This window comes from Contarinia nasturtii, unplaced genomic scaffold (assembly GCF_009176525.2).
Source record: "Contarinia nasturtii isolate CC-2019 unplaced genomic scaffold, AAFC_CNas_1.1 Cnas_scaffold_695, whole genome shotgun sequence".
Classification (NCBI taxonomy): domain Eukaryota; kingdom Metazoa; phylum Arthropoda; class Insecta; order Diptera; family Cecidomyiidae; genus Contarinia; species Contarinia nasturtii.
In genome coordinates, this window is record NW_022198046.1 from 1,887,271 (window position 1) to 1,959,359 (window position 72,089).

The 72,089-nt window shown below is 31.7% G+C and overlaps 3 protein-coding genes and 1 pseudogene across 4 annotated transcripts; 1 reads left to right on the forward strand and 3 right to left on the reverse strand.

Moving 5' to 3' along the window:
• Positions 1-3,703: 3,703 nt before the first annotated feature.
• Positions 3,704-58,590, reverse strand: LOC116340537 (annotated as a pseudogene).
• A 5,102-nt stretch (positions 58,591-63,692) lies between these two features.
• On the reverse strand, positions 63,693-65,116 carry LOC116341059 (translin). Its single transcript, XM_031767913.1, has 4 exons — positions 64,970-65,116; positions 64,573-64,660; positions 64,260-64,472; positions 63,693-64,194 (listed from the first exon to the last, which is right to left on the reverse strand). Exons 1-4 carry the CDS (start codon positions 65,039-65,041, stop codon positions 63,869-63,871), a joined length of 699 nt encoding a protein of 232 aa, XP_031623773.1. The 5' UTR covers positions 65,042-65,116; the 3' UTR covers positions 63,693-63,868.
• A 375-nt stretch (positions 65,117-65,491) lies between these two features.
• LOC116341270 lies at positions 65,492-67,603 on the forward strand. Of its 2 annotated transcripts, XR_004201146.1 has the most exons (4): positions 65,492-65,595; positions 65,664-65,800; positions 65,865-66,854; positions 66,925-67,603. XR_004201146.1 is itself a non-coding variant. In XM_031768227.1 (3 exons), the coding sequence occupies exons 2-3, from the start codon at positions 65,721-65,723 to the stop codon at positions 66,736-66,738; spliced, it is 954 nt and encodes a 317-aa protein (XP_031624087.1). In that variant the 5' UTR covers positions 65,492-65,595; positions 65,664-65,720; the 3' UTR covers positions 66,739-67,603. The 2 variants fall into 2 exon arrangements, 1 of the variants encoding a protein (XP_031624087.1); XM_031768227.1 differs by having other exon boundaries at positions 65,865-67,603.
• A 2,171-nt stretch (positions 67,604-69,774) lies between these two features.
• LOC116340538 lies at positions 69,775-71,971 on the reverse strand. The gene is made up of 3 exons (XM_031767090.1): positions 71,003-71,971; positions 70,129-70,930; positions 69,775-70,012 (listed from the first exon to the last, which is right to left on the reverse strand). The coding sequence occupies exons 1-3, from the start codon at positions 71,969-71,971 to the stop codon at positions 69,930-69,932; spliced, it is 1,854 nt and encodes a 617-aa protein (XP_031622950.1). The 3' UTR covers positions 69,775-69,929.
• Positions 71,972-72,089: the final 118 nt, after the last annotated feature.

Genomic DNA, 72,089 nt, shown 5'->3' on the forward strand with positions numbered 1-72,089 from the left:
TGTATTTTATTTCACAAATTGGCTACAAACGAGACTTTCTATTTCTGCATTTCCTCCTTCCTTTTTTGCTAAATCATTCGACGGGAATTCTACAACTTATTTACTTATGTGTGGTTTGACTGTCCCAGTATATGAAATTCAATTGCATATTTTATCAATTGCTGATATAATCTTAAGTGTACAAAGATTTGAAAATTATTCTGCAAAATTGTATGTTCAATAACAATTTACATTTTAAAGGCGAGATAATAAATAAACAGACTTGTAACCATAACAATAAAATGCAATAGCTAATACGGGTAGCTTAATTTGCATCGTCTCAACAGACTGTTAGAGGTAGGGTCAATGCAAAATTCAAAGTTTTGAGAAATATAAACGTGAGAAAAGATTTGTTGACAATTTGAATGAAGCCGATAAATTACAGATAGTATAGATTTTTAAGGAAAGGTGAAGACTGAAGAGAGATAATAGACATTTCAGCTTGATTCCAAATTTGGAAGGGTTTAATATGAATTAGTCGAATATGTATATTCACATTATACAACTGATTATTCCTTCAACTCGAAAATTATGACTCAATTTGATGGTTTTATATGGAAGTAGTAAAAACTACAATGTGCATACGTACTTTGTAAAAGAAATCGATGATTCGCATGAAGACTACTAAATATCACGTACATATATTTATGTGTATTCGAAACTTTGCATTGGTATTTAATTTACATAAATTGAATTGCTGACGAAACAGTATGTTGGCGCCCATGAACTTTGACTTTTCATCAGGTAGAGAAATATGTGCGTGAATGCTGCAGAATTTGAAATGAAATCATCGGAAAACATATATGTTGTTCGTTTTCGATTGAGTTATCAAGAATTCTTTCCATTTAAAATGCGAAAATCGCACATTTGTCTATCTAAAAAGATTCGAAGCATGTTGGATCTAAACGCAAATACGCCAGTATTTCGACCGCAATTTCAAAATTTCAAAGAGATAGAGAGAACTAAAGCGAACGGGTTGAAATTGAACTCAGCGGTGCTGCTATCACATTGTATATGTATGTATATCAACACACGTTCCACAATTTGAATTGAGAACGTATATAAAAAGCACTATGAAGTGAATTTATACTCAATTTCGGAATGCAATGTTATTCTTTTCAATTTGAACGAAATGAGGTTTGGGTTTCAGGGCAGAGAGAAAATAGTATGTGGAAAACAATTGGAAAATTGACAAGCAAAAGCACACATGAAATAATGAGTAGATCAAAATTTGTTTTTCGATAGTACGTGACGCTATTCGATTCAGTGATGAGAAAAGCGGGTTTTGTACACGGCCAAAATTCAAGTTCGAAAAATTGCACAATTTCTTAGGGTTTTCTATGTTACGTGCTCTTTGCTGATTGCTTCTGTAAATCTTTCTATTGTCGCTTTGTTTAGTTTCAGTTCACTCTATGTGTCGTAATGCGGTTCATTTATTCGTTTCGCTTTTTTTTCGTCTCACTCTATCGATGTGAATTTGCTAAAATGACGACGACGTTTCATTGATGCCAAATCGATTTTTTTTGACGAAAATTGTGTTCACATAGCAATTTGTTTGTTGGTTCTGTTGTCATTTTCGAGATTCCCATTTATCATTACCGAAATTGTGCAGTATCACTTTAATTTGATCGGTAAAGCCAAATAGATTGGAAATAAAATCAAAAATGCAAAAGGATCACTTTAAATATAACAAACAAATTACACATTTAATAATAAAATGCTGATCATTTCGTTGTGGAAAAGTTTATTAATTAAAGTTTTTTTTTTCATTTTAGTATTGACTTTATGACATTGGTAATAATAAAGCGGAAAACAACTAGTGTGCACGTTGTAAAATGGATTTTTTGGGGAATGTATTCAGTCCAGTGTTAGTTGAAGTGGAAATAATATGGTATTATGAACAAAATCAGCAATGAAATTTATAGCCATTTTCATCGCATTCTTTCTCGTTGTTGAGCTCACTATCGGAAAATAAATCAGTACTTACGAAAAAGCGTAGCGAATTGATTCCGATGTTGGAAGTTGCATTGAGAGAATGACCGGTTTGGTTATTCGTTCACGCTGACTGACTCTCACGCTCAAATCGAATACAATGCACCGAACAAACAATACAATAACGCGTTATTAAATACGATTATTATCGCCGCGATCGTTGTATGGATGTTGTTTGCAACGGTTTTCATGGGTTATGTTATGGTTGTTAGAATTCTTTTTATTGTAGTAAAGCGTATAACAACGGCTTCGCTCGCTTGCAACCATAAAATATTGACCAATAAAACAACACTAAAAACCATTCACAAAATTGCACTACACATCGCCAAACTAAAACTAGACATATATAAATATATGTAACCGGGTGTTTCTATAAGTGGCTCACTGCTGGGGAAAATCAAAACTCACACTCTGCGGCAGTGACGAAGAATGTTCGAAAAAAAATATTGCAATTGCAAAAACAAGGCAATCATTTTCAATAGCTTTGGTATTTCATTCATGTGGTAAAGGCTAAATGGCCATTCAATTTTTTGTAGGCATTTCAATGCATTTTTTTTGTACCTTGGAATGTTTCAGTTAGTTTTATAAAATATTTAAACTAGATTATTGTGGCATTTGAACATCGTCGATAACATCAACAATTGCATCAAAGTGAAAATGGTTTCGCGGCCAAGGGAATCAATCGATTCACCAATTTGGAAATTTTCATTATGGCCAACAAGCATGTATGTACTTTTGTGGGCTTTACATAAAATGAAGTTATAAATAGAAAGCTTTTATGATTTTTGATTTAAAGATATGTAAACTTGGTATGGAGTTAGCTTTTATTTCTTGAAGAAATTGTAAAATGCACACATATATTTCCCAGAGCAAAAAAAATGAATCCCAATGAAAGAAATCTACACGTTTCATGTATAAATTTTCGTGTACTTTTGTTTTATCCAAACGACATGTTTGCTGGATCATGGCAAAAGGTTATGTGCCGCATCTCCTTTTTTTCATGCCAACGGAACAATTTATTCATACAACTTAATCTGCAAGCAAATTACCATAATATATTCTGTGGTTCCTTCAGCGCAAGGTTTTTCTTCGTATTTTTTTATGCATGTGAAGCGTTGTATACCATCTTTCTAACGATCTTACGACCTGATTGTTGTATGCTTTTTCTCACATTAAAGCCAACATAGGTAACGAACAAGAAGAACAAAAAATTCAAAAGAAAAAAATGTAATAAATTTGATTCAAAAAGATAGCAACACCTGGTAAACCTTTTAGATAAATCGAATTCACAATGAATAACTAGTTCAATTTTTGAACTTTTACCAGTTCCCTTATTTTGCGAAAAAGCCGCCCTAATTAATTTTTGTAGTACTCTAATTTTATGAAATGAAGAAAAAGTCATAGATTTGTATCTCTGATGCAATTTTTGTACAGTATATGTGTTCGTCGAACAAATTAAAATATCAATAAACAATGGTTTTCGATAAATTGAAATAGTTATAAAGAAAATCTCATGATTTTACTGAAAAGTTGATTTATATCAACCTTGTATTCAAAATTCAATGTATTTATTTTCAATATGCACGAGTTCAACAAAATTTTGAAATGTAATTTCATACCGAACCAATATGTGTTCTTTTTTAAAATAAAAAATAAATCTCAACTACTTACCTCAACTCGAATCGTTAAATTGTATTCCTTGATGCTTTCATAGTCAAGCGGATGATTAACTTTGATGTCTGCCCATGTATCCCCGTTGTCTGGTCTTTGTTGTAGATAAAACGTGTGATACTTATTGGTTTGTGAAGTTGAACCCGGCATCAATCGATAAAACACTGTCGGATTGCCTTCAATTCCCGAACTGTGTGTTTGATGTTGTGTTTCGATAAATCACGTCCGAGCACGATCAACCCAGATTTTCCATGATGAAAACATTTTAGTTTGGGATAAAACGCCGTGCGCATTTTAATCATTCACACAAAAAGCGGAAACGATGTATAAAAACAGACAGAATGCGAAGAGTTAATACGGTGAAATTCAATGTGAATCAAATAGAATTTGATTTCCATTTGTAATGAAATTAAAAATTTAGAAAGAGAAAATAATCAAACATAAAATGTGTCTCAATTTTCTACACAAAACTACAAATGCTAAACATTTTTTTGATATCTCCGGTAAGCATAAACGCACCAGATTTAATTTAATTTAATTTTTCGATGCGACAACGAAACGAAATAAAAAATGTATAAATTCGGATTTTTACTTGTTTTTCTGTTGGATTCTTCATTGTGTCCTATAAACAAAAATGTGACACTTGCAAAAAAAAGCGTTGCGCTTCGGAACAAAAAAGAATACATATCAAATCTTGTCTGTATCGGCTTTGTTCGCGTTTGAAGATATTTTCAGCCGAATTTCGAACTTTATGTACATGTACATTTCACATACAAAAAAACAAAAGTAAGCACCCAGCATAAAAATGGGAAATGAATCGCAAAAAACAAAATTGATTCCAAAAATGTAACATATAGTATTTCTTCATGAAATGAATGATTTGCTTTTATCTTCACAAAATCATGCATTTTTGTGAAAATTTATATGGATATGTATATTTTCATCTCTGCAATTACATATTGATTAATATATTTATGAAGAAAAATAGACCAAACCACAAAAAAATGGAAGAAAAACAGACAACAAAAAAAATATACGATAATTACAACAAAGAAAATTGTATTTGATACAAAAATTCGTATAAAATTCACGAAATTCTTTTAACTGCACACAAAAAACAAGTTATAGTGCAAAAAAAACTGAAGAACAAGTTCAAATTTGAACATCAACATGAATATATTTGAAAATATGTAAAATTGTTTTTTTTCATTTCTATTCTGTCTTCAAACCTAAAATAGGTTTATTGGTTCTTTTGTAGACCTTCGGTAAATTCGGTAAAAAACACATGTGAAGAATTTCATTGAAAAAACAAAATATTTAATAACTGGATTTGCAAGACAAAAATCAAGATGAAATTCAACACACATTGGAGCCGAAACGCAACAAAAATCATTTTCCATATTCCAAAAGAGAATATTACAAAAGTATAGTTACGTCAAACAAAAAGTCGTCCAACAAAGAAAAAAAAATTCGTCATCAAAAATCAAATATGCAATTTTGCTCAAAAAAGGCGACATGTTGCAAAATCAGTTGACCAAAAATCCGTCGTTTCGTTTCGTCGTTTGATTCGATTCGTTTTCATTGAGACAAAATTTATTTAGATATATTGGGAGGATAGAGAGAAAATGATTAAAAATGAGAAATAAAATAAGAATTTTTGTTGATTTGAAATTTTACGACAATTGTTATACCACCTAATAATGACTTAATTTGAATCTTGAATCGGAATGAAATGTATTGAAGTGATTGGTTAGTTTCGAAATGGTGTGCTTTTTTCGGTTTAAAGAAATTTGTTTCATTTTAAATCCGTTGAAAAATACATATAGTTTTGAAAGTTGTTTACCAGCGCATCGTTAGTACCCGTAACCATATAAGTCATTTTTTTATGCACATTTGAATTCGAATCATATCAAAAGTGGTCATTCGAGCAAATAAAAAAGTAAATGAACTAAAAAAATGTTGTCAAGTTTAATTTTCCGCATTTTGATTCAATTGTAAATTCAATCAAACCCGTCGAAATATACACACACAAAAAAATATACGCAACGTTGAAATCGATTAGTGTTTGTTTGCGAGAAAAATGAAAATTTCGAAACGATGTCAATTCACAACTCAGTTAAAAATGATGAAAATGTGAACATTTTCATTTCAATAAATATAACAAATTTAGACGTGCAAATTTAAAATATAGCCGAGGAAAATTCGATTGCAACAATGATAATTTAAAACCCGATTAAAACGTTGAAAAATTAAAAAGGACATACATTTTCATCGCATTTCTTAAAAGCATCGAAATTTTATTTAATAAGCATAATAAAATGCTACGAGCCGCAATGCTTCGGTCATTTTTATAGTTGAACCATTTTTGACACGTCCTTCAAATCAGATTTTGTTCATGTGAATTGTGTGGTTTGCAATGTTGATGAATGATAATTACATTTTATTGAATTTATTTTATATGTTGGTAAAAGAGAGAGAGATAGCGAAATTCGATGTAGATGTAGAGGTGAAAAATGTGCATAGGCAAAAGCTTAGCAGATAATTAATAATAATTAGCATAAATGGTTTTGTGTGCGAAAATTTATTGACTATTCAATAACACAATCACTATTAACGGTTGCTTTTTTTCATCGTCCTCTTCCCATACTATAATAGTATAATACAACATTAACAAAATAACGAAACCACATCGCCACTGCACCATTGCCCATTTTATCTTTAAATGGATTATAATGTTAATGAAACACTATATCATGGATTGCATGTGAGACAAAAAGCCAATTTATTTTGCAGACAGCTTTTTCCAACCGGCCAGTCTGGTATATATCAGTTTATTCAACATTCTTCGTATATTTTGGTGTATATGCATATTTTCGATAAAACGCGGAGTTTTAAAAATTCTGGTTAAGTCGTCATTGTTTGTTTTCGTCTGGTTTAAACTCTTTGTCAATTTACTTGTTTGGTTCATTTTGGTCCAGTCTATATATATTTTTTTTTAATTCGCCTGGATAACATTATTTCTCTTTAATGACCATTGACCATGCTCAATTTTGCACGTTGTCTCCACGTAGACTCCACCATTTGTGAACCACAAAACACACGCCTCATACTTACCAATTAGGTCAAATTTATAACAAAAGCAAACTTTGGATCGAAATAATTGCTGGATGTTGTTATTGATAGTGGAACAACGTAATATCATACTTTCGTTAATTTTAATTCAAAGTAAACGAAAGGTTTCATTTTTCTTCTACCCCTGAATGATGTTACGTAGCGAACAAGAATTATAAATAGCAGCAGCTAGACAATCATCTCGACCCAAGGTCGGAAAAAAGACTTTTAATGATTTGAACACAAAATTAAACAGTTCACTCACGCAAAACAAACATATAACAATGGTCCAGAAAAAAACGTGATCTTCATTATACTTGAAAAGTGCAAGTAAATATCATTTTATTTCAGGGAATACCAATAAATCTATTCGATTTATTCCCTCTATTATTTGTACGAAATAAAATGTACCAATACACATTATCTGTTGATGATGAAGTTCAAGTTTTATTCTGAGCAGTTTGTATAACATTTTATTTGCAAATTATGTCCGGCGGTTATGTTTGTGTCTTCTTTTCGTCTCAGTTTATGAGCTGTGAATTGTTTTACAATATTTTGTCTCGCAATAAAATGGTAGGACAAATTCATCTATACAATAGCTATGATTTGGTGCAAATGTGAAAAGTCATCACTTTAATTAAAAGATTTTTAGTTGGTTTTCTTATTTGTTGTACGAGTACAGTGAAAAAATAAGAGCGATGTTGTGCATATTGTGTTATGTGCATGTGCATGGTTTCGTTCACAGTTTTTATTCGTGGACCTTCTGGAATACGTCAATCAAGATCTCGTTTTTTTATTTTTACCGTGAACAAACCGAAATTAACAAAGTGCTGGTCACTACTCTTTGTACGGTGCATTTCAAATCATCAAAAAATTCAACAAAATTGCAATTTGTATCGAAACACACAAATGCAAACACATTACTAATTTCTTACTTGATGGATCAAGCAAGACACGCAATTCGTTACGTTTGAGGAAATATTAATGAAAATGGTAAAAGTGTTTTCAATACAAATGCAAAAAAGTATAAAATTATATTAATACACTACATGAACAGCTAGAACACCACATGCATAATTAAAAATAGCGAAATTATTACTTATAAGGTAAAATGCTATGATTATTTTTAAGTCTTATGATTCAATTATAAACATTTCGGCCAATAATAAATAATGGAAAATAAAAATGTTTCATCCAAAATAAAAAAAGAGATATTTTAAATTAAAATGTCGAACCAAATGTTTAAGTTTGAGTAATGGGGTTAAAAGTTTGACTTTCATCAGTTTTTGGGCTCGACTTGAGTTAATTAGCATATAAATAGACTTTGCACCATATCAAAGAGGAAGTTCAATGATAGTACGACCGCATATATTGTCCTTGGACGCAGTCAATAGTAATTAAAATACTAATGAATCAACATTTCTCTTGGAAAACTTGAATGATTAAATAGTAAATAATGCGTTTCCGTGAAGGATATTTTGTATTTATTAAAATTTTGATTTGAAAGTTGCAAAATCAGTCAAGTTCGTAAATATTTTTGTGGAGTTTGTTGGTGTTTCATATTTGATGGTAACAATTTGAATTTGCCAATTTCCACCTTTGTACAGCTTCGATGCAGAGCTAACAAATTCAATACATGGAATTCATCTTACAGAAATACAATGAATAAGTTTTTGTAAAAATTTGGCTTATAATAATAGATTTGAGTGTTCACGTTAGTTACTGATGAATTATGAACCTGAAATTATCTTGCATCGACTTTATGCTTTGGTGAATTGTTGATGATGTTAAACGCATTAAAGCCAAAGTTTAGCCATTGAGTACAATTCATGTTACCGACACCATAGTGAGTGAAGAGAAAAACAAAATAAAATCAACCAAAACAAAGAGAATAAAACAAAAACAAAAAAAAAATAATGGAAAGAAAAATGGAATTTATAAGAAATGCAAAGAAAAAAATGTATATATTTGTAAAGTATGATGTATATCACCGACCTGGCTTTGATTGAAACAACTTTGCCACCAACTGGCATATTTTCCTTGACATATATCGGCCCATAAACATTATGATCCCAAACGGGTGGATTATTGGCACGATCGACGACATCGATTTGCACTTCAACCGTACGCGATAGTGGAGGATATCCCTTATCTTGTGCCATTGCCTCCAATTTGTACGTTTCACGCTACAAATTGTTCGCAAATCGAAGATAAAACAGCCATATCACCGATTCATTGATCGATTCAAAACCAGTAAATCGACCAAATTTCAATGGCAGCGCAGGTTATTTTTTTTTTTCGTTAAACACACAATTTGGTTGAATACAAAAAGTATTTTTTGTGTTTACAAAAATTAGCGGGAAAAAAGCAAAAAACAAATCCAAATAGATCAGCAATAGGTAAAATATTATTGTTATATTTTTTTTTTAAATTCGATTCGATTAGCAGATTTTAGATCGCATTTGATTCTCACTAACACACATAGCATACAAAATACGAAGGTTGTTCCACTTTTAGCCTATTTTTTAGTTAGTAACTAATAGTTACCAAGGGAAATGCTACTACTAAAATTATTATTGCGAAATTTCTCTATTAGATAAAAAAATTTAATTCAATGCATGAAAATCCTGTTAAATTCCAAATATTTCAACAAGTCATATTTTTTACTAGATCGGATTCAACAATTATCCTATAAGACGCCATCAATTAAAATTTAGTATGATTAGAAAAGAGAGATTGCTTTTTAAAAATCGATCTTAGTCATATTAATCTTATAACATTTCTTACATATTGAACTATTTGGAATGAAACTAGATCAACGTAGGTTTTTATATTAAAAAAATGATCTAGTTATGTTAGTAGTAGTTTCTTCATCAATGCAAAAAGAAGGAAATTAGACATTTTTAAAGGTATACAATTTCAATTGGTTATATGCTGCGTAGAGTTATCACAAAATTACGAACAAAAATTGTTCATCATCCAATTTGGCAAATTTGGCAATGGTTCCTCACGTTCCTTTTAACAATACTCATATGATTAACTACTTAAACAGTCAATCATACAAGTCACGTTTCTAGGGACTTAAATTTAATCGAAATTTGTTCATACAGTTAATAAAAATAAATCAGCAAAACATTCACTCCTTTGAACTACTATTTGCATCCTGATTTAAATGACTATATTATATGTATTACCAGGAATTTCAAAAATAACATTTAAAAGAGAATAACGATTGCAAATGGGAGTGTATAGAGCAAATATTTTACTAGATTAAGGAAAAAAGTATAAAATATATATTAGCAGTTGAGTTTAACTACAAAAATGGAATAAAATATAAGCGTGTTAGTCTTTAGTTGGTCTTTTAATTAGGAACACAAATTGCATTTACGTAAAATTTTCGCAGGTATTTTCTGTTGATTTTAAAATTTTCCGCTGCAACATAATGTGTTTTTCTCAAGCGAATTACTTATGCACTTATTCGGGTTTTGTTTGCCGTCTAGCTTAAATGCAATTTTACCATTTTAGCGATGTATATAGTATGTAATATGTATAGAGGTAACAAAATAAATAAAATGTAGCAAGTCATAGAGTCGATAGTCGTTTGTGTCACCTGTCGAGAGTCGTGAGTTTCTCTCACTATTTTTCTTAGTCAAATGTTTGTATACGCAATTCGCTTTGAAGTTCAAAACATTTAAATAATTCGTAGTGAAAACAATAACGTCAATTAAAGTGAAGTTATCTGATTTTCACGCGAATGGGTAAACAGGTGAACTTACGTCTCTCTTTTTACATCGATTGAAAATAGAGAGATGGTAAGAATGTGTACTTACTTGTGTCTCGCTGTGTCTTTTTTTATTGTTTTTATTTTACCAGAGAGCACATTTCATGTTAGAAGTTAAAGCCACTAAAATGCGATTATAAATCACTAATAGTGTAATCATAATGGCAATGAACACTTGTCTTTTCGATCTTAATTAAAATCAATTTTCATCGAAAAGCTCTTTCTTCAAACCGATTCAACATCATCATTAATAAGGGCGATGATTTCAATCTTTCAAATAGTTGAGAGTTTTTTTTTTTGTGGAGGAGTGAAATGTTTTTCTTTAAACATTGGTTTTGTCGTATGATTCTTTTGTGCTGTTAATTAATACCAACCTTGCTTTGACTGACGTTACAACCGTACCAACAGTGACATTTTCTTTTATGTGTATGGGGCCGTAAATGCTTTTATCCCAGATCGGCGGTTTATTATTTCTGTCGACAACGTCTAGTTCAACATCAACATCGGCATGTGATGGTGGTTCACCTCGATCCGACGCACGAACTCTCAGTCGATATCGCTCACGCTACTCGTGATTTTTTTTTTTAGGATCGTTTTTGTTTCAGTGTAAATTTTCATTTTTCGGGAATTTTTTGTTTTGTTTTGCAACAAATTTCACAAATCGAAGCGAATTTTTGCGAACGTATGAGATAGATAATATTTGTTTTTTTTTTTTGTATAATTTGCACGTATCCAGGAGAAATGTATGTATGTGTGCAAATTCGGTTAGTATGTGTGTGACATGTGATATTTCAGTTTTCATTAGAGGCAGTTTTTATTTTTAAATTTTATTTCAATTTTTGCAGTTTCATTTGATTTGTGGTTAGAGATGAGGCGGGTAGACAGAAGAGAAAAAAGAAAAAAAGAAACAAAGATAAACATTTGATAAAAACCATAAATAAATTATAAAATTGCGTACACCTGTTTCAAAGAAATTAAAGGGTAGTTTTTTTTAAAAAAAGAACATAAAATATATTTGTTATTATAAAAAGTGTTATGTGTGATGTTTGTATTTAACGCCCAGTTGATTAGTTAATTTGAAAATTTAAAATAAATGAAATCAAAATAAACAAAGTAAAATTAAATAAACGAAAAAAAATTATGAAAATTGTGGATGAGCAAATAAAAAAAAACAGATGTTAAATATGCAGTACACGATTTTCATAATTTGCCGAAAATAAATCAAATTAAAAGATAATAAATAAATATAATAAAAAACTAATTGAACCTAAAACCAGAAAAAATACTTCCAATATATGTGCCGGAATTGAAAAAAGTAACCGCAACATTTGTAAAATCATTAAAGATTGATTATGAAATGTAATCATCTATTTCAAATATGCAATGCAATAATTATTTCATTGGATAAATTACGAGTAGTGTAAAAAACAAAATAATTGAATAAACAGGAATCCGTTTGTTAGTTAAATCAATAATGTAAATTGATGATAAAAATTGATTCATCGAGCAGTAATCTCCCGGCATCTCGATACAAATTATCCGTAATCGTCTATTCATAATTATTGCATACATTTCTGTGAATTGAATTAGATAAAGACACATGAAAACAAAAGAACCAAGTAAATAAATTAACATGTAATCCAATCAATTCATTTGACCGTTAGTCTATTGTTCTGAATAGCAATGAATGTGTGTGTGTATGTGTTTGTTTATTTGTTTAGGAATTCAATTGTGTTCAAGGAATTCATTCGGATTGGATTGTAAATGAAATGTGGATCGTTGTAAAAAAAAATTAGATTTGACTATTGTAAGAGTTTTAAATTGCACGATTATTATCGTTATCGATTCATATGTACACAATGTGCTCCATATGTGTTTTGCATCCGACGATTATGCACATGATCTTTTTAAATGAGTTCTTACCAGTTTTTCATCTAAAAATAAACAGTTCGATTAGTAAATGGCAATGGTTTTTTTTGTATCATAGGCTACGATACATTATGGATCACATTAAATCAAAATAATGAGATCGCTGCCTTCTTTCGATCGGACCAAACATAATAATGTGCAGTTAGGAATATGTGAGCTGGTGAGCTGAGAAAGCAGGAATTCCAAACAATGGCATGCATGAGTGTAGTTTACATTTATATACAAAACACAATCATATACATATTTAAATAAAAAAAGATACAAAAAAGCATTAAATTGTGAAAACGAAAGACGATGTAACAAATAATATCTTTTTTACCAAAGGATATATGAATGAATTTAAATTTGGGATAGAGCTATGAAAATTGGATAGCTAATTGATGAATACTCTCTTTTGAAAACATAGGAACGGTGTCAATGATAATTATTATGGAAAATATTAAAAAAAAAAAAGTTCTAGTTCGAGGATATCGAGGTATTTGTATGTGTTTATAGAAAACTAAATAACCATAGTAGTGGTTCATTATAAATTGACAAAATGGAATTTAATACTGAGTGAATACAACAATTCTTGGTCAATTTCGAGTTATAAAAGGGACTTGATTTAGCGTGATTTTTGATCCATTGCCAATGGACCATTGGTAATATACTGACCAAGAATCAAATTGAGATTTGAATGCCAATCTACTTACGGTTTGACACCCCTTTATAATGTGATGAATTTCCAATAAAAAACCATATATACAAAATATTTAGATGAGATAAATAGACACAGAGACGTTGTTTGTAAACGTTGAAAATGAAACCGAAAATTAAAAAATAAAACCCAATTTATTTAATTTCATCTTGTGTTCTAACGTGTAAACTACTTCGACTACATTAAATCAAGGAATGTCAATTTTCAGACATCACAAAGCTTTCATCATTTGAAACAATCATGCAATGACGGACAAAACGGAATTTACATGGTGAACTCGGATGAGATTGAGTCAATGATAGGACAATTAGGTTCGGATATAATTAAATTGTGCGTTTCTCTAAAGCTACCGGTGTGACTGTGTATTTTCAACAAAAACCCATTAAATTAAAAGAATAAACGAAAAAATCAAATTGACAAGGTGCAAAGGGATGGGTTAGAGTGCTTTCTCTTAGCGTTAAAATATGCTATATCATTGCATTTAAACGAACTTTTTCGAAAAAGTGTCAACATTGAAAAAAAAGTTTGGAAGAAGCTACAGCGCTCCACTCACAGCAATTTCTCACGTATCACACTGCAACAGTACTCACGTGAGTAGGATTGATGAAGGGGAAGTAAATCATACTAAATGTCATTCAATTCGTTGAAAACCTTTTACAGTCATATGGTTACAAATAAACTCCATTTGACCGCCTCCATTGTAAAATTCTCCTTCGAACCAGTAAATAAACTTTAATTCGCTTTTTATTCGTCGTGTGAGTAGTGTGTGATACAAAAAACTGGAGAAATTACAATTCAACATTGATCAGCGGAAAATAAATGTTTATGCAATGAATAGCTTTTTAAGCGCTTTCGAAAAGCAAAGGAGTACACGGGATCGGAATTGTGCTGCTAGTTCAATTAAATTTGCCAATTTGTACAAATATTTGATTTTGGTGCTGGAAACTGCAAATACACACAGGACATGTGAGTGATTGTAAACAACCAAAAACGAAAACATAACAATGTCAAATTAGGATACAATCCAAATAGGATGCTGGTTGCTTTATTCGTTCGTTTAAGCATGTTCGAAATGCAATTCAAGATTAACATCGAACGTTTATATCTTCAACGTTCGATCTCTTGATGTTTACCAATTTCGATTTGGTTTAAGATCGTTTATCCTTTATTTCGGTTTTTATTTTTCGTTCAATGCATTAGATTGTGTGTGCGAACGGCACGAAGTCTCAAAAATGGTTTGTTCGTTGCCAATTAAATTCACATCTGTAATAAGTCTATTTCAAATTTTCCAACGTGTCGTTATGCGATTTTTCGTCGATTGTGTTTTTTTTTTCTCGAAGATTTCTGCTTATGCCCCAAACACTGATGGAAAATGTCACTTATCTTTCATTTTCTAATCATGTATTATACTCTAGTTGTGATGAATTTAAAAATCCGGTTTGATTAAATTTGAATCAAAATCAATTTGTATTGAATTCAAATCAAATGAGGTCACTTTTTTGAAAAAAATTCAAAAGTTATACCTTGTCGATAAATTGTCAAGCGTTGAACAAAAAACGTCAAAAATAAATTGTTTTCAGTCCAAGCATTAGGTATTCATGGTTTCGAGTAAATTTTATGCTAAAAACGGTTTAAGATAGAAAAAAATGTTTTTTTTTCGTTTAACAAATTTTTGTCTTATCCTAAAGAATAAAAAAAATCGTCTCAAAAATAAATTGTATGAATGTATATGGTCCGCACAAAAATGGCCCCTCCAAAATACCTGCGATAATTTAACGATGTGTTGATAAAAAAAGTCTTATGCTATTGGTCTTAATCTAAAAAATGGTGGAATATGCAAAAAATATTTTATTCCAAAAAAATCGAACGCAAAATTCGGTATCATTTTCCGTATATAAATGCAAAAATATTTTGATTTTGTGTGATTATAACCATCAAAAATACGATTTGGCTACAAAATAAAATTTTCACAAAAATTCTGGACACGCTTTTGCAAAAATAAATTGCGTGATGTCAATCGTTGTTACCAATAAAAAAAATGTTTGATTTTTTTTACTATTCGCAAAAAAACAGTTCATACCAAAAACATATTATATCATATAAAATCCGATTTGGCCAATTTTAACCGTATTTTCTTTTTTACTCCATCATCAACTTTTTTCGTATATTTTTTTTTGTTGGGATTTATATTTTTATTTTTTAATCCAATTGGACACACAATTATCTTTCCTTATTTTGCAACCACATCGAATTTCGACACAAGAACGGAACAGTTAATAAAGTTATTTTGGAATTTTCTCTGAAAGTAAAAGAAATTACTGAACCGAACAAAATGGTTTCAACTAAATAAAATCTTATTGGCGAATAATGGGAGCCAATTTAAATAAAATACATGTGACAAAAAATAAATAAATAAAATATCAGTACCGATTTAAAAATTCATTTACAAATGCAAGAGTGCGTGAAAAATATAATTGTGATATCAGTTTGCATCAACGATTTTCAATAAATGTGAGTGTGAGTATGTGCGCATCTCAAAGTGCAATCTTACAGTACATTTGTATCGAGCGAATGTGTTCATTTTGCTTTTGTGCAATTAAAAGATAAAACGAAGAATTCAAAAAAATAATTGTGCGAATTTTGATATATATTATATATATACTTAATAATAATATAATCGCGATATTGGACTTGCGTTTAATGTTCTTTTCACGAAAGAGCATACAAACATTTGATATCGTTTTCTTTGAAATCATATTATTATTAGTACAAGTGTATGTTTTGTTCAAATTTTTGTGATTATGATAGAGATAGAAAGAAAATTCGTTTTTTTTGCAAAACAATAAATAAGTTGTGCGTTCAAAGATACAATTAAATAAGCCAGTATTTATATAATCAACCCAAACTCATGAATACTTCTTTTTCATATGTTTTGGTATTTTGAATAGTAGACGAAAGAAAAAAAAATTTATCAACAAAATAAATTATTTCCCATTTCAAATTTCAGGCATTTTTTTAAAAAAATAAATCTCATCTATTCATATTTCTTAAATTCATCATTCACATTTTCAATTATTTTTTTTTTTTTTTAAATATAATTTTTAAATAAAAATAATTTATTTGTTCCGATTTTTTCTTCTTTCGGTCAATATTAGACTTTTTGTGAACATTTACAAAAAATCGAAATAAAGTATTAATAATTAAATATTATTTTAAAAAATGTAAAAATAAAATCAGCTGTAGCCAAAATGTTGAGAAATGTTCTCTTTAGAGTTCGCCGAATAAAACGATAAAATATATTTAATTTTAGCATAAATGCTCACAGGGAACTACAACGAAATCAAAGTGGAAATCAATAGAGGTAAAGCATTCATACAATCAACTCTCACTCCATTCTTTTTTATGTTCTGAAAATTACTTATTCATAATTCTGTAATTTGATTAATCTTTTGTGAAATGTTAATAAAATGTTGGTTATTTTAAAAAGAATACGTTCACATTGAGGACACTTACGTCAAGCGGTTTCTTTAGAACGATCCATCCAGACTCTGGTTGTATTTCAAAATATTCCATATCTTGTGGATTGTATGGTGCCGAAATCGAGTATACTATAGCTCCATTATTATCAGCATCTTCATCTGAGGCCGATACACGTAGAATATTCGTTCCAATGCTTGCATCTTGTTTAACGTTTTCGATATATTTCTATAGGTGACAAATAGATTATTAAATTTGTGAAATTCACCCAGACTGTATGGGAATTTTGAGACACTTACTTGTCGATCGAATAATGGCGGCTATTGAAACGTTGTCAAAGTTCAAAAAAATTGTTAAAAGTTCATTTTTTTTTTAATATTAAGATTAATTTAGTGAATAATAGAAAAGTAAATCTTACGTTATCGTTTACATCCGTTATTTCCACTATAAAAGCAAAAGAAAAATGTCATATTAGCCAAATCCAGGTATTTATTAAATTGTTGTTAAGTTTAACATGACATATGCATTTTCAATTACCCGTAAATGAGCATACGCCTTCCAGACTTGGTTCTCCTTGATCGGTTGCTTTGACAGTTACCGATACAAATTTACCATCATCTCCCTCACGATCGAATACTTTATTTGTTGACACTTCACCTGTCTCCTCGTCAACAGTGAATTTGGTGCCTTTTTGATTCGGTTGTTGAACTATTGAGTATTTGACCTGCAATTAAATTGAACTCCAAGAATTAGTTTTATTTTTTTTTAAATATTTACAATATCTACAATTCACTCCATTTAATTAGATAAATTTCGCACTTTTTCTCTAAAAACTACTACATTATAATGGAGATAATTGTAATTGCACAGACTCAAAAAAAAACTTCATTTAAATAGAGATACTATCTTCACTGTGGATGAAAAATTTGTTTAAAATTGTTTCAGTTTTTGCGTGCGGAATTTCCAGTAAAAGTAGTTAAAGTAATGTGATGTAGAAAAAGATGGAGATGGTTGAAATCATCACAAATGTTTATTTTGAATGAAGGCCGATCAATCAAATGTTGACTGTTTACCACGTTGCTACACAACTCTTTCGTGGCTCAACATTAACAAATAGAAACACAGTACGGATATGTGAGAAAGATAGTACGTGTCCAAAATTGAATAACAGCGGTGAGATGAACCATTCATCGCCTGATGATTGTGAGTAAGGCTTTCATAGATGTATAATGTCAGACAGTGTGTTTTAACGAAAAATATGAAATAAGATAAGGCAGCTTGATGCCGCTTGGTGTCACACACGCGTAATCATCATGAATAAACAAATCTATCTCTGAGTATATCATTTTTTTAGTTCATACCGGTATAACAAATCACTAACAAGTCTGATTAATCATTCAATAAATGCCAAAATTCATGTCGTGAAACAAATTAATTTTACCATTCATGATCGATTCATGAAATTTATTGACTTATTTGTCATATATTTGATTTATTTGATTAAAAAATACTATCTAAAAACTTGAAATAATTTGAATTTGATTGAAGTCAAGATTTCATATTAAATTAATAAAGTTAGTGATTTGGCGAAATTACAATTTACTATTTGCTTTGTTAAAGATATATTGAAGAACAACTTGTAGAGCGACAGCAAAATGACAATTTTCTATTCATTCATTATTCTTTTGTTGTCATTTATTCAAATTATATTTATAAGTTTTTCAACACTATCATAGTTTACATTTAGTTTGGAGAATGCTGATTCAATGTTTTATGAATTATACGACTCCTGCTGTTCTCAACAGATATATATCATATATAACGGGGTGATGAAAATAATATTTTTTTGTCAACATCGAAGAGAATTCTCAATAATACTTCATTCCCCTCCGAATGAATATATATTTTAGAAGAAATGTGAGAAATTTTTTTTGTTGAATAAAATGAATGTCTCACAATCCTTTTACTCAAAATACGTCGATTATTGATTATTAATCATTAAGAGTCACTTCCATATAGAGTCTTAAACCTTAAAATTTACGCACCTGTCCATTAACACCTTTATCTTCATCAGTAGCCTGAACTTTAATGACTGGACTGCCATTTGGAGCGCCTTCTTCAACCTTTGGATAATAAGTACCGCAATCCTTGAACATGGGCTTATTGTCATTCACATCAGTGATGAAAACAACAACGACTGCTGTTGACGTATGAATTGTAGCATCACCATTTACACAACAGGATCCATCGTCCATTGCAGTTACATTCAGTTCGTACTTATCGCGATCCAGTGCAATCGCTTTACTATGCAATCGAATGACACCAGTAATTTCCTCAATTACAAACTGTTGACTGGTTGTCCCACCTCCAACAAAACCGAAACGTACATTATCACCATCCTTATCAGAAGCGACTACGGTCGTAACCAATGTATTTGGACCGGCGTTTTCATCAACATTTGGTGTGTACACTTGTTGTGAGAATTTTGGTTCTTCATCGTTCTTATTTTTTGTGTAAACACGAACGGTGGCCGTTCCACTCTTCGGTGGTTCTCCTTTATCTTTTGCGGTAACCAAAAATTCGTAGTAGGCATTATTGTTATCTGCATCCAATTGTTTATTATTAACAATGATTCCGTTTGAATCAACGGCAAAATGATCGTCCGAAACGAGATATTCAATGTCTGCGTTAACGCCAGAATCAGCGTCCATTGCTTTGACTTTGAGAATACTTGTACCGAGTGGAATGTCTTCGTCAACGTTGTGCGCTTGATAATCAGGTAGTTCGAACTTTGGTGCATTGTCATTACAATCCGTTACTTTGATGGTTAAATCAACGGATGTCGAAAAACCACCTGAATCTTCAGTGGCTGTCACAACCAATGAATAAACATGCGGCTGACGCAAATCTTCAAAATCAAGTTCCTTCGCCAATTTTACGATTCCTGAAGTTGGTCCAATGTTAAATGTTCCCGCTCCTTGTCCTTGAGCCTTCAGTGTATAACGAATTTCACGATCGGCAAATGATTTGGCCTTAACCGATATGATGCTGCAAAAAATGAGGGAAAATTTAGAGTTTTCATTTATAGAAATGGTTTTTTCAAATTGAGATTTATAAATTGATTTAATACATTGCGATGATAAATCGTTTCAACGACAAATTGGACATTTGACACCATTATATAGGAAAAACATTGACCATAATTTAATAGAATAAATAATTGAAACGATTTTAATGGCTGTTATAATATTATGGCAGTTGTTAAATGAACCATTTCTGAATCGGGATAATAATTGAATCAACAACTTTATTATTTTGCCCTTGTTTTGATTCTCATAAATGTAACCATTACTGGTTGATCGAAAATGAATTCAATCAAAATTAGCAATGAAGAACAAAAAATTTCAACACACCATTGTATCAGGAATGTAAAACGGTTTCTTTTCGCGCAAAGTCTTATTTTTGTGAATGTTTTGTACTTACTCTGAGTCTTTCTTTTGGTTTTCTGGAATTTCAGCTTCATAGCTTGGCATATAGAATTGTGGTGCTCTCTTTCCACCGACAATCGATAAACGTTCTTCAGGTGTGCTTTGGAATCGACGATCATCTACCTTTCCATTTTGATCTTCGGCTTTTACATACAAAACATATTCCATATCCAATTGAAAGAGATCTGTACCACGTGTACGGACCACACCTGATCGTTCGTCAACTTCAAATCTGAAAATTGGAAACAAAATTGAGTCATAATGACAAGTAAAAAAAATGTTAAATAATGACTTGTAATAATATCGATTCTTACCGTCCTCCGGTACGGTCTCGTACAATGAAATAATGAATATTGTGATCAGTATCTGGATCACGAGCCTGTAATGTAAATACCGGCGTATTTGGTGGTGCATTTAATTGAACAACGGCTTGCATTGGCAACGGTCGATTGATGAAGTATGGAGGCTCGTCGTTTACATCTTTCACGTGAATAATGACTCGTTGATTATCGGTATCTGTAAATAAAATCAATTAAAATATATGTTAAACAATGGAACAATTGTTAAATCAGAAAATACTTACATTTCAAACCAGCTGTGAGACAATTCGATTCGATCACGTTGTACCAGAATAGAATGAAATATTTGAATGAAATTTTTGTGTTATTAAGATTATTATGTTTTTGTTTTGTATTTAACAAAGGCAATTTTGAAACAATGCTCTCTTCAGTTTTTGTATCTTTAATATGGTAGAAAGAACTGTCATGAATTACTTTTAAAGTGTTCAAAAAATTGGAATTGTAAGATACATGAAAATGAATAAATAAGTGTGTATGTTGACGTTCATTTTTAACATTATTTATAAATCCAGTCAAGTTGCAGCATATATCCTTTTTTATTCACTTCATGTTTTTTTTCTTTATACCCAGCGTATTCAACATGGTCTCACCTAACCCTTTTCACCTCAAATGTTCCGAAAGTTAAAAATAAGCAGTTAGGTCATGTTTCTTCGCTTCAATAAAATTATTATGAAAGTACAATAGAAAAGCGATGTATTTCACGCAAGTTGGGTGAAATGAGCACATTTTTCGTTTTTTTTTTCTTTCGAAAATACATTAAATTTCGAGTTCAGGCATATATGAATATTCATAAACTGAGTAGAACATACACAATGCATCCACCGTTACTTTACTGCTTCTGCGGTCATTTTTTACATCGAGAGAATGTATAACACTTTCTGGGAATCAGATAATAAATGCATCGCAGGGAATAGGTTTACTTGCCATTATACATTATGTGCTAAATAAATAAGTAATTAGATAATGCAAAAAATTGATATGTAGAGCGCTCGACATTTATGGAAAAGAACAAAGAATTTTATGTTTTTACACCATAAATTATATTAATTGCTAATGGTGAAGCTTCTAGCGGATATCCTTAATTCATTGTATTACTGTAGTTGGCTTTAAATATCTTTAAACAACGTTTGGACTTGGATATATACTCTAATAGAATCTGCAACGAAGCTAAATTTAATACGCTTACTATGTTCAAGCCAAACATATTTTGAGAACGCTATTCATTCCAATTGTAATTATTCGGAGGCCAACACTACTGAAATTCAAAGATTTGGAGCATTTTACAAACATTACAAACGTTGACAGCATTGTAGTTGGAATTATGTTCTATGGAAAATGTTGAAATCCTATTATCGCTCATCGTTAATTAATCATTTAATTTAAATTGTTACATTACTGCTAGCTAAAAATTAGTTTTATGGCTGGGTTGTGCCAAGCAAGTGTACACAGAAAAAAACAATGAATGTTTGCACTTCTGCTTATACATCTATACCATGTTAATAGTCACACGTTCAATCACCGTTGACATAGTATGATGCTTTCGTTTTTTAACTCCATATAATCAGAATTTAAATTATAAAATATACGTTGCATGCGATATGTGCATCCTCTCCTCCTGGGTATGCGAATGTATCATAGTTGATAATTTATTGCATAATCAAATGATCAAATGGGGTAAAAGGTTGAATTTTATGGAAAACATTCATTAACATATGTAAAAGTTTTATGTGCTTTCAACGAAATTACAATTTACGCTGTGTTCTTTTTTTTTAAATAAAAATCGGGCGATAGCGCACGTAATATATTAGAAGTGTTTTAATTTCACAAAAAAATGATCTACTTGAATAAATGTTTTATAAATTAATTAACTTTTGAATCAGTGAATGTAAAGGATTCAGTTTAGCAAAAAAAAAATCCCATCGTCACACTTTTTACTACCACAACAATAGTGGATGGAAAACTCGCCCTCATAAATTTTCAATTTTTAAAATCAAACGTTCAAACATGGAGTTAACTTTTGTCAAATTTGGAGAAAATCACGCTCATTTTTGTAGAGGATAATGTCGCTGAAAACATGAAAATCCATCTATAGTAACAGGGAAACATCGAATATGAGGAAAATAAAATGCACTTCCGCCAGCAAAAAGATATGATACGTTTTTTAATGGTAAAATGCCTTCCATCCATTCACAATTCATTTCAACCTTCGGAAGCCATGGAGATATTTGTATCGGCGACATTTGAAAACCCTATCGTACTTCCGTTAAGTTTATAATAGCACACAAACAGAGAGACGATGAAATGGAATATCATATATTTCCCCAGTCAAATGGTGCAATCAACGCAAAAAAAAAACACAAAAAAACGTTGAACGCAGCAAAATTCAAGATCAAAAAATCTCAACATTTGCCGTTGTTAATGGATACGTGCCAAATCATACATAATCTTTATACATGAACATATTCACATAGACAGACAGTGAAACATATATACACATTCCCGTATATGTATGAGTAGTCATTTACAATCACTGGTGCATAGTTTGTGTAATTTTTTAGGTAACTAACATCCTATCTTATGTACATTTAGGAGACCGATTTTTTCTTGAGAAATAATTTCCTCCTTAGAACTTTTCCTTGTCAATTGAATAAATTTCAGCCTAGCTGTTTTTCTTTGTGACGAAATATGCATTTTAGCTTGTATGAAAAAGATAATGATATGGAAAAAAGGAAGACACAAATCGCCCCCATTTCATTTTTTTCCACAAATTTATTGCAATTTATGTCGACCAATTCAATGTTACAACTTGTAACTTACATACAGTGCTCACTAATAAATCAACTTCTTTTGGATCATCTAAAAACATTGAAAACATTGACTACAACTTCTTTCAACCTCCAATAGTACCAATATGCAATTGAATTTACTTTTGTGTAAAGTGTAACTTACACTGAAACATTATAATCATGAACAGCGAAGCACAATTTATTGCGGTATAATGGGTCAATGGTTATCACACTTGTGTACGTATTTTCATTCACATATATAAATCGCATGAGAATTTGTCAACATCTGTAGATTGATAAAATCACAAACAGCTACAAAATATTTGTAAAATAGAATTGAACGTACACATCTCTGAATAAATTATCACACAATAAATGAATATTTGTCATTTGAATGTTCACAAAGAAGCTACTAAAATTTTGAAGTACAGATATAATATAAACATCGGACTAAAACATTAAAATGAAATTCGTGTGCATACTTTTATTAGTTTTTGTAAATTCATACGCATTTACCATTGATCAATTGAATGAAAACAATTCAAACATGTTATCCAGAATTCAGAGATACCACAAAAACACCCAAAGAAGACTGTAAGATTGTTTTGAGACCAAATATTCGTATTGGTATGAAAGAAGGTTCTCTAGTAGGTGCTGCAGCCGGTGCTGCTACTGGAGCTATCGCAGGTAAAGTATAAAGTAGTGAAATATTGTAAATGTAAAAAACACAAAAAAAAAATCTAAATCAAGTTTGAATTACTGTGAGTGTGTATTAAAACCAGTGAATCGTTCAAATTTTGTTAACATTTTAAATTGCTATTGGGTTCAGTGTAATAGTTTTGTAAAAAATGTAGCATTGTAGTTTTAGGGAATAGAAAAATATACACATATACATATGAAATTATATGAAAGCACAAAATACAATTCACAAAGTCGAATGTAATACAAAGCCTTCGTTGAAGTATGTTAAGTAAAGACGCATTTGGAGCAAAAGTCACTAAATAAGAAAGAAATATTAAACAGTAAAATGAAGTGAATGCAATTTGCGCAATGCTTTGTGTCAGAGTTTTTCATATTTAGTCAATAAGAATAATTACTTCAGTGCAGTTATAATCTAGGGGGTAGATACAACGATTCAAATCTACGCTAATAATTTTTCCCACAAATATTATATTTTGAACAAATTTGATCCCTTCTTCATGAATCTGAGACCTCCAATCTTGTATATGCCCCCTAGCATTTTTGTACATGATCAAAATATTACCCTTTGTTATGATAAGTTCAAATCATCAACTCGTTTCATATCGGATTATCCTAAGAACACTAAAGAAACTTCATTAGTTCAAGTATGTTTGTAATATTCACGCAAACTGTGATGACAAGCGGGTCTGATTTACATGTATGCAGAGATTACCAACTAAAATCTTCTAGAATTGGTAAACTTTCTTATAAACTTCTCAAACTAATCCAGTCTTATATATAGGACGTACACCCACATTTTCTATACAAAATGATTTGTTGTAAAGTAATTTAAAATTAAATCCATTGAAGAACAAATTAAACAAATTACTTAAGTTCGATCGAAATTTATTCGATGTATGATTTTACCAAGAATTTTGCATATGCTCTCTATTTTATCTAGTGTAAACAAAAACAAACTTTATTTCAATAAGTCTGAATACAATTTTACATTTGAGAATATAAAATATATCGATATCTCTAAGATGAACTAAAACTATTGTCTTCAAAGGAATATATATGATATTGAATTATATTATTAATCATAATGACAATAAAGAACTCAAACGTTTACCATTACGTTAATAAGATTTTTAATTGGAATTTCTTCGAAACAAATATTTTTTTGTATTTTCAGAGAAGTCAACAGACTGAATTGATATTCTTCATCTCTCTTCAAATTAATATTTATAAATCCGGTGAAATTACAACGATGGAAAGCGTTTAGATGGAGATAATAATAAATGATTGGAATCAATTTTAATTCCGATTAAATATCTGAACATACTATGCATAAATGTGTGAAATGATGATGTTTAAATAGGAATTTATTCACACCATGGAATGCAAAGTTTGTCCTTCTTTTTTGTTCAAAATTCGAATTCTCATCAATTCCAATCAAGATGCAGTATAATTACAATATAAAAAATTTCTCTTCTCTCGACTTTATTTCAGAATTATCTGATAATCAGTTCAAACCACATCTTGAAACTGTTTAATTTTAATCATTTATAGTTCAAAGATATGTATAAGCAGATGCTTGTGTTTGACTTTTTTGTGCCCATTATAACTTTTAAAGTCGTTGAACACGCAAAATAATTGCAGTCGCACATGCTGAACTCTTCACGACGATTATACACATGTGCATATAGAAATTTGGCCTACACATCTTTTTTGCAATATTTCTACTTGTTTTGCTACGTGTTTCTTTAAATATAGTTGCAATTTAATTAAAATTATTATAACTTTAGTTTTCATTTGTGCAGGCAGTAAACGTCGTTTAGTAATACGCTCAAATTACATGTTAACTCTCTGGTTTTTTTTATCCATGTTGTATTCATAATCATCGTTATGATTATGCGCTCATGGAATCACTTGTTTTGCATGCATCGATGCATTTTATTGGTTAATTTAAATTCTTTTTAGTTCTTTTTGTATGATTTCTGCAGTAAATCTTCCCAGTTCTCACCGTATGCATATTGAATCGCACATTCGAGTATACAGCAACACAATACAGAACGATTTCAGTTGAACTTGACTTAAAATTACGAAAAACATTTTAATGTGAACTTTCTATACAATTTAAAACTAGAAGAAAATGATGATAATATTTATTATCAAATATAGTGCACGCATCCTTCAGACTGTTTGTCTTCAAAGTATCTTCTTAGAATAATGCAAATATGAGTGCAATACAAAGGTCATCCAATTTTTGTCTTCCGGTTAGTTTATTCTTTTTCTTCTTTTAACGCTAAATATGAAACATATGCTGTAGATTTTTAAGCAAATCTACAATTTAAACAATGTTGCCCACATTCTTGTTGCTTACATTGGCGTCAATTTTCATTTGCCTTTTTTGGTTCAAGTATTGCAACGTTGTACCAGTATGTACATATTAAATGTGTTCCAGACGAAACTGATCGCATAAACTTTCCAAGTAACTTTTTTTATGCAACTACCTCCCGTTGCAATTCGTTTTCTTATAATTCTTGTTGCCTGTGTTCAGTTCATTCAAATAACATGTAAAGCATTTTGGTATTTGAATGATAGTTGTTTGTTTTTGGAAACTTCTTTGAAATAGCATGAGTTCTTTTGGCAAACAAATGTTCGGAAACATTTGAAATTCATTCGATTGTTGTCCAGTTAGTTAATGCCGAACGGATTTTGACACATGGTCCAAAATGTTTAATGTTTTTTTACAAACACAAGGACAATACGTTGAACTTTAAAATGATGCCTTTTTAAAGACTGATGTTTGTTGCATTTTTCTGACATTAATAATAGAACCATTCCGAAAATTATTATAATATAAGAATTCACATCTGGTTTTATTTGTTATTTGCCACCATAACAACTCCCGCCAACATCAAACAATACTGAAACGAGAATACTTTTTCATTTAACGAGAAAGCAGAGATAAACTCAGATACAAAGACGTACGCCGGTATGATTAAAGCGACACATTGTATGTAAATGCTTCTTTTGAAACTGTGCCTTCCTTTTTGTATGCCTTCGATCAAAGGAGCTGTTGAGAATTGTGGGTATAGAAAGTATACTTTTTTCAAATACCTTTGACACTTGAATTATTCATATAAAAAACGCGAAGCACCGAAAAAGTGATCAAATTGTAATAAAATCATGGAATTCGAGTTTCGGTCAAACGAAATGAAAAGTGTTCCTTTTTGGGAGAGTTCCTGTGCTTATTTTAATATCCTTTCGTATCAAACTTACTTGGAATACACTTTTTACATGAATAGACACACCTTGAAGTGATAAAAATCCTTCTATAATTCATATTTTGTTCGATAGAAAAATTCGTTTCGACAATTTGCGTGAATTCTTCCAATAAATTTCCCTTAGTCGCTAATAGTTTCCCTATTTTATATTGTAATGTTATTCAAATGCAAAATACGTTGCCCGGAAAATTTGAGAAAATATTTTTCTCAATTTTGACTTATACACATATTGTAAATTAATATCAAATTGAATGTGATAGTTGATTATCAGTGCAGAAAATTAGTTGAAGGTGTAGCATTTTCAAGGTGTGTACATGGAATGGATTGTACAAAAGTTCTTTGTCTTTTATTTCAGCAACAATGCCACCAAATGAGTTTATATTGGATTTTTCCTTCTTCGAACATTAAGAAACAAAAATAATTTCGAATATTTCCCTTTTTGCGTTTTTTTTCCTGTGAACATCACGTTACCTTTATCGTTAATTACAGAAGTCCTTCTTCTTTTGCTCTATGTCCAATGACATTTAACCAATGTTATTTCTATTAAAAATATTTTCTTACGTAGCGCAAATAAGGATCACGCGATATGTTCATAAATTCAAAACTGAACACCGATTTATGAGAGTGTTTCCAATTCACATAGAGACACGTTTTCATTCGATTTCAACATTTTCAGAATCACAATAACATGATAAATGAACATTCTACATTTGACGTGTAGTTTTCAACGCGGTAATGAAATTGGTCAAGAAATAATGAAACGATGAGTTCATCAGCACATACTTCGAAGAAATAAAACAACAAATCTAAATGGCTCCATGAATGAAAAACTAAAAGAAATTGATGACACACTGACTGCAATCGTGGACGAGTCATATTGTATCTTCATTGCATTTATTATTATTTGTTTTTTTTTTTTGCGTTGTTTTGTTTATTCGCTATGCATTTGATCTCCATGTACGGCTGGAGTCGGTAATCAAATCGTGAGAAAGTCAAAACTTGCATAGTACAGAATGAAATGCAATACGTGGCTGTCAGTGTCATGTTTGATTGCTTCGTTTACTCTTCTTTCTGTTTGCCATACATGTTTTCTTTAAATATTTTTGGAAATATTTTCGAGCTAAGGTTTTCTACTTTTCAAGTAATTCTTTAGGTACGACATTGGTCGTGAGCAGAACAAAACGTTGTATCGAAAGACAAAATATAATTAAAAATACGTCTATTACTGACAGAATCTTGAACATTCTGTGTGAATAGCATTTTATTTTCTCAGAATGAATGAAATTTTATTTAGATTTTTAACGGGAGAATTTCTCATACTAAAGCGACAGATCTTTTCTGATTTCTGTGGGAATATATTTCCAATATAGTTTCGATATTGTTGTTTTTAATTGGAAGTGAAATTTTCATATATGATGTGTTCAATTGAACATGGCAAAAATATTCTGATTATTGCTACAAATAAACACTAAACTGATGAAATAAGAGAACGGAAGGTCAATAACATGTGTAAAATGAACATATTGCATCGAAGTATCATTGGAAATACAGAATCACTCTAGTAATTGCACAGCTCAAGCTACACTTAATTGAATACCATGTGTGAAAGTGTAAATTCTAATTTTCGATATAATCTTACTCATCGGCTCAATATCATCTTGTTCATATGCTTGGTCATTATTAGTGGGCATGGAATTTCACCGGGCGGTTGTTATGCGTGCAAGTAATAACAATATCACAGACAATGCCGACACTCTAGTGACTTGCACATTTTCATTTTGTTGAATTAGCACTTAAATCATTTACATTTATTAGCTTTAATGTAATCGCAATTGAAGTTTTCAATTCATCTTGGTTGCTGTTTTTTTTACATTTCATCGACTAATTGACTCACTTCACATTGTTATTATCCAATTCATTTTTTCTTTATACATCGTACAAGCAATTCACCATTGCATGTAAAAATGAGAAGACGTTATATCCGTAAAACTAACTTTTCCGCACTTTAATCTACAATATTATATTTGATATTATTTTCATAAAAAGTTCGGATCCAATACATAAAAAAATTAATTGATAATTTTTAATTATCAAAAATGCGAATCTTCTTTGAGATTTTCACAAGATTCCAAAGAAAATCATGAGCGTTGATTTTGAATGCTCAAAAAATTGACTGCATTTACAAAAACTTTTGTTTGCATTTTTCGAATTTAACTTTCATCTCGAACTTGGCCAATGAAAAAAAAATATACTAAAAAAATGTACCGAAAGACTATCATGAAAACAGCTTAAACAAGACGCTTCAGAAATGAATAAAACGAATTGTATAAATGCAGAAAATGCAGTCAGAAAACGAGTTGGAAAAAATTATTATTTTTCTACAGTGTGTTTATTTGCCTTTTTCTGCAAACATGCAAAAATGCGGATAAACTTTACCACATGGAATTCAGAACATTTTTGTCATTGCTCAACTTTCGGAAATTGTATTCATTTTTAGCAAGAATACACATTTTTTCTGTGTGCTGGTTACATACTGTATTGCATATTTTTGTGTGCGTCTTATTAGTAATGATGAAAATAAAAAAAACCTGCATCCCTAAAGTTTGTTTAAAACTTACGCAACATTATTATGCTATATCATTTAACGTGTGCAACTACATGTCATAAAATTCATTGTCTCAATAAAAATGATATTAAATTGAATTTAGCATCTTTTTTATATTGAAAAGAATATGACTGTAATAGCAGTGCATTGAAACGGAATGCGGCATTGTTTGATATCAATTTTATTACATTTATATCTAAAAATCCTCAATTTCGAATCCCCATTTTCAATCGGAACATTTCAGCAAATTTTTACAAAAATTGAATGCGAATTCATCTTGCTGAGAAGCGTCGTCACACCCGTTCTCAAAACAACAACGCCATTATTTCTGTCATCGTCTGTATGGTACACAAGTGCGGCACGCATTATGGATAACGAAAAAATGTTGTTACTCTTTGGCATCAATGCATGTATTTTTATGTACTGAATAATATATAACAATAATCATTACTTGCTTGATGTCTGTCGTTTGTAGAGTTGTGTATGTAGGTATTATCGGTTTGAGTTCGAAAATCAAAACATTTGAATTTGTCTTGTCGAGGGGAAACCGTATCGAAAGAGCATTCTATGTTTGTAGTAGATGTTGGTGAGTGGCTAGAATGTGTGATTGTATATGTTGTCGAAATATGAGAAGTTGGAAAAAATATGGTTGTGAGCGGCGCAAGACATGTGCGAGTCGTCTGTTCTGCCATGCTCGGATTTTTATTCTCCTCTTTTGTTCACTACTTCATTTCTCTTCGTGTTCTTGGAAATTCAACCAAACGCACAAATATACATAGACATAGGGTACTATTTCAAAGAAATATGAGTATACATATAGTGTATGTTTTCAGTTTTGATGAGTTTGCTCATATATATGTTTGAGCCCCAAATGTGTGACTAAAAGAAGAAAATTGACTTATCGAAATTTTATTTACAGCTTAGTATGTTAATGCGATTATGACTTTTATGCATGTTTTTTTTTAAATTGCCTTTGTTGTACAAAATAATATATTTTTTTTGAAAATAGCACTTACCGTTTTGTCCAGAATTAGTAATGATGACCCAAAAATCGATTGTTTTTTCGGGGCCGAGCTCTTCATAGTCCCACTTCTTTTTAACACGAACTGCACCATTCGGTTCAACTGTAACCCATGGATTTTCATCACGTATTTTAAATGTTTCCCGATCGGTCTCTTTTTCCAATTGAAATACGCTTTTGCCTTCAATATCGCCATCCGATTCGGTGAATTCAATTCGTTTTGTTGGTCGAACTGCACGTGTGACACGACGTTTGTCACGCCGATGTGAATGTTGATTATACGATTCATCGTGTTCTAAATGCTGTACAACCACCGACGTTGGATCTGGTGCAACAAATTCGATTAAAACATCGACCGGTTTTTTTGATGACAGACTCGGTGTACGTAAATCATGTGCTTCAATTTTAAGTAAAATTTCAGCACGATCGGGTTCACTGACAAGCATTAAATCTCCGGTTTGTGGTACAATCACAATCAAATTATTCGGTGTGAGTAGTTTATAAGCAACCTTATCTCCATCGGCATCCTTTGCTTCGACACGTCCAACGTTTGTAAAGCGATTCCATGTTATCGTCGAATTTCCTTCCAAATTGACGGTTTTATTACCGGCAATTGCAAATTTAAAGTGTTGCTGCATGAAAACTGGACGATTATCCTATTTTTATGGAAATGAAAAAAAAATAAAGAATTTGATTAATTAATGCAGTCAGGAAATCCAACGTTTAACTTTTGACCTCGATATTATGGAGAAACTTACGTTTAGATCGTTGACGGTGATAGTAACACGGGACAGCGCTTTGTCCAAACCTTCATTATCTGTAGCTTCTATTAAGAGTGAATACAGACTTTTCGTTTCACGATCCAGTGGTCGATTCGTAACAAGCCAAACGCCAGCCTTTTCGCCATGTCTAATTGACATTGATGTTTTCATTTCCTTGGTATGACTATTCTGTAATGTAAATGCCAATTCTTCGTTGCCTTCGACAATGGCATATGTTATAGCTTTATGTCCGATCAATGAATTTGCTTGCAATAATGGTACGCCTTGAACAATAGTGCCAGCTGGTTGATTTTCTAATACTTCACCGTTTACTTCAAGTGTTGCTGTCGGAAAATGAATCATATCTTTACGATTCATGACAAACAATTGCAATTGATGTTTGATCGTTGCGTTTGGTGTCTCTTCCAATACAACCAAATTGACAGGCTGGTTGACAAGTGGCGTTAAATCTGATGTTGTCATCAGCATTCCATTGTCGAGTACTGTGAAATATTTGGAAAATTTCTTATTGAGTGTATACGAAGATGATTGTGTAGCAGAGATAGTGGTGTTCAAGAGGCTCGACATTGATGAAATGCGTTGAATATTAAACCCCGGATATGTATCATGCGGAAGGACGAGGGAAATGGATTCTTTCGTTGCATCAAATGTTAAATCATCGTTATAATTATCTAATGCGTCTGTTGTTTTGGCATGCGATATAACTAAAAGAATCAAAATGCAACACCACCACCATGGTGATGGTGCATCACTGCGTTCGATTCGCATTTTGTGTGCGGCTAATAATGACTTATAGTATTTTTGCTCCTGTCGCTTTGGTTCAGTCAGATGAACTCGTGATGGTCGCCACACTTTATGTGTGGCACCAAAATATGTCATGCTCCTTTTCTCTTCTTTCTTTTTTTAACACTTCACACGACTATGCAGTGTAAAATAAATAAATTGTTGTATTTCGTTAAACTTTGTATTTTCCACTTTTTTCTGATTTCTTTTTTAATTTTCACTCAAATATTTTTCGCTTGAATAAACCAAATTTTATTTATTTTTCTTTCTCACTTTAGACGGTGAAAAAATGTATCCGTTTTTCACCTCATAAATTTTTATGTATGATAAAAACTCGTAAAAACATTGCTGGTTCACTAAGAAGACACCGAAAAACACTGACTCGGCGCCAGCAATATTTTCGATGAAATAGTATGGCGTTTTTATTATAATGTTTTAATGATTTCCTTCACGCTTTTCCGATTCTGAAAATGAATGTCGATGTTGCTGATGTCATTGCACTTTTAAGCCATTTCAGTAAATTATTTGTGCTTCCTGGTTAACATCACCTGAAAATAAAGAAAATTACATAAATTATTTATTTTGAATTTTTTAAGGACAATTTTCTATTTAAAATATGGAAAAATGGCAAAACTAGACGATAATGCAATATTTTCAGTATGCATTTTGGTGTACCAAAACAACGTTTAAGCAATCATTTGGAATATTTTTGTTCGTTGTTTGAATTTATTGTTTCAATGGCTTTATTATTGTTATTGTGTATAATTTATTGTTTTACAACGGACCAGATGCTTAAAATTATATGTATGCATGCCAAGCATATTCCATACATGCATCCGTGTATTTCGTCTCCTATGGTTATCTACGCCCAAGAAACGATATGCACTTTTATGTGTTTTAACATACAAAATGCCACATTAAAGTCATTTAACACATAGCAGAACATTTAAAGGAAAACCCCATTAGTACATATGTTTCGGATGTATGCTTTTGCTTTGGTCATTTAATTAATGAATGGATCGTTTATTTCGTAAAATTATATCCCAGAATTTTTATAATGCTCACATTTAAATATTTCATTAATAAATAAAATGATTTACATTCACATTTTTGAATCGGAATATAGCGAAACGATTTGGTTTATTGTATCATCATATGATGTTTATTGGTTTGCTTGGGATGTATAAAAACGTATGAGGCCATAAATATTGAGAAATATGCTTAACTGCACATTGATTTATTCATTTAAATAAAGAAAATTTTTATCTCATCATTCGCACTGAAGACTGAACAAAAACCAAATATTTTGATGATTGGTATAAATTTCACGTTGATAAATCAAAATTAATCGATCAGTTAATTGATTCGATTCTTCCGATAAAAAACTTTTTCGATCCAAATGAGACCATTTACATAATTGAAAATGATTTCACGCTAAAAACCAACTAATTTCACTCGGATCGGTTTATATATATCCATCACAAATAAATTGTTGAAGTATTTCTAGATTGAGTGTCGAATTTTTTTAACCCTTTTTCACCTTTCTCTTTTGATAATTGATTTTAAACCAAAGATCACAAAAAAAACTATAAAACGACAATCTCTATGGTTGGAAATCCATTTTGACCCAATTGAAAACTGAATGGTAGTTAGTGATGGACATTTGTTTATGAATTGCGTCTGGTTTATTTAAATCTTGACACCTTGAGTGATGTTAAATTTTTCCATCCAAAATATTTTCATTTCCAAGCTAAATGTTATATACAAATACATATACAGAGTGTTTTTAACCAAATGTGTAAAAGGTTTTCAATTACTCGACGCGTAAATTAATTATGACGAATTCAATTCCATCAAATTGATTAAATTGTATTATAGCAACGAAATACAGCAATTCAGCCTATAGAATTGATGGGAATGGAGATTCTGAATTGATTCAATCAAATATGAAATCAAATATGCCCTGATATTGTAAGTTCGTAATGAAAATTCACTGTACACTCATCCTCAAAACCATATTAAGAATAAAAAAAATCTGCTGCTATAAGTCCGTATCATCAATGTAATATAAGTGATTTCGAAAAGAGTTTTGACATGCCAAAGTTCGCTGTATTCTGTTTGAAATATGATATATTGTGAATAAAAATGCTGATCAATGAAAGTGATATTCATTATTCATACAATTTGTATGATACAAAAGATGCGATGAAGTTTACATCTTAAACTCAATTCTAGATTACATCGACCTCTGATCCAGCGACCTATTGCTTCAGCAATAAGAATTCGTTTCAGCACAATTGAATTGCTGTACAACAACGGCATTTGGGTGGTCGCCTCACGTCATGATATGTATGTTTTTTTTCTTTTATTTTTCATCGACGATTCTCAGTACATATAACACCCAAGAATATGTTTTCTGTAATTCATGCATCTTGAATGTTTAATGTTTAATTGTTTCTTTTATATTTACAATTGAACATGCCGAATAGGATGTTTAGTTTATTTCCTCTTTGTTATTTTAACTAGATCTGAAGTGGCCTTTTTATCGCTTGAGATTAAAAAAAAAGCATTCCAATTGCATTTATCGCATAACAGCTGTGTTAGTTTGGTGACGCCACGAGCACATGTGGAATGCAAATGATTCATTTTTCTTCTTTAAAAAAAATTATGAATGCTCAACCATTATCATATTTAATGTGGAGCGCAGTTGGTGTTAGCATATCCACACTAGGATACATATATGGTTTATTTATTAATTGGTTAAATTAATACAAAACACTCCAAAAAGAACACTCGTTTAATAAAAACTTCATACAAGATGTTTGTGTTGTGAAAAAAGTTGCCGCTTATTTATATCACGCAATCATGTGGTGGGGTAAAGGCTGTATGTCGAAATTAAATTTTCTCTCTTTAAAACCAATTTGAATTTTGAATCCTGAAGATTCATTGGGAAAAGCGTATATCACAACTGCAATATTTTGCAGATCATGCATACTTTTTTTAAACACACACGATCATAAATCAAGTGAATTGGGAGGAACAAGACACTGTTATTTTTTTACTCGTTTGAAAAAATGTTTCTTATGATGAACATCAATTTAAGAAATAAATTGTGCTAAAATATATGAATAAAGCCGTTTTAATTGGTACTAAAACACTGTAATCATATGTATATTTTCTTTTGAGAAACGCGATATACATCAATGTTTGCCGCCATTGGTGAAAATGAACTTGATCTTGAAATGACCTATTCATTACATATCAGATATGTAAAATCAAGACAATTTGTCGACGCAATGAAAAACTAAATACTATTTTAATGAAGTTTTGCAATTTGTGTATATTTATATTTATATATTCACCGTCTGACCAAAGACTGAATTTATCACAATTATTTACAATAGCATTTGCAATGGAACACTACCCGATCGAAAATAGTTGATTATGTGCATATTCAGCTGTAAACATTCGTATTATTTTATGACTTTTCAAATTGACAGTCAAATATTAATTATATATTTCAATTGAATGCCATGTCCACAATGTTGGCTTTTGTGTATTTTTAAAAAAATCATTTCATGCCAACGAAGGTTTTTATTTTCCATTTAAAACACATAACCGCAGTTTTTTATTTTAATCTCCGTTGATTTTCTTGTTGATCAAACGCATTTTATTTTATTTCATTTTCCATCGTTCTATCAAAATGAAATTAGAAATTGTACAAGAAGAATCCGTTTAGAGAAAAAAATATGTAATCGCACAGTGACAAATGATAAATGATAATTGATGGAAGAATGAATGGAGCGGGGAATATGAAAATGTTGTGCAATGAAATGGGGCAAACTCAACAGTTCTGGAATTTACATGAGAATGAAAACCAACTTAACGTAGCATTTCGCGTTGTTTTTGTCTACTCTCTTCTGACACTTCTTTGGCTCAAGACATTTTTCTCATTTCATCAAAATGATCCAGGCTATTGTTTGTAGAAAAACGAAACGATTTTTTGGTGTTTCTTTATCATCTTTGTTCTTTTCTTCAACGCTCACAGACACATCTGTAAGCCGCAAGTATTCTTCTCGGTAAACCAACGAATCTATTCTATTCTTTGGTAAATCTTCTTTGTGCTTCTTCTTTTGATTGTGGTTCATGTTCTTCTATCTGTTTCCATTTCAAATACAATGGATATTTAAATTGTTGTCAAACTTAAATTTATCGATATTCAATTCTTTCTTCCACACACGATTACAATTCACATTCTCTTGCATTTTGTACATATTAACATCACATTATGAAATGCATATAAACACTTGAAATCCTTTTCTATCTCTCATCAATCTCTGTGTTTACTTTGCGTTGAAAATCAAGTTGATTTATCAATTCGCTTTTTTACAACTAATGGAAATAGTGATGAATGAGATAGTATTTAACCGAACCTATTATCGAACATGTTTGAATTACTTCTTGTTCACTGACTTTATATGTGTAGCAAGTATAAAAACAAATATTATCTCTTAGTGGTGTAATGTTCAAGAGACAACTATTCAAACAACATTTATCACGATACCCTTTGATAATAATACAGTATTCTTGGGCTGAATCGAAATTCGAGACCAGTTGCACGAGTGACTATGGATCAATATGTGATCGCTTTACATTATTGTCGGCTACAATGGAAATGCTATGTGATTAGTTGGAAAATTGAAATTTAATTAATTTGATTTGGACGCGTTGAATTTCAGAGCTATACAATATTTGATCAGTTACGTGTGAATTTAATTAATGGTCCAGAGACGAAATATTCGACAATACATAACAATGGCGATACTATCATTCATTCGAATGATGTTCAACATGTATCGAATGTTACTACTTTTAAGTCAAGCCAAAACGAATTTAAATACAATTTTTCCAAGCACGTTTGCAACATATGCCCAAAGTTACAATATCATAGTCAATATTCTATGTTCAATTGTTTCTATTTCAGTGAGAGCAGCTGTGTTTAGTCAATTTTTAATATTGAATGTATCGTGTGAAATTCAACTACAAAAATAATGAAACCCAAACTAATATGCAAAGAAAACTAAGCGTAATGAAATTGTAGAACATTGTTATTGGGAATTATTAATATGAATTCATTTGTAGTTTTGAATCTTGTAATTTTTTACGGGAATAAAGCCAGGTTTGATACCAACATTATATTGCATGCAAGGTTCAAATGACTACATTTGAAAACATATTGTTTTTTCTTCTCTTTTGGTTTGGATTATTTTTTACAATGCAAATTCTAACAAAAATCAATATTTATATTCTGAATACATTTTAATACAGAACCACAATCATTTTTCTATGCAACATTTGTGGTAACCAATTCAAAACTGCACGTGTCATTTTAATTATTGAACGAAAAAATTTCTCAGACCCAAATCACTGGAATCGAGGTCAAAATTATTAGCCAGATTTTGTGTTTAAAATCCAAACATCGTTTTGCGTGAACTTGTTATTGGACGAATCAGTTAATAAATGGAAAAATATTTCGTTTTTAAGCTAGTTTGAAGAAACAGTTAGTTAGTTTCAATCTTTTTAAAATTCAAATGAAAATTATATTTTAAAATTACAGAATGATATGGTGGAACATGATATAATGGAAACAAAATTTTATATGCTGGGACACAAGGAGCAAGTTATGTATTTGCATTTTTTGGCCAATGTTCATAATCCGTGTTACTTGACAACCAGGGAGTAATCCACACTAAATTGGCCAATATGCGTTCAATTTTAAACAGCAATTTATTATTGGATCAACATCTTTCTCTCGATGCATTGTTTGCTTCTACGTTCTACATTTTCATACATACATACTTCCATTTTGTGGCTTTGGAACTAAACAATATTGATTGAGAAAAAAAAATCTAGAAAGAAATGACTTTATTGATCAATTATTGTAGAATATTTCACCTGTGCTCTTAAGTCTCATATAATATTGTACTAGTTTTTCATCGGGTAGCACTTAAAATCAATTTCGCATAATTTTATTGATTTAACTTTCAATGGTATTTGAATTGTAATTCTCAAATGCCACAAACATAAACTGTGAAAAATGTCAAAGTTAAATTTATTTTGAATTGAAATTGAATTTTAATGAAGATTTAGAGACATATTTCATCACAAAAAAAAGTCTTATGCGATTGTGAATACATTTGTTCCAAGTATGTTTCATTTTTAACGATTTTTCAATATTTTTTTCTGTCTTTATTTTGGCTTGGTATTCAATGATAATAAATGATCCTACGTCGGATCAACGATGTGTTTATTTTTCAATTTTGTTGCTCCCAGTGGAAATTACCGCAAGAGCTGCACTCACTCTAGTGATAAATTTCATTCTTTTTTCTCACTACTTTAAACGTTGAGACTACAAAATGTATATTCCGAGTGAAACAATATCAAACAAGTTTCTCGTGAGAGTGTATGTATATCCGAAATGAATTGGTGGCATTTCACACCCGCACCATGTAATATTTGTTAGCCCGACACCAATCGGTTCAGTTGAAAAATGAGCATATCCCAAGTTTAGTATACGGCATTGTGTTAATCTGTGCATAACGTTTAAATAAGTGAGCATGAGTTTACAATCTTTAATTGAATTTGATATTCTCAATTTGAAGCAGGAATTCATGCATTTGAAATGGTGTTTCCTTTCGGGCAAACGAACAATGTACGTTGTTATGTGTAAAATTGAAAAGGCAATAGATATTGATGAGATATGTGTGGACTTCTGTTGCTTGCGCATCAAATCGGTAACTTATGTTGTAGTTTCTAGGAGTCTGACACATCGGTCGTTTATTAATAACAACGAAGAATAATAACTTAAAATAGATGGAAAATTTTATTTTTGAAATACTCAATGTGCCTTTAAAGCATCACAGTAGATCTATATCATTTTTTTTTTTTTTCAAAATGGTAACTGTTTATCGCCTAAGATCAATATATTTTACATTCAATTCGATGCGGCGCGGTGCGATGACGAGCAATTTCAATATTTATATTATGCGTTCAGCGGTTAAACGTGATACGCCTGCTGTTTTCGTCAACCGGCAAAAATGAATTTGATGATGGATAAATGCTTTTTAATTATCGATAATGGCCAACAGCATGCGATCACGCGCATTTCAACCATTCATCGATTTCTATGCAAATTAAAGCCTCTTGCTGATGTTGTCTATATGACCATAAGTCGCTTTATCTTCTTCATATTTTTCATATCATCTATAGTCGCATATCTTAGCGTATTTTATGCTTGTATCAAGTATCAATTTTTATAAAAACTCACGAACTTAAATATTAGATATTAGTTGAATTCTGTGTGATTTTAATTAGATCGCAAGAATTGAATCAATTATAAATGCAAAAACGAGAAAAAATAGATATTCAACGACTGTTGGAAGTTTCGATTTGGAATGTTAAATTGTCTTTCATTTCATTTTTGAATAAGTCACGTTTTTACTGGTTACGTTTGATCACTGATACCATCATTATATTCAAACGATGGTTAGATGGCTTGCAGTTGGTTTAGAATATAGGTGCTCATAGAGTCCGTTTTAATAAGATATTCAATAGTACGAGAGATATATGAAAATAGAAAACACATTCGTTTTCAAAATAAATAAACATGAATTTAACGATATATGTTTTCAACACATCGGATCATCGAATGTTTATGTGTGGCATGTGTGAGTTTATGTCGGGAAAAAATCGAAATGATTGTCTACATGATGTGAGGCGACAGCTTGTCATGAGCGATCAATTGTAATGTGTTTATTTATAAAATAGTCTAGCAGTTCAATTGTTTCAGAATGTTTGAATTTGTTTGCATTTGAGAATGATGTGAAAGAGGAAATGCTGCAAATCCAGTTAAAAGTTACTACTTCACCATCAATGAGATAAATAAGATACAACATTTGAAATAAAAAGGGGAAGAAAAGATCGTATCGTTTACACTAACGATTCCGTGGGCATACCACACGCAATTACTCTCAGAAAAAATAAAGTTATGAAAACCCAATCATAATATAGTTGTTGATTTTGTCGTGGTATCTTCGTTCACAAAATGTCTTTGTTTATTTTTTTCACCTTCAAATTTACCAAAATGACTTCCGCTGACAATTATACTTTTGTCTTCATCTAATTGCCAGCCTTGTGTACATTGACATCAATTTACAGATCGGTATTATGTTGTAGTATTTTTTCAGTGATCAAACACCGGGTCGTTAGCTAGTTAAAGTGTGATTGAATGACATATGCATGTCAATTATTGAAAAAAAAAAAAAAATAACGAGTCGAAAAAATGTTCCAATGAGTCACGCCATCATTTTTGGTGCAGTTTGTCCCTTATTATTTTGAAAACAGACTACCCAACAAGACGGACTAGTTTGATTCAATTGGTGCTCTTCTGTGCACACGATAATAAGATACAAAAGTAGAGAGACTTAGAACGAAGCCGGTTCACGTTAATTCCGTAGTCAATCTTTGTTTTTTTTTTTTTGAGTCGCATGAATTTCAATGTCATTATATGTAAACGGATTATTTTTAATGGAATTAAGTTGTGATGCTTGCCTTTTTTGCGTTATACCCTAATTCTCACAAAGAATTCTCACAACGAATGTGACGAAGCAAATGTTTCTTGGTATGTTGACATTTTTGTTTTGTTTTTATTTTGCAAAGCGATTAAAATTTAAATATCTTATTGAAATATTCGGCACATCTCCAAACCGTTGAAAACTCAGATACCTGGAACAATCACAATGACTTATTTTATGTTTCTGGATGAATGAATGTGTCAATTGGTGTATACATGAAAAATCCGAATAATTAAGTGACGATTCGGTATATTCATTTAATCTCAAAACGACTGATCTTTTTTCATTAATACATTTTGATGTTCTGTTATAGCCCAGAAAATAGATACGGCCAAAAGTCATTTTTGTTTATTTGCATTTACATATTCGGGTTATACCAAAGCGACTAAAAGGTCTCTTACTTAAGTTACGTGAACATCAATAACGCAACCCACGATGCTATTAAATTAATAAGAACCTGTTTCTTTTTAATTCAATCTCTCTAATAAATTCATTTTTTTTCCACGATGTGCTCTTTTACTTTTCGAAAATTGATTAAACATTGAATGCAAATGCGTGAGTCTGTGCCCACGATCATTGAAATACACTCGATGAAGAACTGGAAATGAAAACGAGTAAACAAAAATGATGACTACGCGTATGAATGCAGATGGAATAGAATGTGTATGTGTCAAAATAAAAATATATGATTTGGGGCACATAAAGAGAATAACCAGAATCAACTGTCAGTGCAATTTGTAACGGTTGTGTCACCGATATGTGATTTTCAATGAAAATTCAAAATTAAAAAGATCGGCAAGCAACTGATGCTAGGTAAATCCTGAGTTGAAAAGCATATCGAATAGACTTTTGGACTAATCATATCACGCATGGTGAAGACAGTTAGTTGACTAAATACTGTGGCTAAATTAATTTGGATTTGTCATTCAATATTTTGAATTCGAATGTTTTTTATCATTATCATGATTACTTTTATTCTTATAAGACGACACATTAGAAGTGTGCATCAAACCATAAGTGATAATTTCTTCGACCAGCAAATGCATTTTTGTGAGCATTTACTTGCTTAGTTTAACATAAATTTCACACTTCATCCGGGCTAAAGTCCAAAATAGTCAATATTTTTATGATAATAAATCCAGTTTTCTTCATCTTTTCAGAGAGAAATTTTATCGATAAAACTGATTCAGACCCACTCGAATTTATCTACATTTCAAATACTGAATGAAATATTGAACAAAAGAAATTTCCATAATGCATAAATTTTTATGAAAGGTTCTTATTTTGAAAATATTTTTATTTTGAACATGTGTTATATCCCTTTTTGATAGAGATTGCGACACTTATTGTTGACGTTGATTACATTCCCTTCGATCTTTGCTTAATCTCATATTCGTCAAATTAATACTAAAATATTTGCTTTTGTTGCGCTCTATATAGTTAATAAAAAACTTGTAAATTAAAATTGTTCTTGTTTTTTTTTTTAAATAGCATATAGCATATAAGGTGTTGTCAAAACTATTTTATGCGTTTATAGCGTACATCTTGGGCATTGGCATTGTTTTTGGATGGGTTACGAAATAATATACTATTTATTTTATTCTTGAACAGTAAATTTTGTCGAAGGCCATTTGTTTAGATAAATATGTAGTCAAGTGGTGCAGTCTGCAGCATCAATTTCCACTTGATATATTAGTGTATTTTGGACCTCATCAAATATATATATATGTATTTGAAAGCAGAGGCTGTGGAAGTATACAAAAAAACATGGCAAAGGTATTATAAAAAATGAGATAAAATACAAAGTACTTTTCGGACATATCCATACAAAAGAGTTTTGCTAAACATCGTATTTGTTATAATTATATTTTTGTTCTTCTGTCATCGTTTTTTGCCTTTTTTCTGGTATTTTATTGTATGCCATCCCCTCTGTACCTTTGGTTTTTAAATGAGCTGGCACGTGTCCTTAATCTTTTATTTTACTGTTTCTTTTGCACTTTTATCCCATGTCTTTATCCTATGGTATGAGAATTGAATATTTCTTTTACTTTCGGGAGGGGCTTCGAATGAATTACTGATGCATATATCATTCACGTTTCGAATAAATGAACAAAGTGCAATATTTACATCGATTGGCATCGTCCGCAAATCACAAATATCGGCTTTTTGCAATATTTATCTCGGGCATAATTATATGTAACTGTAATATTTGTGTTTTCACATAAAATTAATCAGCGAAGAATATACATCAAACGCATGAAACACACAAAATAAAAAGCCGATTTCCGTAACAGTTTGTATCGAAAATTTTATTCCTTTCAGCATTTTTTCTATAGATTTACGACTGTGCGATATATAATCCAAACGAATTTACGGTGATGCGTCTCTCTTATGTATTTAGTGAGAGAGTCTGGTTCAACTCAATCTTGGTGACAATGAACTCATACTCTTCGAGGGGCGAACTGGCAGGATATTAAATATGCCTGCGAGGGGAAAATTGTGTTCACAACTCACACTGAAATTACAATGTTCTTCATCTGTTTGTTGTTTGACTGTACAAATGAGAAGGGCTCTTTCGTTATTTAGCCTTTTTTTTTTTGTATGTGTGTGCCGTAGTTAATTTCACATTCTCTACGCATATTTCCAGGTCGGCATTTATTTTTCATCGAAGGGTCGGGACTCTTATTTATATTATAGTTTGATGGTGCAAAAGATACAAGCGTGCTCACACACGCGCACAGACTTCGAACAAAACTACTGAGCGCAAGTAAAATAGTCAATTAATAGAACTATGCAATAAAAATAATGGGAAAATGCAGTTCGGATATTTATCGAATATCTGCTGCCTATGCATCGACCGTCTGTGGCAAGTTAAAGCAAAAAATCAGTTTGACGATGGTAGAAAGACACGAGAATGCATGTTAGGGCCAAAACTCATTGTCATTGTTATATGCTATTGAATCATAGGCCAAATACAAACTGCATCAGTCTGCATCATACATTGTCATCATTTCAGCTATTCTAGCAATGTCGCACACATCGCTTAGTTTTGTGGGGTGTTTCATTTCTTTTTATTCTTCATCTCTCCCTCATTTTGACTTGAGTTTTATTTTGATTTCGGCACTTTCTAAATGCTCAAATGAAATAAATTTCACAAAAAAATACATGGCACAGGCCAAAGGAAATAAAAATATTGCTGTCAAAAAAAAGTTATTCGTTTTCGGAGGGCTGCATTTTATCAAATTGAACTTTCTCTCTCTCCGTATGTGGAATGAGAGTGTTTAGTAAATACTTGATGATAAATTGTACATGTGTGTCGCATCTTGGCAATGTGGTGAAAAGCTAGACTTTGGTTCCGTTTTTTTGTTGCTGTCGTCATTTTTTATGTTTGAACTTTGAACGAAAAAATACCTAAATCCAATTTAGGATATTTTCTATTATTTTTTATTTTGTTTGAAGATTTTCGAAAAATTCAATTTTGTTCAAGATTTTTATTTCTTTTTCAATAATTGTCTGAATTGCTTTACGGTACATTTCACTTGTGTATACGTTACTGCAGAATCAATAAGAAATGACAAAAAAAAATTATCGATTTAAATCAATATTGCCGACCAAACAAATGTTCAATATGTGATGAACAAAGACTAACATCAGTATAATTTAATTAATCTCGTCTATCCATTGAACATACAGTTCTTATCAGATTCATGCAAGAATCAATCAAATCTAATTTCAGTTTCCCTGCATTTTTGGAACAAATTTAATTATCCCACCAATATTTCTCGTAAAGTTTTACTCAATTCTTAACTGGAATATATTGCCGATTACCCCCGGATGCAAAATAACACGTACATGAGAACAGAACGCAACCAATTAATGAATTTACCAACGTATTGAATTTCGAATAAAAATAACTTGGGCACTGTGCACAAATTTATATATTTTATGGAAATGGTTTTCAAGTTAGTGGCGAATGTATTTCGAGTTGTCAGCATGATTCGGTTTTGCCAATTTGAAAAACCATAAAAATTCATCGCCGAATAGCTATCAATGTGTAATGTCGTGAAACATCGAACTAAACTGGCTAAAATTTTAACGACAATGTGTTTTGCTGGAATTTATCGCTTTTTATGATTGCTATAAAGTGCAGTATACGGGTCAAAGTGTGCATTCACTATACAAACAGAGTTCAAGCCGTTTTCTCGACAAGATAACTATCGACAAGCGCACACATGGTAAGTGTAAAGAAGATCACAACCAGCAGAAGCAAATACAAGTTAATTCCATTGTGATTAAGCGTATGTTAATTTCAGTTTCTTCTTTGTTTTTACTCAGTCATCGAGGTAAAATGAGAATTCAACATACGAACGGACGATGTATCCACAAAAACAAAATTAAATGGTAATGATTAGCCAAAATTCGAACTTCATAAAACCGAATTCAAGGAGAAAAAGAAATTTTACCGAATAAGATTCCACTTCAAATAACCATGTGTTGTACTGACTATCTGTATTCACCTTATGTTTTTATTCATGTCGCCAACATACCGACAATTTTGAATTAACTCATCACACAGTGTTCGATTTTTATGTACGTTACGCTCGATGTTTAAATCGTGATCGAATTATTCATTGAAAAACGGTTAAAAACAAAATGCTTAAGCACAAGTCATTTTATATAAAAGCGAGCACCAATAAAAAGTGGTAATCAATTTTTCTGCCGTATACCGTGGCGTTGTTTGTTTTGTTTTTTTCCTTTATTTTATATGTTTGTATACTGTTACAATTGATGTGTTGATTTTTTTATTTATGATGAAATCATCATTCTGGATCTTTTTTTTTTCAAGTTTTTCCTAAAAATTATCGCACATATTTTGAAACATTCAATTGCTGAAAATGTTAAATGCTCGTTCGCGTTGGCTTTATTGTGAGTACAGCTAGAAAATTTGTTGCGGTCGAAATTTTTTTCTTGCAACTGAAATAGATATATTAAAGCATTAGATACAAAGTGCCGCTTATTTTTTTTCTTTAATTTCAATGCTGGAACGAAAGGGAAAATGAAATGAAATAAAAACTGAAACAAGGAAAAGAACAAAAACCTAAAATAGTGTTTTCGATGATAATTTATAATGCCTAAATTAGTTCACACTAAGCCATTGCAAAGTCGATTACTGTCGTGTTTGACGTTGCAGCTTGAATATTTTGCGTGTTTCTATTTTTAGAGTAGTTTAAATCCATATTCTTTTGTTTTCATCTCTAATCAAAAAGTCAAAAGTATGTCATCAGAATCAAAAATTCGGATCATCGTCAAAATAGGCACTTTTTTTCACTTGATGACTTGAATTTAGTGCTGTGATCATATCGACATATCATACGGCGTACCGCGGCATACACGGTTTTGAAACTAAGCTATACCGCGGCGAAACATTAATTTCGAAATGGAATTATACATTAATGATTTTACAATAATATTTCATCTATTAGTACAATAATTAAACACGTTGTTTCCACGTATCGAATCTTAGCAATTATTATTATTGAGCCATCTTTTAGAATGAATTCAAAAGAAAATCACGATACATATATTTGTATCAATCAGCGTGTGGAAGAGTAACAACTTAACTTTGCTTAAATACTTGTTTTAAACTGTTGCCATAATTTTTCACCAAAAGTACTATTGAAATCCTCATCAGAAAATGTTGTACCTGATAAATAAAATTGTATCAGCAACAACATATTGAAGTGAAATTTATTTTATCTCCATTTGCTTGTATATGTGGATCTCGTACTTTTACTGTTATTCATTGGGCTATCACGTTTCAAAGGCCTCATATTTTTATAACATTTCAATTTATTTCTCTTTTTTCATTTCGTAGTTTTTTCATTCAGTGTGTGAATCAAAACAAAGTGAAATGTGTGAAATGATATAAAAACTGGAATTCATTATGTGTAAAAAGATAAGTTCACCATTCCCCATCTTATTTGTTTCGATATCTTGATTGTTGTATTTTTTTTAAATCCAAAATTTGTTATCGACATGGTAAAAAGCCCTAAATGCGTTTCCTTTTCACTAATTAGCAAATAATTGGAATTTCGGTGTCTATGCTTTCCGTGACAGAGCAATCAACAAATGTGTATGCACTTTATCGTAAATGGACGTGTGCGATGCAAACAATGATGATGACACGTAGAAATCGACCGATGAGTACATTTTTTTCTTTCAATACATAAACATAAAACGAAAACCCATTTCAAGCGATGGTTTTTTTTTTCGGTTTCTCGTTATTTTTCTTATTCAAAGCATGAGTCGGCTAGTGTTCGATTCGTTTTTAATAAATCTTTCTTCTCGATCTTGAAGAATACGTTTCTTGATTCTTCAAATAGAAACGAATTGATGAAGTGAACTAAGCTATTGCGCAGTCGTCATTCTTCGTTGGTGAATCAATAGCTACATATTATTTTGATATTGCACGTAGAAATATGATGGTTTCTTGCAAAGACGATGTTTCTTCATTGATTTTACACAACTTCTGTAAACAAAATATTGGGATGATATTCAAATAATGTATCGGAACTAACTGTGAACATTTTATGGAGTAATGATAAAATTGTTGTCTTGCTGCATGCACAAAAGCAGTACACAACATTCAATGCACTTGTGCTGTGTCATAGAATAAATAGTTTTAAAGAAACAATCTTTGGTGTGTTTGCATTGAAGAATATCTTCTTTATTTAATACCATCAAGAGAGCTGGTCGAACAAATCGACGTGCAATTTATTATTTTATACATCACAAGCATTTCGGTTGCAATGGATACAATGCGATGCAACCATAGCTATTTCAAATGTCATCGGTCTCCAGTATGCAATAGATTTGTGTATGTGGTATTCTCAGAAGAGATCATGTCCGACCATACTTCGTAGGATTTGTCGTGTGTACATCATTTTTAATGGTGTAGTTTGTATTGAAGCATTTTTGCCGCGTCAAGCATCTATCTGAGCTACTTCCATGTGTAATCGTGTATACGATAAGTGTGAGAAAATTCTAAATCTCGATTTGGATCGGTCGAAATAAGACAAGCTCACATTGTAAAATTAAATGCTTCATGTGCATTTTTTGATTTACCTTTCTATAAAGTATATACTGAAATTGTTGCTTGAATCGTGCTTGTGATTTAATCATTTTATCTACAAAACATATAAAATTGCAGAAATTATAAGCGATGCTGCAATTTAAAATTTACTCCAATGAGAAGTATATTGTTTGGAATTTTGATATTAATAATGAAACAACACAACTTCGACAACCAAGAGTAGTTTATGGTAGGAGCATAAGCAATGTGTATTAAGCATCTTTGAACAGTCTAATTATAAACTCTTTACATAATCTAAAAATAATTAGTTCCGTTAAATTCGCTTTATTCAGTTACACAATACATTTTCTTGTTCGGTGAAATTCGCTAATGTGTTGGTTTCATAGACTTAACACCCTTCCATGTATGATCCAATTCAGAGAACCAATTGCGTGTGGATGCTAACATAATGGTTTCTATGGTATTATCGTTAACCGTCAATGCGTATTTTTAGAATTTGTGTTGTTTAAGATTTGTGAGTTTTCCAATAATTATTAGAAAAATCTCAACTCCTTTGAAACGCATTTGTCGTATTGAATAGTCTTCGTTATGGTATTGACAAAGTTTATGAAAAAATGAACAATTTAGTATTTACTGTACATTCCATTCAGATTATCGCATGGAGAAATATGCCATCATTTTAAATATACTTTTGTTTCATGCATTTTTTTTTTGCTTTATAAAAGTGTCGGTATTAAGAAAGTACGACGCGGCGATGATCCGGTTTGATGTGGAGTCAAAGAAATAAACTATACGACCCAGCATATAGTTGAAAATATTTCAGAATAAATTGACGATTCATAATATTAATCCAACGATATACTTCTCCTGCACGCAGAGTTCCGAATTCCCGAATATTGTTGACTGCAGAGCTCAAGTCGTTCATAATAAAATAAATATCGCAATTCTATCGCAATCGTGCGAAGCAAATCTTGTAGTTTGATATAATTAATAAATAATCTTCGAAAAACTACACTGTATTCGTTCAATGTAAAATCTGGCAACGAACGAAGGATGAAAACGGGATCAGTGAAATAATAAAAACGTAGCCAGTAAATAAGTTTCACGATGCGGTTCATATAGTTGATGCAAAGACTTCAATGTAGAAAAAAAACAGATATTGCAGTATCACATATGAAAAACAAGCGGCCCGAGTATTTGTAAAAAATGCACATAAAGCTGAATAAAGAGGCATTATTTTACACAACATGTAAATGCCGGTCGACACAAAACAACTCTGTTGCGTACAATATGCGAAATTGGCAAGAAAAGCAGCCGAAAAAATAGCGGAGAGAAAGAGCATTTCGTACTCTTTGATTTTTTGCATTTTGCTGCGTGCAATGCACATGTGTCTATCGCGATCTCGATATGGATAGCTTATAAGAGATGTTTGGACGTTTTCATACACACGCTTATATCGATTACGGCGTTTTTACACTTGTTTCCAATTCTAATCATACATAAGTTATGTACACCATATACGATTACATGTTGAACTTTGGCTTTTTTTTAACACAGACGCAACCGAGCCCGTGAACACAAAAACCATTTTATGCGTCGTCGTTTCAGTATATCGATTTATCCATTTTGCCATCAATTTTTGCTGTTATTAAATTGTCTGCGCAGTTCATGGCGAAACAAAAAAGAGAAATAAACTGCAGTGCGTAGAATCGATTTTACTTTGATTTTTTTTCTTCGTATGAAGCGATTCAAAAGATAAATGGAAATTTACATGATTGTCGAGAAATCTTTGTTTGTTTTCGATGTTTCGTTGAATCGCATTTTCTCTTAGTTCTTTTGCCAATGGAGATTGTTGTCGTATCAGACTGACATGCGTTTCAAAACGATCATTTGGGATATGTTATTTATATCAAAACTGATTTAATTAAACACAATTTCGGAGGATGCACTTGATTTGAGAATCAACATTTGCATACACTGCATTGAAGGCAAACTCTGCATTTAATTCTTGATTTTATTATTCAATTATTATTCTTTTTATTTCATTTGGGTTTGGGATACCAGACTGTTTGTTCAATAGATTTGTAATATAAAGTCAGTGGCTGGAAACGCTATAAGCTTTTAATATCATTTTTTTAACCAACCATCATGCATTTGCAAATGCACCACACACAAAACATCGACTGACATCCAGTTTAGACTGCAGCGCGGGTTTGTGTTTACATTGCTCATCCAGAAAGTTTAAGAAAGATTTACTAGATGATACACAGAAAGAAAAAATATGGTATTTTTAATTCAAATTCGGTAGATTTAATATAAAATCAACCATCAACGAATTAAATTTACCATTTTTGACATCTCTGAGGCATATTTTTCAAAAGTGACTATTTGTTGAATAATTTTTACCAACTGCTTCATTACATTTACCAACTTTTCGAAACCACAGATGACGCTAGCCTATGAATTTGGTGAATGTAATGAAGCAGTTGGTAAAACTTATTCAACAAATAGTCACTTTTGAAAAATATGCCTCAGAGATGTCAAAAATGGTAAATTTAATTCGTTGATGGTTGATTTTATATTAAATCTACCAAAATTGAATTAAAAATATCACATTTTTTCTCTCTGTGTAGATCTGACCATCGTAGTTTTTTGTTGAAAATTATAAGTAAATCAATGAAATACATTTTGAATTTTAATCTCAGTTTCGATGTTGTACAAAGAATAATCAGTAGGAAAACTTATATTATGGTTCTAAGTTCACGGTCAGTTTGATAAACTTTCAATTTATACAATTTTTGCCCTTCTAATAATCAGTAAAATTCGGTGCCCAAATATGTCGATTTAATCCATAAAATATATATTATATTTATTGCGTTACATATTTTTCGAAGAGTTCATAGAATCGATACGAAAATTGTACAAAACAAACATGGAAGGAATTTTTATTTTTCTGTGGTGCTTCACATGTTTGCCCTTTCATCTCTTGCCTGTATCATATCGTAAAGTTTTTGTCTATTGCTAAACTGTTATTGCTGTGCAAATATCATAGTCAATGGTTATGATAAGATTACAAGTTTTCAGAAAAATCACGACAGACACAACCAAATGGCTTCAATTAAGCGAAAACAAATCCATGTATATCGTTGCCAAAAACTATTGTCAATTTTTTTTATAATTTCTATGGCTTCTTGCTTTTTTTCCTCCAGCTGTAACCAATTTAGAGTTGTTCTCTCACATAAAAGAAAAAGAAGGCAAAATAAACAAAACTGAGTTCACTTCAAAAAAAAAATCCATTTTTTACAGCGAATCATTTGAAGGAATGAAAATTCAATTCAACTATTGAACAATCACATTAAATAACAATTACAAAGCAATAATTTAAAATGAAAATAGAATGGACGCATAAAAAACACAATCTTTTTTGTGTCTTGATGAACTTGATTCATTCCCTAGTTTTTTGTTTATTTATTTTATTGAAACTATTAAACGTCACTAATAGACGAAAAGAACGCTTTTAAATTTCAGTCGAATTGCAGCTTTGAATTAACAGACATTTAGCGGAAGGGAGAAAGAACTTGGCACACACAATATGTTTTATCGATGAAATTCGTCGGAATTGTATGAAAAATATAGCATAATTTACGAAATGTGTGAGGAGAAAGATGCAGCAATCGGAGAAATTCCGAAAATAATAGAAATTATAAGTGAGCATATTACAAATTGCTGGAAGAAACGGAGGCGAACAAACTGCGTTCGTCTATTATGCACACATATAAACGAGTGCATTCTTCGTGTGTGTTGCAGTATTGTAATGAAATGAAAGAAAAATATTTTTTTTAGTTATCTTCATTCTGTTTTCTTACGGTTTCAAGTAAATATTAATTTCGAGGGAAATTTTTGAACTACGAAAGTGTATGAACGGCTGTCAAAACACATCAACCGTATTATGTCTATATTTCTTTCATTCGATTCTATAGAAGAACAACACAAAAACTACACATAAAACCACTTTCAATATAGCCTCAAGCAACACACAACTATAAAAGAGGGTAAAAATTGATTTTCAATCGACTGTTTAACGCATTTCTTCTATTTCCTTTCATTCGCGTTATTTGTTGAGTAAACACCAAACAATATGGATAATTCTAAAGTATTGCATCGTCACTTGTTATCGTCATTAGTGTTTCTTTACATATTCAATAGTCGTCATGAAGAATCGATTAATGGAAAATTAAAAGTGTCAAAAATGTTCAAAAGTTTCAAACTTTTTTTTAAATAGTGCTCAAATTTGACAACAACACATCGATGAAATAAATGCCAAGCAAAATGTCAATTTCAATCAGATAAACTGCTTCATTCTTGATTCTTTCTGTCTGCACTCATTCTCGATCCAGGTCTTGATCAAATATCATACTGGGTTTGGTCACGTTTCCGAATCAGTTAGTAGTTTGGGAATCGAAAAAAGGAGTTGATGAGTGAATCGCAGCAGTCAACAAAATGTTCGTAAATACTATAAAACACTGCTGTTGTTGTAATTAAAATTCAATGAACTCTTCTGCTCTCAATGCGCAATTTCGTACGTTTTGTACTAATACAAAATTATGTTCTTAGATAGTTTTTATGTATAAATACTGGCGCATATCACACACCAACAGAAACTTGCACTACATCTACACAATGGAATCTTCACATACTCCATGAATATGAAGAAAAAAAAACTATCAATAAAAATGCCATAACAACTTCGTGTGGTACAGAGTTTTTCTCTTCTTTTACTTTTTATTGGTATAATATACAGTGTACCGGGGCAATTCATATCACCAATCGGAAGAGTTCATGTGCATTGTGCATCCATTGAGAAACGTGAACAATCAAATAGCAGATCTTTTTGTGTTGTGCATCAAACACGGCAAAGTTCGAAGTCACTATATGTGGACGTGTTTCGCTACGATACTTAATTTCATTGAAACTATCAAATGCCAACTTGTATTCTACTCTTTTTTTTCTTCAGCATGAGTTTAGTTTTATTCGAACATTTACGTTAGTTCGTTCGTTCTATCGAATGAAGCATCTTCTTATTCACGTCTGTGATTAATAAATGCACTTGGACCTTTGATTGCGTTGAAAGATAATGCCAGTCGCAAATGTCATGAAGGTGTTCTTTTTTCTTTTTTGGATTGTTCTTTGCTATTTTGTTCCCATTTCACAAGCATGGGAAAATTATTGAGTGGAAAAGTCCTGGAATCGGGTTTGAGCACGTTTTCGACATTGACTTCAAGAAATTCACTAACTCGGTACATTTTTATTTTCAAAGAGCCAAAAATCCAGTGTATTTATTAAAAGTGGTGAAGTTTTACTTTTGATAGTGAAAAAATTACCATTTTTAGATAACACATTTTTAACGATGGATATATGCCATGACGCCATTTAAGCAACACTGAATGTCATATAGCACAAACTTATTGTAATGTGCATGTGATATTTTGGCAATATTTGTGTTCTTTTCAAATATGCTTCAGTCGGAGTCGTCTGTTGAATTTACAGCAAAGCTCACATAAGAACGAATCGATCTAAGACTTCAAATAACTTAATATGATTAAAATTCCGTGCCAAGAAGTTTGACTACGCCCATATCGATAATACCCCATTACACACGGAAACCAAGAACTTATATCCTATTGACATTAGTTGCGCGATAGGGATATTTCCTATTTTTGAAATGTTTCCACACTTTATGAATGTGCCGTTTCATTTAATACGTATTTTGGATTCTCTTATTTCTTATAGAACATTCCTTTGTTACGTTTCCGCATCTTTGGTGTCAAATCGTGTATATTTATTGAATTTTACTTATTTTTGATTAAGTGGTCCTTAATACCGTATCAAGAAAACTTAATCGAGCATGGAAAATCGTGAAATCCTTTTCTATCGACTTGAAAAATATTAATTCACTAGAACCACAATTTCACATCTACACACAAGATCGCTCGAACTTTATTCTATCCAAATATACGTTAGAAATTGATTAAATCACTTTGAGATAAATGAAAAGGAACAATGTAGATTTTTCAATTTGTCAGCAGGTGGAATCAATTTGTGGTAATAGAAATAATGGAGTTTCGTACAGTAGTTGGATCAAAATACTAATTCACTAAAATCTTATTGTTAAAAAAATCAATTTCCCAAAACTTTTAGTAAAGCCGTAGATTGAATAGTTTCATGGTTTCAACTTTCAATCCGATTAAATAATTATGTTAAGCTTTATTTCTTATCATTCTCTTACACTGTTATTGTACAAAATATGTACAGTGGCTTGCCCACGATAAAAAGTATTTCATAAACCATTAGAAATATCGAAAGAAAATATACATTTGCCAATTAATAAATCAAAAGGCAACTTGTTCATCAAAATCCGTAAATTCAGTGATACAATTGCAAAAATAACGAAGGGAAAAAAAGGAAACTGCCCGTCCCTAAAAGTTTCAGCTCTTCATGTATACAAATTGCATAAAATGAGAGATGAATTCGTGTTTGTTTTTGTTGGTTTTCACTTCTACACATACTAGTCACAAATACAATCACATCGATTTGCGCACATACACAGCCAAAAGAGAGAAACATACACTCTTGGTAATTTTGAGATGCCTGAACAATAAATGAAAATTTGCAACGTTCAACACCATACAATCATGTATACATATACATACACACATTCATACAATCATAACCAGACACTGGCATACCCTCATGCGTTGATAGAAAAACTTACAAGTGGAACGAAAAACATTTTTTCCATCTTTATTTGGGAAATGGTGCACCAATACACAACTGAATTTCGATTTTATGTAAAGTGCGTTTAGAAAAGAAGAACACGTACACTGAAATATCTCCCTTGATGGATGTTCTTCGGATCGCCAAAATATATCTATATATATACCGAAACCACAAAGAAATGCTCCTCGATTCGGGGTGAAAAATGTCTGGCTGGAGTTTTTGTTCTTTTTTTTATAAGATTCACTGTTCAACACCAATAAAATGATTTTGCCTTTTCATTTATTTGTCTTGTGCTAATATAGGCTGTTAAAATACCATAAACTACTTTGAACCCTTTGTCTTGCAATCTTGTCGAATAAATTTTGGCATAAGTATAGTGTTACCTATGCTATGCTTGTTATTTTGTTTTTATTTTTCGTTTTTCTTCACTTTCAAATAGTAAACACATTCACAATATCCGATTTTTAAATTTCAAAATTCAATGCAATTGTCCAATTTGACACATTTGAAATATGATTTGCACTGGTTATAAATGAACTGAAAGAAAACGGGCGAGAACCGTTCTCGTTTGTCCGACCGTTCACTGTTAAGCTCATAGAAAAACTGTGAACACGGTGTACCGTAAAATCAATAACGTACTCTCTCCGCGTATTTCTGATAACTCGAATCCATGTTATGTGCGTTTGTGTGGGTATGTGCAATTGTATGGGTGCGTGGTTGTTCCTACTTGAATGGATATGATGAGAAGAAAAAAAAACACACACACCTAGTCTCTTTGCTTTTTCGATAGTAGCAGCAGCAACATTATAATTTTTACTATGATTTGATTTTTGCCATTTGTGATATATGAGAATATCCAATTGTATATCTTTGCGCATTTGTCGATGTATGGGTTATTATTGGCTTAAATGCGATACCGATGCTTTGCCGAACATCTTATTTTGCCGATTTACCAACCAAAAAAACCGATTCCACTTCGAATACGGCCAGTGAAAACAAAAAGGAACACATTTTTCGGTGGTGATATGTTTCGAAGTCGATGACATCGAATTGTAACTGCACATGCGCCCTGTTCACAACATCCCATTTGTATGTGATGTATTGCAACCATTTCATTTAGAACATTATAATCGTATATGAGATTTTCGTATGTATTTATATGAGCGCACAAAGACACGGGTGCCGCAACAACTACCCCTTACCAAAACAAGCCATTTATGTGTCAGAAAACGGTATAGGAGAGCGGTTCAACAAACGTTCAACGCGCTTTGCTATTGTTTATTCGAAAATGGATGTGCAACCACAACTGAATTTACACTATATGTCTATTGCCGATTTCGCTTTATACTGACGTCGCATATACAACATGGTTGCTGGTTTTAACGTTCGGATGGTTTCGATGATTGTTGGTCTCGGCATTATTGAGAATGAATTCGAAAATTCAAACTAGAATCCAAAACGCACTTTTACAACTTGTTTCGGATACATGCGCACTCGCAACTGATTTCATATTAACAATTGTTCAGAAACATCTGGCAACAAATTTGATGACAAAAGAGAAAAGCCTATATATTTTTGAATCAAATCGGTTATTTTCGAACAAATGAGATTAAATGTTCATTATTACTGTTGGTAAGCGGTTATTATATTATTACTGTTGGTAAGCAATTTTGCGTGATTTATCTATTATTTTCATTAATGTTCAAAATGAAAAAAAAATTCACTTTGGTGTATTCGCTAATCAATAAAAATGACACACAATGAAAAAAATAGGCATGAATTGTAAAGAGAAATTTTGCGAAATTCGAATACATACATGTACCACTGAAACTAAATCATATGTATGGATTCATTACTTGGAATTAAAATTCGGTATCAATCCATTCCCGTTGATACCGTTACTGATGCCAACAATATTCTCATTCACATTTCTGAATATCCAGAATTAGAAATGAACATTCAATTTTCAATAGTATACATATGTGAATCGGGAGTGTTGATGTTCATGATTATTGTGTTCTATTGTATTGTCTGTTGTTTCATATTATGTGTCGATCAAATGGAAATGAAGCCAAAGTCGGTGTAATTACCATGTTGGTCACACAGTGTGCACATTATATCAATGTAAACATAAGCACTTGCACGCTTATTCTCCAATTCTTTTTACGCAATTTTTTCAAGTTGCATGCTGAAATGAGAATGCGATACACACAGCACACGCATACATCCCACAAAATTTCATATATAAATAACCATCCACTCAACTTCCGTTACGGTAAATTTTTTGCAATGCAAATTAATTCAAACAAATATGCTAAAAATGCAGCCATACAATCACTCTGCTTGTGTATTTTTGTAGGAGTTAAATTCTATCTGAGACTCTTTTTAAATATCAATGCTATCGTGTAATTTAAGTATCAAAAATTCGACATTAATTTGAAACTTCAATTGCAATCACCAATTTTACAGAAGAGACATGAAACCTAGCATAAAACTCATTAAGTTAATCAGAATATCCACTCCAAACTAAGTACAATATGGTCTATACTCACTTCTCGCACTGACTGCAATTCAATCCTTCTTTTAAGATATATTCCACTTCAGTTTCACTTTTGACTCCAGATATTTCCAAGTAGTTTTTTTTTCAAATTTCAGTTTCTATTCATTAAAACTCGGAATTTTCACTTAACATAAATATGAAAACATATTTCATCAAAAGTTGGCACTATGAAATTTATATTGTTATAGCTGTAAATGAAGATTTTTTTTTCAATCGTTACAACAAATCAGTTGTGGAGCAAAACGTACACATAAAAAATCAGCGTTTATTCACATATGCATAGACAGACAAAAGAGAAATAAGAATTATGAACAAAAATAAAAAAAATGTAAAAAAACTAATGTATTCCAAAGCAATAAATCCAAAAAAAGAACCAAAATAACGTCTGAAAACTACACACACATGTTTTAATAACATAATAAAAGAGACAAAATGATCAAGAGACGAGGTCTAATACGTTAAAAAAAAAAAAAAAATCAAGACTTCGGATGCCGGTCTATGCACTTGAGTTTAAATATAAATCGTTCAAGAGCTAGTGAGATGCGTTTAAAAAAGATGAAGTTAAAAGAAAAATCGACGAGATATTTCAAATATATACTGAAAATTCACTGAACAAAAATATATATATATAAAAAAAATATGTATTGCGTTTAAAAATATTGTACCAGTGCAACAAAAACAAGCCCTACAAGCACATGTGTTTCACTTTTTGTTTCGCTGTATGGATATATCCGTAGCCAAAAATCAAATCGACTCTTTTAAATACAACGCATATTACACACAATTTATTTGAGCACAAACCAATCAAATGAAAATTTTGTCGTTTGTTTTTCATTAAAATGTAGACATATGTCCTGTAACATGCACAAATTATGTTTTTGGTTTGATTAACACAAAATATGTGGCATACTTTTCACAAAACACTTTATTCACATTTCGTGTATATGGTCGCGCGATACGAAATTATTCGCGATATATTAAAAAATCCACGATACGAGCATTACGTGCGAATGCTCTTCGTTACCAATCTATTCAGATGATAGATTCAGACTAATGTTGGTAATCAACAGAAACAACTCAGAACATTCGCCCAGCAGCAGCAACAGCAGCAAAGCACGCGTGATGCATGAGTGGTAAATATCATGCTGACGCACACACACACACGTACACATGTGCTTGCCGTATGATTGCATATGCGATAGAGATAGATGGATTTTGGTGGACGCGGCAATGCCGCATGAATAAATGTTGTTAGTTTTTGGTTCGTTTGTACTGCTGCGTCTGGTTTGTTCGCACTAACAGAGTTGCATATGTTTATTTACTTGCATCTAATACAACGGTATCGTTTGTGTTTTTCGATAAATTAACAGACCGGGTGCTAGTTAGAATTTATTATAACTGCTCCTTGTTCTTCTTTGTTGCCGTTGCACATTTTCAATTGATCGCATGTTTGCCTGACTGCACACTGCATTCGGCTTGATGATTATTATTTTTCTCGTTTTCGAACATTTGGCAAAGGGAGGCCGTTTCTCATTTCCAACCAGATTTTATGCATATCATGTTAGAATTAAACACGCATTTTTTTCTTTCGTGTTTTATGTACAAATGTACATATATATTCGTGTTTCGTTTATTCGTCGAGTTGATGAAAATTCCCATGAAGCATACAAACGTTGATTACTCGAAACTACAATGCGGTTGTTGCCAAGATGACAGCAACCTAATATAAAAAAATATTTCTAACCGTAGAAACGATTATTTATTATGATTCATCTATTGAAGAATTCACCAATTTTTTTTTCGTTTTTTTAGACCGCAGATTTCTTTATGTGCGTACATCGATTGCCAAAGAAGATAAAGAAAAAGATTTTGCGCATCAACCAATGTGGTAAACTACACAAATGAAGTGTAAAAAATGTTTTCATATATAGTTTACGGAGAATTTTTAAAAGAATAAAACAATTCTTCATATTGTGCAATCGAATAACCGACGTTGGAGTTGAGTATTTTCTTTTGTTTTTTTTTTTTGGTTCGGTATAATAATAATATTTTTCTTGTGCACGAGACTTTGTATTGTTCTATTGTTTAATGGCTACCTCTATTTTGATGTTTTCATTAAGGACTGCTTGGCATTTTCTTTCTTTTACCAAATCAAGGAATCACATCTTAACATTATTCATCCTCTACACTATAATATTGTTGTTTCCTTCACTCATTTTTTTAAATTCATTGTTAATCAAAAAAATTTCAGGATGATGCCGATTTTTTTTGTGATTTACAAAGAATGAAAACTAAAACTGAGCATTGAAAGTGCTGTAAAAGTGAAACCTTTTCATTCAATCGTGCCAGAGTGGGTAATTTTTTTTTTTTGCATTCAACGAATGCCGGAAGTATGGCAATTGTTCTCGAGCTCGTAACGTTTCAAGTTACGCTCACATGATTATAATTACAAAATATTCTGACTGAATTCTATATTTTGAACGATCACTTTTTTTTACATACAGTTGTCTGCATCTAGTTGGCTTGATCTTAATTACTCAAAATAGTCTAAATAAATATGTAAATTGAAAATGCGTTCAATGCCATACTCTTTTCTCACAAATCGAATACATTTTACAAATGAATATCACATCCCATTTATTTGAAATATTCTGAACTGATAGTTTTTATTCGCAATTCGATGCTTTATTGTATAACGGTTACAATGTGACCGAAACCTTGATTTAGTTGTGATTTTAACTATAGTTCAAAAACCCATTATTCAACCAATCAACAATTGGCCAAAATATATCATGTGACAATTTTGAGAAGAATAGATTACAAGCCATGAACATTTAAATAGAGGGAGAACGAGAGAGATAAACTCGCAAATTAAATGACCCGCATCACGTTTATGTTCCAAAAACATTGTCATATGAGTGAGCTGTATGTTTATTGAGATGATTAAGTCTGCAACAAAACTGAAAGAAAAATAAGGGAGAAAAGCAACACTTATTATGGAACTAATAATGACTAGACTTATTCTGATTTTAAAATGACCTTATTGACCGCAAAAATCGTAATAAAACAACCGAATAGACTTACTTTTTTTGATAAATTCGTCAAAACTGAAGTTAAATATTTTTTTTTAGAAATTGACTTCCAAACTTGTCATTTTCATATGTAGTCCAAGCTATAGACAAAACTTGAATTGAAGATTTTCATCAAGTTTTCACGATAGATATCTTATGTCAATTGTTGTTTTTAGAAAATGCCGAATGAACTTCAAAGTAATAAATTATGACAAAAAAATCTCGATTCCAATTTATAAAATGTTCGTGGTTTATTGCGTTAAATTTAACACAATATATACAAATACACGTTGATTTAAATGGTTTCATCCAATTTTAAATATTTGTCTGACTAGCGACAGACTACGCGTATAATTAGGTATTGAAAAAATGCAACCAACCTCAATTTCGGCCCTAATTTCTGCCCATTGATTCTCATTGGGTGTGAAAACGTCAAAATTTATCGTTTGCCATCTCTGTGGAATTCCTTAATAGTATTTATTTACTTAACAGCAACAATAAATCAATTATTCCATCGAAAAAGTGTTTATCAAAAAATATCTTTAATCGTCGGTCATTAATTTGCATTTCTGAACATAGCTCAGCTCACAGGTAACCGTTTGATTTATACAAACAAAAAATCAACATTCATAATGCGACAAAATCATATGGAGATCAGTTTTTGGCTTTTTGTCGGTGAATAATGAGTAAATTTGGAACTTTAGAATGCAATTACTGTACCATATTCGGTGCGTATCGCTTCTATTGATAGCTAATAACAATTTTTGAATATAACCTATTTGGTTAATATGGATTCGGTGGGAGTTGTTTTATACTTTTCAGCCAAAAAACAAAACAAAAATTACTTTGTACATGCACAAGGATGTTTATTATAACAAGAGTGAGAACTAGACGAACAACATTTGCCAAATTAAATGACATGATATTTTTTTAAAGTATTTTTGAATTTTCAAATAAATTATACCATAATTCAATATTTATACCTATATACTTTCCATATAAACATCTTTAGAATTATAAGCCATGAAAAAAAATATAATTAATTTCAGTGCTGGATTAAGGTATCGATACTTGATTTCTGTATGAGTTTATGTACATCGTTTATATATTAAAAACACAAAATGTCAAAATATATCTTATAATCTCATCATATGTTTATACATATTTTTGTTGAGTTCAAACCAAAACTAAGTGCCGGTCATTTTTCAATCCAATGTTGAAATAAAAATGTCGGGATGATACTTATTAATTAGATAAGCGACTTAATTTCTCTCTCTCTCTCTCTCTCTCTCTCTCTCTTAATTTTTTGAATTTGAATATTTGACTAATTTTTTTCTTGAACGCAGTCGGAACACTTTGAATGTGGTGTCGCCAAGATCGCAGAAAATGTGTGATGAGCAAACAACAAAAAATGTTCAAATATCAATGAGAAATGATTTTTTTTCTCATATGGGTTACCATAATACGTCAACCAAAAATAAGTGAAATATTGAAAATAAACCATGAAAAATCTCATGCCACAAATATTGGATTCTGCTATTTTCTTTATTTAATGATTTTTTTTAGTGGATTTATGATTATTAACAGAAATGGAAATTTATTCAAATCATAACTCGTTTCATTTTGATAGGTGGCAGACTTGATAGTATCAAGTTGATACTTTCTTTATTCTGATTCGGTTGCGAGTGTGGAATATTGGAATTATACTACAGAGACTCACTACAGTATACATGAAAAATGAATTCGATAACGAATCAACGAATCAAACACATGTAAATATCTGACTAATCGAATCACACTTGTTTTTTTTTATTTTTATATCACACAAACCGACTGGTTTTGATTATTCAGTGGCTGCGCATGTGAATGTTTGCCTTTTTAATTAAGATCAACGTTAAAATGAACATTCTGCGAAGAGCCATTAATTGAATGTTAATGTTTTTAAAGACATTTGAATGTAAACCAATGAATTCCCGGGACCATCTGATATTTAATTAATTGCAGCGTCGTATGTTTGGTCAAAATATGGAAATCTTGGGTTGATAAAAATTGTAAAAAAAGTGAGAAAATATAAAAAATAACGCCAAATAAATGTTTCTGATGCTATCAATGTGATGTTATCTTGGTGAAAATGTGGTGTGAAAACATTTAAACCTATACTTATCATTTTCCACATGTTTCCCAACAACAGTTGTTGTTAATCGGTTTTACGATCGGCTTACACGTAAAAATGACCAAATTCTTTTTTACGGCAAAAATCCCAATTTATTTCAGCAAATTATACGCTGCTTTGGGCGTTTGTCTTTCTTTGTTCTATTTATTTATAATTTATAACTAAATCTTCTCTACTGTTAACCAAAGCAAGCATACTTAAAAGGAAATTCGATCGTTTGATTTTTGCCCGTCTTGTTATGTCTCTTTCTCGCTCAATCTCTTTGTCTTATGATTGAACAAATATAATCGATCTCTTTTGGATGTGGCAAAAATGTTAGAATATTATATTCCAAATAACTTAATCCATTCGATATAAAAGTCAGTAAACGCATGCAAATATGGTCGTAAAATTGTTAGTTTTATTGACGAAAATAAAAAAAAAAGAAACGAAACGTTGATCTTTACAATACATTGATTTTCATACATTTTTTTTTTAACAAAATACATTTTGTTAACGAGCTCCACCCAGCCTATATAGTCACCACAACTGTATCAACAAGTGTGACAAACAAGTTTTAAATAAATGTTTGAGTTTTTGTTTGTAATTGTAAATATTGATCAAATAATGTGTACCATACAACAGCATATACATGATATATAAAATAATAATATGTGATGAAGTCTGTTATGAATGTAGCCAATACCTTTTACCACTGTGCTTGGTAAGATTGATGTTGGTACCGCTCCAAAGTTAAACTCATGTGAACACCCAATATCAAGAGCAGTGAAACACCATCGTACTGCATCGCATAGAACTTGACATTTGATAAATGTAAATAGTACAGTTGTTCTTCTTGAATTTATTTGAGAGCGTTTCCACTGAATAACTTTATGAATAAAAAAATCGGATTATTTCTACCAAAAATTGTATTCATATGTATGAAAATATATTTATGATTTTTTGGAAATTACATATAAATATAAATGTTTACATAAAGAATGTTTGATTAATGAAACAGTTTTTTTAATTTCTTAAGCTTACTTTTCTTAAAAGTAATGTGTTCTTTTCAGTGGAGAATGTCTTCCTATTCTGCAACTTGACCAACAGGTGCCGAATCGGCTTCTGTCGGCCGTAGGCGCCGAATGCTTATATCGTAAACGATTTCTTCAATCTTCTTAACATCATATTTCAATCCATCAAAACGTTTACGGAGACCATCATTTTTCAAATTCAATAGACGAAATCCAGCGCTGAGATCAGCAACAAAACGAGAAATTTGTATGGGTCGCTCGTAATCGCCCAATGTGACAGCATTGGTGGCAAATCGACTCAGTTCTGATGCCAATTGTAACACACCTTGCAAGTAGTCTTCAATGTCTAGATGAAAACCATCGTTTTGATTGGTCTTCACTGTGAAAAAAAAAAAAATGAAAATTCCAAGAAACTCAAGATTGTTTGAAAATTTATATACTTACAGCCAAGTATCTCAGCAACCGTGTCACGTTCAACCAAAGTTCCAACTTCGAGAAAAACAGTCAAAGCAATCAGGAAAACGATACGTTGAGTAAGGTATGACCAGTGATCATTGTAACGATAATACTGGCCAACTGGCACCATTTTTGCCAATTTTGCATACAATTTGTTACAAATTTCAAATTGTTCACGTGCCTTCAAACAACCCGAAGAAACTGATATAAACACAATTGGAATGTTGAATGAGTCATTTGTTTTTTTTTTTTCAACTGGTTATGTTTCACATAAAACAAACAAAATATTAAATTTGCTTACCTTCTGTTAAACTGGTATGGATCACTTGCAGTGATAATATAGAATCACGTACGACCAAATCAATTTCTTTTATAATTGATCGAATTTCCTATTGAACGATAAACAAAGATAAATGAGTGAGTGAGATTGTGTGAATGTTCGAGTCATTAAAATAAATTTTAAGTGTACGTTTTTCAGAACACGCGAACATTTTATAAATTAAATTTTAATGATCTACTGGCATGGTGATCGATTCATTTTAAATGCGAGTATATCCAAGCAAACATTGCTTTTTCGAAAATTATTGAAATGAAAATTTCATGAAATATTATTGACTAATGAAGATTTTTCTAACCTCCAAATTGGGGTGTTAGTAAATTTATATTTTCATTTCTTGTAATTGAATTTGAAAACTTACATCACGGACTTCCTGTTCATTATTCAAATGATCTTGAAATTTGGTGAAAAGTTCTTTTGGAGCACGAGCCATTTCTTTTTATTTTCGTTTTGTAGTCTAAGATTGATGACTAAAATTGTGCAGGTATGTTGAAGTGGAAAGCAGACAAACAACGAATGAATGTCAAATGTATATACAAACGTCATTTTCATACAATGGTTCATGTCTTGGGCGAGATATTTCATAGGTTTAGCGTTAAATAAGAAGTAATGTTTGAAATTAAAATTGAATTTGAAAATGACAATTTATTTCAACAGAAATTATTTATTTACATAATTTAAAGGAAATATATTTGACACATTGACGCTTGGTTTTTTACTTGCATACTTTAGAAAATTGAAATTATTGCATTGTTCATATTTCCAGTACATTTTTAGTTGGCATTTGAATCAGCGCTAAATCTGTTGCTAAGTTTGATATTTTTCGTCTATGTTTGGAGAGTGTCTTTGATAACCAAGCCTGTTTATTGTGTTTCTGCTGTGTTTTTGAATCAGTTTTAGCTTTTAAATTAATTGTGGAATTAAATTTGGCAATAAGTCTAAAAACACTAGTTTGCCAGAACTACTATATTATTTTTAATTAAAAAGGTACATTTATTTTAAATCAAATCCTAATTGGGTTTAATTGGGGAAAATATTCTTGTTATCTGCCATAGAAAAATCAATAATTCAAATATACAAAAAGAATTTGAAGAGTAAATTTCTTGAACGATATGGTTGACCGAAGCGAATATATAATAGACCAATCGATTACAGAAGGAATGGAAAACCTACTGGCACGACTAATACGAAAGTAAATATAATTTTTGTAATTAATTATATGAATAAAATTTTGATAAAAACTTTACAATATACAGGTATCCAGTAATTTATGACAGAAGCATGAAACTGAAAAACGGAGGGCAGTCGTTTCAAGAAAAGTACGATATCGCTTGGAACAAAATATCGGATGAATTGAATTTAGAATTGGAAAGTTGTAAATCTTTATGGTCATGCATGAAGCAAAAGTACATAAAGCATCGCAAGCGGATTGATAACAATGAGCCAACCTCCGCGTGGCCTACGTTCAACATTTTACATGTCTGGCTGGACAAACATGTTAAGAAGCGAAAATCTCGTCATGATTATATAAAACAAATGAAAATGGTATCAAAAACATCTCTTGCAAGGTCCGAAATAAGCGAAGAAGATGACAGTAATGAACACACTCCAGAAGAAATGGAAGACAAACCCACTGCAACCATTCAAGTTAAATTAAAACGAAAGGCCGACTATTTGAATACAATCGCACAAAATAGTTCATTTAAATCCAATAACAAAAGGCTCAATATTGAATTGGTCAGTGAAAGTGAATCGACAGTGTATGAAAAAGATGACCTGTTGAATGAAACGCAAGAAAAAATGATTATTGATGATGCTGAAATTATTGTTCTCGAAGAAAGTCGAGCCAAACAACCGTCACCACAAATTGAAATAATCGATGTTAAAGAGTCTAGAAAATCAAATGATATCGATGAAAATTACCATAAAATTAAAAGCATTCTATCGAATTTCGCTCAATCAATAGAGCACTATGAAAACAATGCTTCCGATTCAAATGATGCTTTTGGTAAATACATTGCAGCTATGGTTCGAGAACTGCCCGTCCAGAAAAGAATGAAAGTTCGTCTAAATATTTTGGAATACGTACATACATACGTGGCCAATGAAACGAACCAATCAAATAATTAAATTTGAAACGAGAATTTTGGCTATGGGTAGAAATGTATTCATTTTTCGCGGCATACTTGGCCTCTAAGTTTATGCTTTTAAACGGCATAGAGACTCAAAATCTTCATCATCCTTTGGTAATATGTCATTGTAAATTTCATAAAATTCATCGAGTAAACAAATGAAGCCACAACTTTTAATTTTCAGTGGAATCGCACACGGTGGAACTATCATCTAATTGAAGAAAAAAGAAAAGGTATTCCGTTGTTACAAATAATCGCTATATATACACGAAATATACGAAATCCAGACTCAGAAGGCTTTTGGCCCCGATTCATGTATGGTTGGAAAGGCCTTGGGCCATATATCAAGAAAAAATGTCAAAGTTTGAAATCGGTGCACCTGTCTTCAAAATAAGATCCTTTCAAAAAAAGGGTCAAAATTCAGTTCTACGGCCATAGATGGCACTCAATGAGGTCGTCGACCCCTGAAATATCGATATTCGGATTGTAGAGCTCAATACCTTTCCAACGAACCCCAAACCATCGAAATCGATCAATTCGTTCGAAAAATTCAGCATTTTATAAAGAACAATGCCAAAAAGTGAGCCAGCTGTCATTGCTTGCAAAACATAATAAGTATTAGGATGTAATCCTAATAACATTATTATGATTTTATCATGATAAGTTAATAAAATCATAATAACGTTATTAGGATCCGATCCTAATATTGATATAGAACATAATAATTATCATCCTAACAAAAATTTATTACGATATCGCAAAACGCAAAACTATATGGAAGCTCGCATTATCATGATGAAGAATTATTCTGCGACGGCGATCGTTTTTTCTCAATTCACCAAACACTTTGGGCAAACAAATGGTGGTGTACCAATCAGAATTGACCGTCCTACGATCCTCTAGTGGAACGGTTGCTACATGTCCACTCATCGCTCATCGTGAAAAAAAAAACATGTCCACTCAGGCAACCATTTGCTTCGAAGTGCTTCTTGTTCGAACAACTTTCGTTGGGTTATCTTCACTTTGGAAGACCCATACAGTCGACTGCTGTTTACTTTCGGGCTCATATGCATATATCCATATTGAGTTCACTGAATTTTCACGAGTCAATTCCATTTTTTCGCTGAGACGCAATTGGCAAGTCACTGTAAACAATACAAATAGCGATCGTATGACCTAAAACAAATGTTTAGCACAACAAAACCGAATCTGATCTATTATGTAAAGGTTACCTTTTATGAAATTTGCAATACTTTACTATGAAAACTATGTTTCAACAAAAATTGTAATTCACACTGAAAATATCAAAATTACATTGATCAAACCATGCAAGGTTGATTCAACAACAAACAATCTAAAATGACGTTAATACAAATTAACATAAAACACCAGTGACGTTACTTGAACGATTCCTTATTTTAATCAAATATTCTGAAACGGACTTACTTTGCTAGATCGCTAATTTTTAAAGTTGTTGTTGCCCAGAAAACAAATGAATTTAAAACACACGCGGTTGTTCTTTTTTCTTTAAATGATTGGGATCCGGGTTTTAATTAAATTCCGTCAAGAATGTTGAACAATTGTACTTACAAACTAAAGCCTAGCTTCTATTCGATCGACCTCAAAATTTCTTTTGTTCGCTTAAAATACCTTCGATGGAGCTCATTTGTTCTTATTGAATCGATTTAAACCATTTAATCCACGCAATTGGTTTTCCGCGACGTCTTCGTTCCAAATCTTTGGTTATGTCTCGATGTTTCACATGGTGCATCGACTTCGCGCCGATGATGGAAGAAATTCGTCGGATTGATGCATTTCGCTATTCGTTGATCAGTGAAAATACATGGCAATCTCCCGCTAATTACATGTGCTGGTTTTGCGGTCAATCGATTGCGTTATCGAAAATGCTTACACGGTAGACGGTCTTGTGTAAAACATTTGTTCGGTACGAACAAATGCGCACCAGCTCTCTAATAGGTCATACTTGGGCGACGGTCCGACGAAGAAGAAAGTCTCTCTTCTTTTTTTCTGCGTTGACAGTTTACTTTCCCGTCTGGAACGGTGGTGACCATTTTGCAAGCATGAGTGACTATTATATTAGTTTTCATTTGACTGGATTAAAATCCCATAACAATTCTTAATATGATTTCATAAATTTTACGCTAATTGGTACCAAATTGCAGTGCTTATACCAAGAGTCAAGTGCAATAAGGGCACACTTTATAAACGCCATCTATTAATAACCGGCTAACTACAATGTAAATCAAACGTATCTGTTTCCCCTTTTTATTCACTCCCTCCCCCTCTCGTAAATGGCACTATCAAGCGAAAAGGCCGAAATTCTTGGATCTCGTTTGAAGCAATGGAATTTAGTTGCTCCAGATTTCAAAATTACTGCCAAGCGCAAACGTGATCAAGTTTCTGATTTTGATGAATGTTTTGAATACTACGAAACAAGAAAAATGGCCTATTGTCATGATATTAAATACAAATTGTTTGAAGTTATTGGTCACCCATATGATTCACAGCAATGGAGATTGTTCATAGATTCTTCAGTGGAAAGTATGAAAGGCGTCCTCCTGCATATTGGTAATATATATCCATCTGTTCCACTCATTTATGTTGCAAAAGATGATTCGAAAGAAGACTACGAAACATTGGAACTTTTATTGGAATTGATCAACTATGAGCGTCATGAGTGGTTAATTTGCTGTGATCTCAAAGTTGTGGCAATTTTGACCGGTGTAAAGCAAGGTTATTCGAAACATCAATGCTTTCTGTGCAACTGGGAAGGCTGGCAAAGAGAAAAACACTATTCCAATTTCCAATGGAAAATGCGCGATACCTACCCAACAAACATTTGTTGTGGCAAATTCATCCATTATCGGGCATATGTTGACGGTCAATATTGGGGTTGGATTTGTGTGTAGTTTCAGTCAATTTTACCGTCAAAATGGAAAGGAAAAAAAGAAAAAAAAACAATTCAGTTAGATTGAATGCAAAAATAAACTATCAATTCAATAAAGTACTCACCTACGGGTTCTTTTATATTCCGCACAGCCCTAAATAGGGACCCGTACTGCGGTCAAGGGTACAATAGAAATCCTTGGATTTAAACTATTCACGCCTAGTAACTAACAAAATTGTTAAAATATTCTTCTTATGATTATTGTTGATTTTATGCTGCTATCAGTTGACATTGTTCGCATGGTGTGGATTGTCAGGTCTCTTCAACGAATCGGGCAATGGTATGCCAAAAAGACGACACATTCCTATAAAATCAGAAACAAACACAAAACATTAATCAATTAATATGAACACTGAACACCTAACGCTCTGCTCTCTATTCTCAATTTAATATTAATACAATATACAATTATGCACATACCTTTGAATAAAATATTCTTTGCGGCAACAATGTCACGGTGCCAAATGACTACGTGCTCAATCATGTCTTCTGGTGCAGCATCACCCAATTCATGGTATTCTCGAGTTAATGACCAAGTTTTGAAGATAACTTTTATCTTTGGCACTAAACGCTCGATGTTCTCACGATCTGGATTGATTGCTCTCTCTACAATTCGCTCTTTTTTAAGCTCTTGTCTGCTCAAATTCGTCACAATTATCGGTGGTAGTCCAACAATCGGTTTTGGTATGCAATTTCGACAAATTTTGAATCGATGATTTTTGGTTTCTCTTGGAAATCGCTCGTGACAATTGGCACACGTTATTGATGTACCCCATTCATCTTGAAAACTGACCTTTGTGTGCTCTTGTTTCTTGAAGCTGGTCGCCAATTTACGCGTTCCTGGGCATCTTTTCCGCTTCTTTATGCCCCATGGCCGATTTGGTGCCATTTCTCCAGCACCAATCCAAATCCAAGACGGTTTGTTGTTCGTTACCCGCATGGCAACTTTATCACTTGTTTTGGTAGCCTTGATGTGGTGATCGAGATCCAATCGTGCATATTTTCGAGTCGCATATGCTTGCATTCCCATTCGTAGCATTTTGATGCGATGCAGAATGTACGCTTTCCATGTGGATCCACGCGGCGATGGTATCACTGGGTACGACTTGAAATCCATTTGTTCTTCTTCAACAAACCACCAGGTCAACCGATCAGCCTTCCGATCTCTCTTCTTCTGCTCGGTTTGCCAATGAAATCGTGGATTGGATATTTTAATGTTTTCCTGTTAAATAATAACGTCAAATTTCAATCACGTTCCAAAAAAAAAAATATTGTAATAACAAACTTAACTTACCTCAATGTTTGACTTGATATGGCGGCGCACAACGGCCACCCACGTTTTCTCGTTCGGATCGATGGCACTAGCATATGTCATGTTGTTAAATGTGGCCTGCTCCGAATTTTCCACCCAAGCCTTCGCTGGCTTCTCGTACAATATTGACACGCAAACACTATTGGTGATGATTTGCGAGTGAAACCGCTTCTGCTTGCCGATTTGTTTGATTTTATCCATGTCGAAAACCAAATTCCACAATTCATCTCGATGGCCGTACAAGTAATAGTCCAGTGTGTATTTGTTCATTCGATTGGTCAGCGGATTGCGAGAACTGGGCACCACTCCTAGTACAGTGTTCGCCAAATAATACATATCTGTCATATCCAATCGAACGTTTTTCAGTTGGAATCGGCATAACGGGACAAGTGCGAAATTGTTCACTTTTGGCGGTCGATTGTTCGTTATCAATCCATCGCGACGGAACGCATGCCATTGTTTTGCATATTGATGAAACACTTCGATTTGGCGTTGCATTTGACCGAACATCCACAGTGATTGGAACCAATTGTCCTTAACGAACTCATTGACAGTGACTGGAACCAATTGTTCATTATGAACTTTTTGACACTGCCAACCGATTCTTTCCAGTTCATACAATAAAATTTTCATCTTATTTGTTCTCTCTACATCACCATGTGTCAGATCTTTGTTACTAGTGGCGTAAACTTTTGCGTTTCGTATATCGATGCCGTCAAATTTTGATCCATTGTATTGATGGCCATTGATATTCATGTTATAATACCAGCGTTTCATTTGAAAAAACGATTCAACATGTTCTGAACAATGAGTGTTGAGATTGGTCTGAGTATTTCGAATGTGATCTTGGTAGAAATAATTAAAACCATTTCCCAAGCATTCTTTATCGGGCCATGCAAAATCTTCTTCACCGATGTGAGCCTCGACAATGTTACGAAAAGCTGGCGGCATTAGTTCCTCTCTGTCGACTTTATCGGCTAAAACACCGTTAAAGCACTCAATGAAAAATGTTTTACCGTTTTGTAGAAAAAATTGTCGGTTCTCATCATCGATGGCTTCTTGAATTTTG

Excerpts from the sequence above, each read along its gene's own strand:
- LOC116341059 (XM_031767913.1), bottom strand. The coding sequence starts at position 65,041 with ATGGCTCGTGCTCCAAAAGAACTTTTCACCAAATTTCAAGATCATTTG. Across the intron at positions 64,661-64,969 it reads ATGAACAGGAAGTCCGTGAT|GAAATTCGATCAATTATAAA; the intron begins GTAAGTTTTCAA and ends ATCGTTCAATAG. Across the intron at positions 64,473-64,572 it reads CCATACCAGTTTAACAGAAG|TTTCTTCGGGTTGTTTGAAG; the intron begins GTAAGCAAATTT and ends TGTTTATATCAG.
- LOC116341270 (XM_031768227.1), top strand. The coding sequence starts at position 65,721 with ATGGTTGACCGAAGCGAATATATAATAGACCAATCGATTACAGAAGGA. Across the intron at positions 65,801-65,864 it reads CTGGCACGACTAATACGAAA|GTATCCAGTAATTTATGACA; the intron begins GTAAATATAATT and ends TACAATATACAG.
- LOC116340538 (XM_031767090.1), bottom strand. The coding sequence starts at position 71,971 with ATGCCGCCAGCTTTTCGTAACATTGTCGAGGCTCACATCGGTGAAGAA. Across the intron at positions 70,931-71,002 it reads ATATCAAGTCAAACATTGAG|GAAAACATTAAAATATCCAA; the intron begins GTAAGTTAAGTT and ends ATTATTTAACAG. Across the intron at positions 70,013-70,128 it reads AAAGAATATTTTATTCAAAG|GAATGTGTCGTCTTTTTGGC; the intron begins GTATGTGCATAA and ends CTGATTTTATAG.